Raw genomic sequence first — 72,089 nt, 5'->3', positions numbered from 1 at the left:
AAATTCTTTTGTCAACCTGATGGAGAACAAAAATTCTCCATCGTAGTTATTGACACGACAATGGAATTCAGTAAGTTTTTGGTAGCGTTGGTTGTGACAATGCCTTTGCCTGATCCTACAAACACGTGGGGATATATGACTAATAATGCATATATTTATAACTATGCATATTTTCACGAGAATTATGGGGGAGGGGTGTTTCGTGTAATGGACCAAGAGCAATATAACATAGCCCTTAGTAGCCTGTCCCTGAACGTAGGCACTACCATGTTATTTATCCTGATGAATATTTTAGGGGAGTGACAGTTTACTTCTGCGCATAGTATCGCTGGTGACATTTTTCTTGCTTTAGCTAAGGGACGTTTCCTAGATGACATTCCCAAAGTTTTAGTGGCTAGTCTAGCAAGAGCCCATAGCATGAGGCATAAGTATCTTCTTATGCCTGTTTTGGTTTGCCACATCATGCGTGCTTGTTTACCTGAATTCTGTACTCGCTACATGGATTGGGTTGGTTGAAATCATGAGACCCACCAATTGTGTTGTTCGTTCATTTCGAGTTATGACTTGGTCGGGATGGCAGGAGCAACCTCACTTGGTTGCTCCTTACACCCCATCAGACCGAGTAACGCTTGATAGGTTAGCACGAGTTGATGATACACGGAGACAGACTTGGAAAGTTATCATAGTGTGGCAGGACACAAAAGAACCTCACTTCTATGTAGAGGAGGATGATGACACTTAAATGCTGGATAGGAGGTAAGTTTTTATTTTTGTTCATGTCTGCTTATGTCCCAAGCAATTTACTTCTTGTAACCCCATAATGGGTGGAACTCATATAGAGTTGCGTCTGTTTTTATTTATCTATATTAGTATGTTTTAACTTTGTTTTGTAGATGTTCCAAAAGTTCACGCGTTTTCATGGTATTTTTCTACCCTTTTTATTTCAACACTTTGAGGACAAAGCATGATTTTTTGTTTGGGGGTGGCATAGAAACACTCGTAATTTAAGGCATCTGTTAGGATATAAATATGTATAATATGCACTTGTTTTCTAGTAAAAAAAATAAAAAATTCAAAAATATAAATATAAAGTTTATGTTATACACTTAGGAATAGTGGTATTGTTTTCTTTCTATACTCTTAATAATCTAGAAGTTTCACGTTAGCTTTTGCATTAGAATAGTTTTTAGAAACTTAGGTTAATATGTAGGTAATAATATTTGCATCTTTCTATAAATATATTGCATGAGTATCTATGTTGTATTGGCAGTAAGTTTCTGAAATCTAGGCTAGTATACTTATTCTACAAATCCTATGAGAATATAGACTAAAGTCTTATATGAGTGAAATATTTGAGAAATGACACAAGGAAGAAGTAAATTCCGAATAGAGAAATCACACGTCCACTTGCTTGATCATTATAACATATCCTAAGCGAGAATTTAGGCCCTCTATAGATCGATATAGCTAGAAATTCAAACGTATATGAAATTATTCCCGCTAGTCGCCCTTCTGAGACTTTCTTTAGCCTTTCATAAACCGCAAATCTTTTACCCTTTAATACAAAACAAATAAAAATAAAAATCAACCTACCCATCTTTGAATGAGTCTGAGAATAGAGATGAAGAATAGAAAAGAGAAAGACCTTTGAAATCAATAATTTGTTAGTTGCTTCAAATAAGAAAAGAAAGTTTTCATCCAAGAAAATAAAATCAAATAAATAAATAAATAAAATAAAAATAAAAATAAAAAGTTAGAACTCTACAAACAGAATCAAAGGAGTCAAAAGCCAAAGAAAAAGAAAAAAAAAAATGGATAAGGATGGAAACAAAGTGTAGAAGCAAGGTAAGAACAAGGTTTTCTCTAGTTACATAATATGAAGACTCTATTATCTCAGACTGGTTCTTTTTTAATATCCATTTCCTTCATTCTTAAGTCATCACCTAATCCTTGCAACACCTAATAAAGACCTCTAGCTCAATTAGGAATAGGTTAGTGTGATAGTAAGTGGCAGATGTGTTTGATCGCTTTCGGCTTCCTTGTGTGTCATTGAGATTGTAAGGTAAAGTGCGCCTACTACATACTGGAGTAGCGAAACTTGAGCGGAAAAATCAGAGTGTTTTTGTCTTGACATTTATGTGAGGACCTACTTAAGAACGTTATTCCAAAGTTTCAGAAACGGACCTATTACTGCATTTCATAGCATTGCTCATTGTATATATGTTTATTCGTAGATGATTGATTATTATGCATATATTAGCTTAGGTTTCGACTTGATTATTCTGTATTCATTGCTAGTGAGATGTATAGATAATTGAGAATAAATAAGGAAACAATAGTTTTATTTCTTAGTCGTTGTAGTATAGATGAAGTTTGTGAGTACCTTCACTGGAAAACTCTCACAAGGCTATAACTCGTCCACTAGGGAATTCCTAGTGGTTTAAGGCTTTGTTGCATATGGTCAATGCAATCGCACTCGGCGAAACGAGATTAGTTAGAACTCCATTTTTGGTCACTTATTCTAATTTCTCATATTTGCTTGAGGACAAGCAAAATGTTATTTGTGGGTGGTTTGATAAGAGCCCAAAACTATAGTTTTAACCCCTTAACAATATTATTTTTAGACCAATTATGTGATTAATAAGTAAGAATTAGTATTGTTATCGTGTTCTTATGTATTTCAGGCATTGGAGTCGAATATGTGCAGAAATGCATCTCTTTTGCAAGATAAAGGAGCAAAGGTTGGTGGCTAAGAAGTTCTATGATTAAAAGCCAAGATTCAAGGAGAAAAAGTCTTTTTAAAGCCCAGTCAAAGCTGAAAAGTCAAAGTAAAGGTGGGCAGAAATAGCGCACAAAAGTCAGCAGAACTTGCGAAGGCCATATCTTTGGACTTTGACCTTGGAATTGGGCCTACCATATGTAAAAACGACCGTCTCGGAAAGAGCTTTCTAATGGTCCAAGTCTTGACCCAATCAGAGGAGCAGAAGTGGACGAAAAGGCTATTGAAGTCATTTCTAGCTGGAAACCCCTTTGTGGACTGAATTAATGAGGTTTTGGGCTCGATTTTTTGGCCCAAAACATGGCTCCTCAGCTCATGCAAAAATTGTAGATCTAGTCTCTTCTATATGAAGAGACAAAGACTTAGCTCTTAAGTTAGTTAGTTTTGGATCTAGTTTTTTTCATAGAATTAGGTTTTAGAACAAGAAATTAGCTTGTAGAATCAATAACTTAGTTTTTATCTAGTGAATTATCAATAAATTAGTTAGAACAGTAAATTTAGTTTTTAGAATCCATTACTTAGTTCATTTTCATTTAGTTTGTCTTAAATTGATAATTAGTTATTCATAATCTTAGTTTTAAATTCAGTATTTATTCATTTTGAATCATCATACTATTGTTCAATTAGATTAATAAAGTTTAATACTTATTCAATAATGACTTGTTCTATTTGTTCTTGTGTTAGAAATAATAGTGTAATGATTTAAGGCTAAAACCTCCATTAGAGGGGTTTGAGGAAGCCTTGATGAAAACTTGATTGTATTAGCATAGAAATGGTTGTGATAATCTATTCCATTCTAGAAAGTTATTAGTTCTCCATGAGAACGGGTTTGATTGCTTCACATGTTGATTGTTAGTTGGTAGAGATTACCATGAACAATTAGGGATTAGAAAGACCCAATTGTTATGTGAAAATATTACAATTCGGATTACAACAATTCTATGTTAGTTTATTAAGTCGAATCAAGGTGGAATCAAATTCCCATAATTCCTTCTCATATTGTCAATTTAGTATTGAATTGACGTAGTTGATTTATAACATCTTGATTAGTTAATTCACTATCGTAGTTAAATTTAATTTCATTACTCTCACAAATTTGTTAGCTTACACGAACTAGGAAACCTTACACCTAAACGACTAGGAGTGGAACAAATTCTCTACTCTAAACATATTGCATTGATAATGAGAGTAGATAACTTTGATACATAAGCAAGAAAATAGTTTTAGTTTTACTTACATTTGAGTTTCATCACTTATTCGTAGGTAAAACTATCAATTTCCCTTTGATCACCACTCTTGCATGTTTTCTCATTTTTGAGTCATGTTATTCTATAGAGTGATTTACGTCTTTATTACTTTATTGTTTTCTTTTATATTAAACCTTTTGCATAAAAAGTAAAAAAATATTAAAACCCTATAAACAGTAATCTAGTAAGTCTTGGGACTTTGACTTTAAAAGACCCACGTTTTTAAACAAATTTTCTAAACCCTATTTTCAAAAATTTGTTTGGGGGTGGGGTGTTTGGTCTTTCCATTCTTTATCTCTCAACTTCCTATTTTTGTTGTTTATGCCATTTAGTCGTACTTTGATTCAGGTTGACACTATCTAGGAATTTAGATTTCTTTTGATCATATAGCTTATGCTATGCATGCATTCCGAGGTGTTTTTTATCTTCTTATATGTCAACCATGGTTAGATTTGAGTTTTTTATAGATCACTGGATTCTAATTTCTCTGCCGATCATTTTCATAGCTCATTCGCAAAAATCAGACTGTTAACGAATCGGGAATTTTAGTTTTAAGTTATACAAGGCATAGGACAGGATGGGTATTATAGATTTGTTTTGGGCTTGGGCCCAAAATTTTAAAAACCCTACGCGGTCACGTGCCACGCACGTGACTTCCTATTTAAAAAACCGTACGTGTTTTCTTCTTTTCTTCTTCGCCTCTATACTCAAGAACACCGCCTAAACCCATAAAACCTTAAGCGCGCACGCCATCGTTTTCAGATCAACCTGAACGTGCCCGCGCCCTAACCTCCACACAACCCACCAGTTCCTATTTAAACTAGGTGATTGGTTCACTATCCCACACCTTACCTTCACCACAAATTCCAAATCTAGATCTCAATGGCTCCTAAAACCCAACAATTTTATCACACTAATTTGGTGTTGGCTTTTTACAAGAAGAGGGAGATTAATGGTTGTAGGATTTTTCTTGATGTGAATGGTAGTCATAAGGAGTTGACTACAGCAGTGTTGGCTGAGGTTACTGGCATTGAGGAACGAGACATCATGATCACCATGCAGGAATCTCAGCTCGGGGGTATAGTCCACTGATGACAGAGACAGTATTAGAGGGGACATTACAATTCTGGATCGCATTGTGTTAGATAGACGTATCTGAGAAGAAACTAACCGGTAGTGGCTCAGTGGGTTGGCAGGAATGTTATTGCCACCACGAAAGCAGTAACATCAATTTGAGTTGTCTACACATTCTCTGGACCCTTCAGAACAGAAGGTATGGGTTTTGCATCCTCAAATTTTTATTGAATGAGATTATAGCAGTTAGTCAAACTACCGCAGCTTTCCCTGCCTTGATTACGAAGATTATGTTGTTTTGGGGATGTGTGTCGGAGTCTGTTAGGGTTAAGTTGAAGTTGCATGAGAATGCATGTATTTATAGGGAGTGTATTTAGAAGGAGTGGAATTTGCCTGAGGTTTTAGCTGCTGAGATGGAATCGAATGAGGAAGAGGAGGACGATACAACCTGTTTTAATATAGGAGCTTTGGAAAAGGCTACTACGGATGTAGCCCGTGTCTCATTACTTCATCATGGCTTGCGAACTCTTCATAACCAGTATGAGACGATTCGTATAGGCCAACGTTCTCTTCGTGACCTCTGTGAGGCTATCCAGACTAGACAAAGTAACATCCAACGTAACCAGACTAACCTTCAGAACAATATTCAGTTGCTCGGTGATAGTCACCAGGATCTCCAGCCTAACATGGAGACTCTCGTTCAGAGTAATAATGAGCATTGGGAAGCCATGGATATTTTAATGGAGCAACAGCGCATGTTTCAAGCAGAAGTTCTACGATGCCTGCCACCTCATGATGGTTCTTCTTCTACTGACTTTGGAAGGCGTGAGCGTCGTTGACGCAGGACGGATGGCTCTGGCCCTTCCTCATCTCATGGCTAGTTTCATTGTATTATGTTTAAGAATATTTCCCTATTTTAGTAGAATTTTTATTCCGAGTTGTTTAGTTAAGTAGTTAATATTGGATTATGTATTTGGTTGTTATTTGAATTTCAAGTTAGTTTAATTTTTGTCCAAGCATGCTATCTATTTTTCATGAATCCCACATTTACAACTTGTTTGGGGGTGGCATTATTTGTTTAGCATTGTATTTACCCTATCCACATGTTTTTGGAAGTTAATATTGCAAGGTTGTTAGTATATAGTTTATATATGAGCATGCTGCTAATGTGGTGTAGCTATAATTAACTATTGTTGTTTGGTGCAACCTCAAAGGTTAAAGGCATTGAGATTGCTATTTGATAGGTTGCTTAAAACCATATAGAATTGCTGCTGTGAGCCTGCTCTCGGCTGTTTCTATTTTGGTTTTTAGCAACCCTTTTCTTATTCCATCTCCTCCCTTATCAATTAGGGAACCTTGAGGACCTTTGTTTAAGAAACTAGTGCTCTATAAATACATGGCACACCATATACTTCACATTGCACCTCTCAATTTCATACCACAGGCATTGCTCAAAGCGCGCACGCCATTATTTTGCATTGACACAAAGCGCGCCCGCGCCCAACTTCAAGTATTGCAGATTTCCTTTTTGTCAGAAGAGAACGCGCCCGCCCTCTGATATAACTCATTCTGAGCGCGCCCGCGCCCTGACTTTAACATACCTCAAATTATTTTTTCTGGTGTTTTTTGCAGTCACTTCCAGGAGTTCAGTAGTGTGTTTATTTGCGATGCAATCTCCTCAAATCATACCAGAGATGTCTTTTGAAGAATTGCTCAAGAGTGACACCTATGGGTATTGGTTCTGCAACTTGATTGTGCAGTCAGGATGGCAGCCTCTAATGGTATGTTCTGATGAAACGTATTCTCTTACACTTACTACTTATTTCTATGATCATTGTAAGTTCTTTTATCAACCAGATGGGGAACAAGTGTTCTCTGTCACCATTGATGACCTTCCCCAGACCTTAGTATCTAGTTTAACACGAGCTCATAGTATAAAGCATAAGTACCTTCTTATGCCTGTCTTGGTTTGCCACATAATGTTATGTTTCTTTCCTGAGTTCTGTACTCGTTTCACGGATTGGGTTGGGGTTGACATTGTGAGACTCACCAATTGCATTATACGCTCTTTCCGTGAGATGATTTGGCCGCTACAACCTAATTGGGTTACTCCTTATACCCCATCCGACCAAGTGGTGCTTAACAGGTTAGCAAAGATAGATGATAAATGGCATGAGGCCTGACAAATTATCATGGCTTGGCAAGATGCAAAGGAACCTCACTTTTATATAGAAGGGGAGAACAACGCTTAGTGCTAGATATGAGGTAAGTTTTACTTTCTGTTAGTGTCTGTTTATGTCCAAAGCAATTTAATTTTTTGTTATTCCCATAACGGGTGGAACTCTTATAGGAGTTGCGTCTGTTTTTCATTATCTATATTAGTATGTTCTAAATTTGTTTTGCAAGTGTTCTAAAATTTTCACGCATTTCTATGGTATTTCTTATCCTTCTTATTTCTATACTTTGAGGACAAAACATGTTTTTGTTTGAGGGTGGCATAGAAACACGCATAATTTAAGGCACCTATTAAGATATATATATGTATAATATGAATATGCTTTATAGTAAAAAAATAAAATATAAATATAAATAATAAGAATTTATACTATGCACTTAGGAATATTAATATTGTTTCTTTTTCTGTGATGATAGTAGTCTAGAAGTTTCACGTTAGCTCTTAAATTAGAATAGTTTTTAGAATCGTAGATTAATATGAAGGTAATAGTCATTGCATATTTCTATAAATATATTACATGAGCATCTATGTTTGTATTGATAATAAGTTTATGAAATCTAGGCTAGAGTACTTATTCTACAAATCATGTGAGAATATAGCCTAAAACCCTTATATGAGTGAAATATCTGGGTAATGACACAAGGGATAAGTAAATTCCGAATAGAGAAATCACACGTCCACTTGCTTTATCACTATACCATATCCTAAACGAGAATTTAGGCCCTTTTTGGATCGATATAGCCAGAAGTTCAAACCTATATGAAATTATTTTCCGCTAGTCACCCCTCTGAGCCTTTCTTTAGCCTTTTCATAAACCACAAATCCTTTACTCTTTTACAAAAACAAAATAAACATAAAATCGGCCTACCCATTTTTGAATGAGTCTGAGAATAAAGATGAAATGAAGAAAAGAAAAGAGAAATACCTGTGGCAAACCAATAATTTGTTAGTTGCTTCAAATAAGAAAAGAAATGAAAGTTTCCATCCAAAGAAAATACAATAATAAGAAATAAAATAAAAAGTTAGAACACTAAAAACATAATCAAATGAGTCAAAAGCCAAAAGAAAAATAAAAAAATGGCTAAGGATGGAAACAAAAGGTAGAAGCAAAGTAAGAACAAAGTTTTCTCTAGTTACATATTTTGAAGATCCTATTATCTCAGACTTATCCTTTTGAATATCCATTTTCTTTCTTCTTAAAATCATCACTTAATCCCCGCAACACCTAATAAAGACCTCTAGCTCAATTAGGAATAGGTTAGTGTGATAGTAAGTGGCAGATGTATTTAATCGACTTCGGCTTCCTTGTACGTCATTGAGTTTGAGAGGAAAAGTGTGCCTACTGCACACTGGACTGAGCGAAACTTGAGTGGAAAGATCAGAGTATTTTTGTCTTGACATATTTGTGAGGACCTATTTAAGGACGTTATTCCAAAGTTTCAGAAACGGACCTGTTATTGCATTTCATAGCATAGTTCATTATATATATGTTTATCCATTGATGATTGATTATTATGCACGCATTAGCTTAGGTTTCGAATTTATTATTCTGTATTCATTGCTAGTGAGATATATAGATATCTGATAATACATAAGGAAACATTAATTTTATTTCTTAGTCGTTGTAATATAAATGAAGTTTGTGAGTATCTTCTTCCCTGTAAAACTCTCACGAGGCTATAACTCGTCCACTATGGAATTCCTAGTAGTTTAAGGCCTTATTGCATATGGCCAATGCAATCGCACTCGGCGTAACGAGATTAGTTAGAACTCCATTTTTGGTCACTTTTTTTAATTTCTCATTTTTGCTTGAGGACAAGCAAAATGCTGTTTGGGGGTGGTTTGATAAGAGCCCAAAACTGTGGTTTTAACCCCTTAATAACATTACATATAGACCAATTATGTTTAAAATAAATAAGAGTTAGTAATGTTTACGTATTTTTGTGTATTTCAGGTCTTGGAATCAATTATGTGAAGAAATGTCACTTACGCAAGAGAAATGAGCAATGGTTGGTTACTAAGAAGTTCTATGGTTAAACCCCAAGTTTCAAGGAGAAAAATCATTTTTAAAGCCCAGTCAAAGCTGAAAAGTCAAAGTCAACGCGGGCAGAAATAGAGCATAAAAGTCAATAGAACTTCTACAGGCTATATCTTTGGACTCATACCTCATAATTGGGCCTATTATATGTCAAAACCACCGTCTCATAATGAAATTTCTAATGTTTCAAGCCATGATCCAATCAGAGGAGTAAAAAAGATGAAAATTCTATTTCAGTAATTTCCAACATAGAAGCCCTTTTTTGAACTTAAGTAATTAGGTTTGGGCTTGATTTACCTCCATTAGAGGGGTTTGATTGAAGTTTTGATGAAGACTTGATGTGTTAATATATAATCATTGTATTTAAGAGTTTCAATTCTAGAGGGTAGTTCATTCACCATGAGAATGAGTTTAAACTTCCTCTCATGCTAATTATTAGTTGGTTAGAGATGCTATGAATAATTAGGGATAAAAAGACTTAACATTTATGTTGAACCTTGTGTGAAAACATAAAGATTAGGGTTGCAGTAAAAATCTATACTAGCATGTTAGGGATTAATCAAAGTGGATATCAAATCTCCCTAATTCCTTCTTTATATTCACATCTTAGTATTAAATTGTCATAGTTAATTTAGAATATCTTTAATATTAGTTCTCACCATATTAGTTCTATTAGAATTATTACTCTCATCATATTGTTGAATTGTTTAAATTAGTAAAATTGTTACGTTCTAAGCAACTAGAAGTGGAACGAATTCTTACTCAAGTTATTATATGATAATCGAGAGTAAAACTTTGATATAAATCAGTACAAATAATAGCTTTACTTCTTCCTAGCATAATTAGTAAAGATTAGGTAAAAGGGATATTTTATGCTTATCAAGTACCTGTTGGTTATATGATGTTCTTTGTTAATGTGTTCAGTGTGATACTGGAAGCAGTGAAAATGAACGCGTTTTAGAAGTTTCTATCGGGGTTGGAGCCTTTGATTCGGAAAGTTGTAAGTCCATTTATCTCCCTAAAATCAGTCATTATGTATCTTTGTTCTTATATGCTTGTATAGTTGTATTATTATATCTGATTTTTGTTATGCTCTTCCTGGTTACTTTGTACATTTGTGTATGCTTGGCTTAGCTATGTAGTGATAAAACTTTTTGAAATCCACTCTCTGATGTATTTCCTTATAAACAGATTTTAAGTGTATGATATTGTGGAGTTTTTGCGTGGTTTATAATATCCGACATTGCGTTGGAAATGAACGAGACCAATTTGAAACATGAACACATCTCCCTTTTGAAGTACTTTGGAAATTAGTCGGTTTTCAGGATTTGAGGTGACAAATCCAACATAGAGTGTGCCTTCCAAGACTGTTAGGATCTCAGTAGCGCGAGGATGAGTGTGTGGAGATTTGAGACCCTATGGTGCATAGTCTATGCGTACCATGGAAATGCCTAGAGTGTTGAGTCCTGGTAGTTGAGCCACATTGACTGGAGTGACCTTGGATCCCAAGAAGTTTGATGTGTTTCCTGGTAAGTGTAGCCCAGAAAAGAAGAAATCATTTGCTTGAGTGAGCTTTGGGTCCTTGCAAACTACGCCATTAACTCGAGCTGCCAAAAAGAAAGAGTAGATATTAACATTTGAAAAGCAATTTTACGAATATATAATAGAAATATAGTAATCTCTAATCTCAAAGAGACTAGTAGATTGCCTATAAATCATCAGTGCAATATGTATACCTGAGCTAGTAGAGTCTGCAATGCAAAATCTTGCAATGGACTTGGCTCAAAAGCCAAAGCAAAAGAACAAGTGAAGATTAAGAAACTCAAGAAAATGATAATGTGATTTGCCATGCAAAGATCAATCAAAACTTATAAACGAATTGGAAAAATGCCGCTTTAGTATTTGACGCATGTTTCACTCATGAAGTTGAGGTTATTACGAGTATTAGGCATGTAAACCTTGTTGCTCTGAAAGGGTACTGTATGGCAACTACACAATTGGGTAAGAAATCTGATAACATCTGGAGCTCTTCTTGGGTATCTATAGCAATGATTCCTCTTGTATAAGTTTCTGAAGACAAACTTGGGAACACTTGTGCATGCGAAGTAATAGAGACATGCTTTTTGACAAAATTTACAATAGCCAACGGAGACAAGTCCTTTTCTAAATTCTCTATCAACAAAAAATGGAAAGAGGATGGTTCTCTGAGATCCTCCATAGAAACAGAGTTTCCTTCTAAATCGTCATCATGTGCGTTCTTCTTCCCAAGACCATTCTTGTGCCCTTTAAATGTCCGGGGTGTAGTGACTGACTGCTTGTAACTCTTGAGTATCTTGAGTGACCTCGTCTCATTATCAATAGTAGAGTCAGGGTCCTATTATGACTGGGCGCAACATTGCACATCAGTTTAACATCATCGGAAACACAAGTAGAACCGTGTGAAACCATTTGCAGTTTCTTTCTGGATATCTTCTAAAAAAGAGTCAACGTTGGATTCATAGGTTTACCATGCTTGATTTTGGCAAATGTGTGCAACATCAACCCTACTCATCGGACAAGCCAAAACCTTTAGGCCCACTGAGCCAGTAAAGCACAAATTTGCAAGTGCATACGTCTTCCACTCTTCCCCATTTTCAAATTTGCATTGTGGTCCTTAATCTTGACTTCCTGGACAGCTGCATCATAGAATTTTACATCATTTATGCCAAATACTTTAGAAGCACAAACAATCGTTCTGTCGGTGATCTCCTTGCATTTATTATCTTGTACTTGAACATAAGTTGGGCGAAACCTCCCAATGAATTTCTCCAACTCCTTAGTGTCCTTGAAATCTGCTGTGCTAAATTTCTCATCATATGTATCTGGGAAGTCATAGAATTTCACAACAAGAGTCTTTCCCTGCAAAACCAAACAAACTGCATACCACGCATTGTCTTCATATGTCTGAAATTCTAGGCTCGTGGAATCCTGGTTCACAATCACCATCTCTTACAAGTACACCGCAATTTACTTAGATTTGCCAAAACTCCAAACCTGTGAAGACATGGGACATTTCAACCACCTACATGGCATTTTTAATAGCAAATACCATATCCAAACTCTCAAACACTTGGCAAAATTATGAAAAACAGTTCCTCCAAGAAAACAGCTCCTCCAAGAACTATACCAACTATAGAGACAGATCTGATCCAACTAAAACTATCAGAATTCCTACCGTATTCCAAAGCAATAATCAAGAGAGTAGAGTACCAAGAAGGAGGGAGAGAGAGTCATACTATGTTTGGAGGAGAAGGGAATAGGTGAGAGAAAGAGCGAGTAGAGAAAACCCAAACCCTTTGTAAGATTATATTTCAAAATTTCAGTGTTTAGATTGGGCGTTTGATTTTTTTTGTGATCTAACGGCTGAAAAATTGATGTAAGATTGTTGTCTACGAAATTGATGTATATATATACACACACGGGAGACATCAATTTCGTAGACAATATCCAAACAACAAAATTTCGGCCGTTGGATCACCAAATCTAAATCATAAATCAAAAGCCCAAATCTAAATAGAGAAGGGGTATTTTGGTAAATTTAATTGTTTCTCTCCAAATTTCATTTCCATTCTGCAATCAAAAACCGTTACCTTCTCCTCCACTATTGGAAATCAAAAATTGGAATTTTCTAACCCCAACAAAACTCAAAATAACCCAAAATCAAAAGCGAGCAACCAACTATTCTTTCGATTTTCAGCACCCAAATTTGAAGAACCCATCTCTGATTTGAAGTTTAAAATTCGATTTGAACCCATTCTCGATTCCAAGAAATGGGGCGCACACCCCTGCTTCCTCGCCTCTTATGCTAAATCTCCCTCATGGCGGCCCAACCCACTTAACCTCCCTATTTATTTTAACCCCCCATTAAATAAACTCCCTGTTTTTGTGAAACTAATGAATCTCGGTCTGTTTTTTATTTTCGAAACAAAATTTATTTCCTTTTTTACCCTTTCTCTTTTCAGCCAGACCACTCGTTTGTTTTTGGGTTTGTTCTCAATATTTTTTACTGGCAATAATGGCAAAGAACACACCGATTTCAATCTTAAATTTTTCGATGCTCCTGTCCATTTGTTACATTAACGAATCAAAAGTGAATTGAGTTTCTGAGTCATGAGAATAACAAACCACAAATTTGATTGCTTTTAAAAGACGTGGGTCAACTTCTGGTGGTATTGAATTTGTTGCCTTCTCAATTAGTGTTAACACTTTTCCTCCTCCTTCTCTTTCTCTCTCCCCCATCATTCAAATTTCAACTGCATGGTCAGTTCTTGAATGAGTTAAGGGAGATGTTGGGTGAAAGGGTAAGTGTCCCTAAGCTGTTTATTAAAGGGAGGCATAGGAGGTGTGGATGATGCGATTGAGCTGAATGAATTGGATAGACTCAATAAACTACTCAACGCGGTTGGCAGGAGTAGGGAACCTGGGAGTGGTGTTTATGAGGGCTGTGGAGGATCTAGGTTTGTTCCATGTTTGGAATGTGGATGAAGTTGTAAGGTGTTGATCGTGGATAAGAAGGAACAATGTGCTCAGTGGAACGAAAATAGGCTAGTACAGTGCTCTATTTGTCATTGATGGTTGAGTTTTGACATGTTCTTGAGTAAGAAACAAACTAAATTGTAATGTTTAGTTGAGTAATATCTCTGTAATATTTTGTTTTCAATGATGATTGATGTGTCACAAATTCACAATGCCAAATTCATAAGGTATACATTATGTTGATACTGGCTGTAAATCACTATACAGAGAAAATGAAGAGTTTTACTAGCTAGTTTGTTGAAATATCCATAATTCCTATGTTATAACTTCTAAACTGTTGTAAACTTTGAGTGTCAACATACTAATACTTGTGGAACTGAATATATAAAATATGCTAGTGTGTGACCAGACAAGAAACGGAAGCACACCACAGATGCTGCAAGAGGTAGGAAGAAGAACAAACGTCTTTGCTATAACCACCGCAATCCAAGAGTGGGCTCCACTCCTATGACATGCTCTGCACCAATTCATTGATTCAACGATTCAAGTTATTGAATATTTTTCTTTTTTCTTTTTTCTTCTTATGTTGGATGTCGATGAACTTTCATTTTTTTTCTTGTTTGGATTTTACATTTTGATGTTATATAGACACATTTTGTAAAACTATATTTACAGTCACTAAATTTTTAAAGATGTTTTTTTGACATTTGAGTTCTAACCAAGTGACGCGGGTTATGGAAATATGAATTTACATATGAAAATATGAATTGGCATATGCAAATATGAAGTTACATATGTGCATACAAATTTACATATGCAAGTATGAAATTTCATAGACATTTTTTCTGACATCTGACAGGTGACACAGGTTATGTAAATATGAATTTTCATATGTAAACATGCTTTTTCATATGTAAATATGAATTTACATGTACACATTGATTTTCACATACGTTTTTTTCCTGTCATCTGACTGGTGACACAGGCTATGAAATGTAAATTTACATATGCAAATATGAATTATAATAAACTGTTTTCTGGCATAGCTATGAAAATTTGACAAACTGACAAACTAATCAGGCTCATTTCTTGCATTACATCCAGAATTCAAAGATAGTATCCAAAAGTTTCATCCGGAATTCAAAGACAAACTGACATTACATGAAAGATCAAATATTTACGTCCATAATTCAAACAAAATTAGTATCCCAAAGTGATCCACCAATAAAACGCAACACATCATTTCATGATCTTCTTTCTTTGGTATGTTACAGCTACGTCAGATGGAGCTAAGGGCACCAACTTATTTCCAATCTTGAACTTATGCTTCTCTATTCACCAATTGCCTAACAATTTTCCAACTTTTTTTTTATCCACCTTTCCTTCAACAAAAACCATAAAAAAAAAGGTTGCCAAAAGGAGTTTCTTTCATTTTGGCAATATGAACATCTCTAATTCTTCCTTTGAACTCTTGGAAAAGTGCTAGCATAGGCAAAGCAGAAGAACGGAACACCTTAGTAGAGCTAGTAGGTTTTACCTCCTGTTGCAATAAGGGGTTGTAATAAATAACTCGATCTGTTAAACTAACATTTCAAAATTTACTTTCACATATGAAAATACAAATTTACACAACAAATAAAGCTATGCAAGTAAACTTTTACATATGAAAATATAAACCAAAACAGTGTTGATGAATGCATACATATGCAAATATGAATTTTGATAGCATTCTTGTTCTAACTTGCTACATCTGCTAGGCTATGTTAATACCAATTCACATATGCGGATAACAATTATTACCAGATATGTGACTTCTAGTGACTTTACTCCTGATGCCTCACTACCAACCTTCTTCTTTCTTTCTTTCTTTCTTAGAATCCGAACATTGTTTCCTTTTAGCTTGTTTCTCTCCTTCAACCATTTCATCAATGTTGTCAAGCAAAGCTTGAAGAATAGTTTTAGATTTTTTCTTCATTTTTTTGGGGTTTTGTTAATTTCAATTTTTAGATCTGAAAACCTAGGTTGGAATGGTTGGAATGATTGTTAATTTTGAGTTTCAAATTTGAGTTTCAGGTTTGCAAGAAGAGAGGATGCAGCGAGAAGAAAGAGAGAAGAGAAATTTAAGATCTAGGTTTTTATGTGTGAGGGTATTTTAGTCAGTTCGGGTGTTTTAGAAAAAGGGGTTTTATGGGTTAGTACGTAATGAGGGGGTTTTTATGCAGGATGTGTATGAACCAGGGAGATTAAACCCAAAATCTGTTCTCGATTCTCACAAGGTATGTATTTTTTTTAATTTTGAAATATTTGTTCATTTTTTTATTTTTTTTAATTCTTGAGTTTGACTCTCTCTCTCCAAACTCGTAATCGAAACCATTTTTATTATAGTTTCTAAGAAGTTCGTGAGAGATGAGTAGATTGTCCTGAACTGACCTTCCAAGTACAAAAGCAACTTGAGCTGGTGACATCAGTGAATTCATGAAAGGTTCCAATCTATTAGCAATTGCCTCAGTGATACACTAATACATTTGTAGGTAATGTTGCAGGATTCTATAGGACTGTAGTGGTTAAATCTTGAAGGATTAGGTATTTAGGTATCTTGGGAATTAGGCACTGGTTATTTAGATGTATCTTAGAGCATCTTTAGCAGAGCAACCAAAAAAACACCAAAATTTTGAACCAAAAAAACACCAAACCAAAAAAACACCAAGCAACTTTAGGAGCAACATAAAAAAAACACCAAGCAACTACACGGTTTTGCCAAAACCGCGTCATATAGCCCACGCGGTTTTGGCAAAACCGCACCACTAAAGCCCAACTGACAAGCCCAAGCCCACGCGGTTTTGGCAAAACCGCGCGGTGTTCAGAACACCGCGTGCTACTTCTATATAAACAGCTCCAAAGCCGCGCAGTTCAGTCACTTTCACCTCTTCTCACAATTATAAAACCCTCTCCTTAGTTAAAAAAACAAAACCTACCTAAACTCCTAAAATTTGATATGGATCCTTTTGAACCTTTCGACGGTGATGATTGGCGATACCGCACGACATTGGGCGATGAGGAGAAGAACCCGAGAAGTCGAATCTGATTGGGAGAGAAGACAGTGGGGAAGAAGAACCCGAGAATGTCGCGCCGGCTGATAGACATCCCTATGTACTGGAGTATCAGATAAATGACTTCGATTGGCAATTTGCACCTGGAGAAGCACTTGATATGGAAGTTGTGTCTTCTACACGTGATACAAAACACGTGTCGAGTGCAGTGGCTAATACTCAGGTAATTAATTAGTTTTGATTAAATATTTTGAATATTAATTAGTTGAGTTGGACCAATTAATTATTTATCTTATACACATTATTATTTTTTTATAATATCAGCATGTTGTTGACTACCGAGTTAGATCGGCTTTACTTGGTGTTAGAGAGTGGTGAAAGGTTATTAGGAGTTTGGATGAGTTTGTACATATTAGAGATAGTATTTTGTATACACCTTTGGGTATTTTGATTGATACGAATTATGAGAAGGCTGATTGGGCAGTGGTCATAGCTTTAGTAGAAAGATGGTGGAGTAGAACTCATACATTTCATTTTTCTTGTGCGGAGTTAAGGTTCACACCACTAGACTTCACTATGATTTCTGGGTTGAGTATCGGTATAGGCCAACCGATACCTTTTCATACAAATTATGAGAATATGGATATTATGCTTATGAGTTTTTCTCGTTTGGGTGCGGATGCTTATGATTCTTCTGGGATTAAGCTATCTCATATTAAGACTGCATATATGGAACCCCTCTTGCATCCTGATACACGAGCGGAGTTAGCTTTGACTGTTCTACCGGGTAGTGAGGGTGCTGATTAGTATGTTAGGGCTTTTTTTATGTTTTTTATTGGGCATGTTTTGTTTTCCAATGGTCATTCTACGGTACGACTGGGATATTATGCTTATGTATCTGATTTGCATACTATGAAAGATTATGACCTGGGTAGCTCAATATATGCCACATTGATATTGGCGTTAGATAAAGCTTCACAGACATTCTGAAACCGAACCGATCATACCTGGCCTGAACCCGATTTTTCGGGTTTTGAACAGGTATCGGGTTATCCTGGACCGACCCTATTCTTTGCGGGTCGGGTTCGGGTTTCGGGTATGATAAAACCCAAAATATATGAAATAAAAGAATATTAGATCTCTTCATCAAGAACGTCATTTTCAGCTATTAGATCTCAAGATTTCAAGAAAAACCTCTTTTTCATCCAATTAATCAAAAGCCATCTTCTTTTATTGGATTTGATCTGTTTAACTTTAACATCGTAAAACCACCCAACAGTCATCAAAGATTCAAAACACACATGATTGCATTTTTTGAAAAGCAGAAGAAGACAAAAGTAGACCAAACAAGGCAAGCAATTCCAAGACAATAACTCAATAAGATTGATGGCTTTTTGGGAGTTTCGGCTTCTTGTGGTTGTGTGAATCCAACCTATTGATTTGACAATAAGATTGATGGCTTTTTGGGAATTTCAGCTTCTTGTGGTGGTGTGAATCCGACCTGTTGATTTGCTCAGCCTTGGTGACCACATTTAGAAAGAGATATTTGAGGAGGTGCTGCAAATTTTCTGAGTGAATGCAAACTTAGCAGCACCATCAAACCCACTAATCTCTTCATCAAGAACGTGTGATTGGGTTGTCTTGTTCTTGGGAGTTGTTGGAGGGAAGAGGGAGAAGAGTAGTAAGGGTACGGTCAAAAGTAATTTGTCTTGAATAACAAAAGTAAATAGTAATGAGCAAAAGACCAAAGTTTGTTGAAGATAAATAGATAATAAATGAAATTTAGAGCTGTTAGGAATTATGGTTTGGTTCGGGTTCGGGTTTTGGTCGGACATTTTTACCTTCTGTAACCGGGTTTTGGGTTTGGGTTCGGTCCGGATATGGTTTCGGGCTTTTTAACCCTTTTAACGGGTTTAGGGCCAAATTATCGGGTCGGGTTGTCCGGGTACCAAACCCGACCCTATGTATTTTGGTCTGGGTTCGGGTTCGGGTTTTGTCTGGCTCGGGTTTTTTTTTCGGGTTTCGGGCGAGTTTTGGGCAGAATGGACATCCCTAACCTAGCCCGACTGATATATATATATATATATATATATGTGTATGTGTGTGTGTGTGTGTGTGTGGAGGGATAGAGGCACAGGCACTGTAGCCACATTCTAGACATAGCCAATCTCATACCTCTATCTATTCCAATCTTACGGATACAATCAATTCTCAATTAGCATATGAAATAAACAAAATTTTGGGGGAAAAAAAATACTGAAACAAAAAAACAAAATTTTCAAAATTCAGATCGAGAATGTGGCTCTGAAACTCCTCCTTCTCCACTCTCTTCTCTCTTCTCCCCTCTCTATCTCTTCTCTTTTCTCCACTCAACCACAACTCTCTCTCCAAAATCAGTCGGCTCCACCACTTCTCTCTCCACCACTCCAAAATTAGACGACTCTAGATTTCAATTTCTCTCTTTCTCGATCTTAAATCGATTTCATCATTATCATCTGAAATACTGTGCTACGGGTAAGTAATCAAGATTTGTCTTATTTTTTTGGTTCCAACCTTGTATTATAACTATCTTTCTTTCTCATTTAATAGGTGGATCGGACTCTTAGTACCAAGTATTACACAACTGATGTTTTTGTGTGGATGGCTCATCTTGGGGATAGATTTTCTTAGGGGTATTGTGCCCAAGTCAGAAAACTTGTCAACTTTGGTGTTGGTTTTTGACATGAATGAGGTTGTTGACTTATGCTTAAAATTTTAGTAAAATTTTGATATTCAGCAAGTAGTAAAGAAACTGATGGTTGCTTTATTGGCAGCCATCTTCCTTCGCCACTTTGCATGATTTTGTTTCTGAAACTGATATTCAGAAGTTTGAGATATTGTTGTGCATTGGAAATAAAGTAGACCTTTTGACTGGTCACCTTGCTCATTCTTTAGAGAGGCCAGGAACCGTTTCCTGTGCTGATATTGTTGCTTTGTCTGCTAAGGACTCCGTTTCGTACCAAGTTCCAAGTTTAAAGTTGAAAATTAAGGGAGTAGTTTGTATTGCGATTCAGGAGCAATCAGTTGTTCAACAAACCCCCAAGTGAAAGAGACTACTCTTGTATATGATATACCATCGCCTTTCTCGAGCTTCAGCATTCTTAAACAAAATTTCAGCAGCAAAGGCCTTACTGTTCATGATCTTGATGTTTTATCAAGTATGTGCTTTACATTATGTGAAGTTCTTCATACTTAAAATATCATATTGTACTATTGTCTCCTCTTGGTGGCTGGGTCTGCACTAATGCGGTTTCACCAATTGCAGTTGGATGCGAGTACATGTTCACATACCATCGGTGTTGGGCATTGCTGCTGATTTGTTGGGATCCAATCAATGCACAAATGGTCTACAACAATTCAATCAAAGTTATTTAGTGTGGAAAAATGAATAAAGAAATGAAGGAGGGGGTTTGTTTTGGCTTACTTGAATGTAAATGAGAATGATGGCAAAGAATTGAAGATGGTCGTAATCACGGAAACAGGATCGAATTCTAGTTCGTAGTGAGGATGAACAACAGAGCATCATTCATATATCTTAATCTAGTTTTTTTTTTTTTTTTCTTAATCCAGATTATATATCATTATTATTCAAACTTGAAGCAGCACAAGGGTATGTTTGAATCTGATGCTTCATTTTTAACTGAAGAAGGACTGGCCGATATTGTTGATGAGATGGATATAATTTTTTGTATGGCAAGTACTTAATTTTGGTGTGTGATTGTTGATGAATGTGAGATGTAAAAGTTGTTTTTTTTTTCTAATTGTGAAGGTGTGTAATTTTGGCATCAGTGATATGTATTTGTTTTGGATGCAACGCAAATGAGACTCTTGATTTTGCTTCAAGAATTTTTTCTTCTTTAATTTCTTTCGTATATACTTAATAATACGACCCTAGCTACTATTTGTGCTCTTCTATCCCTTATAAAATTAACAGTCAGAGCATTGCTCGACAGAAGACATGACTCATTGCTCGACAGAAGACATGATTCATTCTTAAACCTGTCAGAGCATTGCCATTCTTAAAGCACCTTTCAGAGCATTGCCATTCTTAAAGGGCATATTCTTACCATTCTTAAACCTATTAGAGCATTGGTATTTCACATTATTATTCAAAAAAAACGTGCAAGTAGAATAGAAAAAAGACAACGGGAACACCAACTGAAAAAAAACAACAAGTTAACATAACAGAATGCAAGTCTCTATTGCACGCAAATTCACAAAAAAACGCAATGAAATACAAAAAACTTTCCATTACAATAAAACTGGAAATCACCCCCTTCTTTAATACCACTCATCTAATTTTACAATGAAACTCAAACTCTTTCGACAAACCATCATCGTCAATTTCAACTGTAATTTTCACTTTTTTATCTCTTTTTGAAGATGAGGAAGAGACGACTGGGGAAGAGCTTGAACTCACTGTCGACTTAATGTTGTTCCTTAACCTTGCTAACAACGTATCCGACCATTCGAAATCCTTCCCACGCTCGGTGCAATTCAAGAATTTTTTGCCTTCATTTCATTTTTCTTCATTGTCGTGTTAACCTTTCTAAACCCCACGCATTTCACCTGTCTGCATCTTAAATACTCCAGAGGTATTACTGACAATGCTTTAGCATCTTCCAACCATTGAAGTCTCTGCAAACGCGGCAGGTCAAATTTTTTTTCCAAGAGATTGAGTCTGGCCCGACTGTTTCAAGATCCTACTTCTGCGACAGTTTTGAATGCAACAAGGTGTGGACTGCCAACCACATTTATCTGATGCATGAGTGTTATCACTACACCTATTACAAATAGTTATTTCCATCTAGAGTAACACAAATTCAACGAACCAAACATCTAGTTAGCTAAAGCTAAAAAACAGTTAATTGAGAGCTAAAACATAGTTATCTACAGTAAAACATGAACTGTTTCCTAAAGCGAAAAAATAATTGAGAGCTAAAAAGTAACTAAGAGCTAAAGTTTGAACATGAAAATTGATGGTTGATTCGCAGTTTCAAGAAATAAAACATGAACTGTTACCTAAAGCTAACATGCAAAACAAAGACTCATATGCAGGAAACAACACAAAGATGATAGAACCAGTGTCGACTCGTCCATAAGGCGAGTTAGGCAATTGCCTAAGGCCTCGAGTGAAAAAAGGCCTCAAATTTCCACAAAAATTGTACTATGCAACATAAAATTCCTACTAAATAGGCAATAAATCTTACTAAAAGATTTTGGATACTACAAAACATAATACATATCCCATACAAGTCTCCTCATAAAAGGTAATAACTCTCCTTCTCTTATGTTGAAAAGAATTTCTGAAAATACCTCAAATTTCAAAAGGTTAAATTTTCAATTTTCCATCTCTATACTATATCTCCATAAATGACAAGTCTAACCAGACCTATGAGAAACAAATTAATCAAAATAAGCATAAATTTCAATCCTATTAGGCAAAGAAAACTTGTTATGTAGTGTAGAATTGCAAACAAAAAAGGGAGTAACGAACTTAAAATTTGGTTTGGAAAAAGGCATCAAGTTCTAAGTTTCGCTTAAGGCCTCACCGAAGCTAGGGCTGGCCCTGGATAGAACCATACTGATCTTGAAACAAGTTTAACCTAAAACCTTCGTCAACATACTAGTGGAGCAGTCTAAAGTACCTGAGCGATGATAGAATTCCCTTGGTAGATGGTGCAAGATCTATGAAAGGTAGAACCTCTATCTTTAAACCAGGACAGGGTTCTCCAATATATCTCAAACTTCTGAATATCAGTTTCAGAAACAAAATCCTGCAGAATGGCGAAGGCGACGATGACTACTAATAAAGCAATCAACCATCAGTTTCTTTACAACTTACTGAATATCAAAATTTTACTAAAATTTTAAGCATAAGTCAACAACCTCATTCGTGTCAAAAACCAACACCAAAGCTGACAAGTTGTCCGACTTGGGCAGCACCCCTATAAAAATCCATTCCCAGGATGAGCCATCCACACAAAAACATCAGCTGTGTAATACTTGGTACTAAGAGTCCACCTATTAAATGAGAAAGAAAGATAGTTGTAATAGAAGGTTGGAGCCAAAAAAAAAAAAACAAATCTTGACTACTTACCCATAACACAGTATTTCAGATGATAATGATGAAATCGATTTAAGATCGAGAAAGAGAGAAATTGAGATTTAGAGTCTTTTGATTTTGGAGTGGAGGAGAGAGAAGTGGTGGAGCCGACTGATTTTGGAGAGAGAGTCGTGGTTCAGTGGAGAAGAGAGAAGAGATAGAGAGGGGAGAGGGGAGAAGAGAGAAGAGAGTGGAGAAGGAGGAGTTTCAGAGCCACATTCTCGATCTAAATTTTGAAAATTTTGTTTTTTTGTTTTTTTGTTTTGGTATTCTTTTTTTCCCAAAATTTTGTTTATTTCATATGCTAATTGAGAATTGATTGTATCCGTAAGATTAGAATAGATATAGGAATGGGATTGGCTGTGTCTAGAATGTGGCTACAGTGCTTAGCATGATTTAGACATTGGCCTATTTTATCTACAAAGTGGGCTAGTGGGCTATAAAAATAAAATAATAAAGATATATTAGAAATAGAAAATGTGGGGAGAAAGAGAGAGAGGGGTTTGGTTAAACCCTCTTTCCTATTTTCGGGGTGTGACAATGCAGGTCTCTTAACAAAGATGGCCGAAGTTTTAGCAGGCAAACTTAACGCCCTATGGACCGTGAGATGGGGAAATGCTATGCCATCTCTCTTTATGTGGTTGAGAAATAGTATTAAACCCTGGTTTGAATGCAAGGATAGGAGTAAGATTCATGTTACTACGCTCCTTGATAGATTTAGTAATTTATATTTTATCTTAACAGACAATTCCAATACATGGTTGGCAGAAAAAGTTCATCCGGCTGTGCATCATTTGGTTTTGAAACATTCTAAAGAGGAGGTATCCACTTTGACAGTCCTTGATCATGTTCTTTAATGATCATACTGTGCTATGTGATACACATCATTCCTTATACTTCTGCCAAGATATTATTGATCCGACCATCCTAATATTGCAGTGGTCGCTTAAAAATAGTAAATCATCCCAGCAGTTGATCAAACACCACTCCACATCTTTGTAGTAGGCATCCTAGACTTAACTCGAGCAAACAAAAAATTAGCTACATGGCATTGTTCAGTCTGGGAATTTGTAGTAGCCATATTCATAGAGGGAGCCTGTGTGTATTGGGCTAAGAGATAGGGCCAACACCATTGTATTGGGCCCAGAGAATAGGCCCAAGACCATAATATACCCCATGAAGTAAACCTAAGAGGGATATAAAAGGGAAGAGAGGAGAAGAGGAGAGGGAGCAGCTCATAAGAGAGGCAGAGAGGGGTGAGGAGTGAGGAGAGAGGAATGAACTACGGCGGCTTGATCCTGAAATGGGTATGTAGGCAACCTAATTGGTGCAACCGATTAAAAATAGAGCTTTAATACTAGTAAAGTTAAAGGTCGTGGTATTTGGGTGCGATAAATGGCACCGTCTGTGGGGAATCTTCGAACAAAAGGTTACATTGATCCACTAGTTACTTCCCTCTCTCACACAGTGAAGGGCTACAGCCAGCAGCGTTCCAAGACCAACAAGAAGAGTATCAAGAACAAGCATAAAGGGAAGTCTTCACGGGGTAGCCCCGATAAAAAACACTATTAGAGACATAATTGGAACTCTGAACAGTGGTCCAAGTCACCAGCAACCGGCAATGGGTTATTCAATGGATCTATTGTTTATTTCTTGGAATTCTCTGCTACAGGGAAGGAGTCTAATTGTGGGAGTAGCTTCCTCAGGACATCACTTGATAAGGTGCACATCCCATGTAGGCTACATAACTACTGGGTTGTTGGTTTCACGCTACAGTGTTTCGTAAATAAATAAATTTGGTGTGTTGTAACTTGTAACAACAGTAGGTGATCATAGTCTTTGTCGTGTGTACGTGGTTTTTAAGCATTTTGGTTGGTGGTTGATGTTGGGTGGTGGTGCTCTGATTAGATCTGGTGGTGAGTGGAGAGATGGGTGGAGAAGATGGGGAAATGGGTCGGTTTGGATCCATTTCAGATCTTGGTAAAATGGGCTTAGTTGGATATTGTTGGGCCTCTTTGCTATTTGGGTTGTATGAGTCTGTGCAAAAATTAAGTTTTGGGTGCTTGAGTCGTGGTCAATAAGACCTCCCTCTTTGTTTAGAAAATGTTGATGCTTTTATCAATTGTGTCATGCAATCTATTCAAAGGAGCAACATTTACATGTCGTACATTCCCCAGTAAATACAATAAGAAGATGGGTAGACTTATGGCATGTGGAGTAATAATGTGGGTGGACATATGGTGTGTGGGCTGTGGTGTAATGTGTGGACTATGGCATAGTGTGGGAACTGGTGGCATAGTGTGTGCATTGGTGGACTAGTAGTGTACGGACTAGGGCTAGTGCGGTAAGAGGATGGCCGGAGTGTACCACTTCGGATATGTGTTGGGCACTCAAAAAGGGTATTTCAATCACGTTGAGTATTTCCAGAGGGGCAGTGGATCTAACAAGGGACAACATAGTCTCCTTTGTGATATTAGTGATTTTAGTTTTTGTAAAGTATTCAACGTAACAACATCGACGATGAGGAAGTTGGAGACAGAGGAACAATGAGATCAATAGATTGGGGCTGAGATCAACGGCTTGGAGTGTTTGAATATGGATGGTATGATGATTACAAAAAACGTAGAGAGGCATACACCGCGGCAGGTAACTCATTTCTTTTACCGTCATGTACATAATAGATGAGCGAGTAGTGACTCGGCCATTAGCCATAGTTGCACTGGGGGCAAGCAAGCGTTGTCCCCATCCTTGGTAGAGATGTATGTGGGGACAGATTGGGATTGTCCCCAGACCTCATGGTATTCCGCAAACCTATTCGCTCTAGTTACACTGGGGACAAGGTAGGGGCAAGCAAGCCTTGTCCCCGTCCTTGGTAGAGATGTATGTGGGAACAAATTGGGATTATCCCCAGACCTCGTGGTATTCTGCGAACCTATTCGCTCTGGGAGGTCGCGGACCATGAATGAGAAACGTGGTTGTACACCTCAGGTAAGACGGATGGTATACTGTTTGGAGCATATGATCGCCATTATATTTGTATGCAAATACTTATGCTGAATTAATGTTCTTCGTTAAAACTCACGTGTTATTTGTGCAAAACTCAAATATGAAAGTTTCAGGTTAAAGAGAAAGAGAAAGATTCGTGGTACCGCAGAACAGAGCTGAGATTGAGCTAGTATTGAGAGATGGATCCATCTCACCTCATTTACTACCTTATTTGCATACACTATATTGTCATCAAAGAATTTACTTTCTACATTAAAGGTTTATTTCATGATATAACATTGAGTAAGACCAGGGTCGAGCCCCGTACTAGCTATATGGGGAACCTCAGAGTCTGCTGGTGTCTCTATGTAGTGGTTACTTACAGTTCACATTAAGGGCATGATATCTTTGCACTGAGTTACATACATGTACACTATTATCTCTGAATGCCTTTAGAATTTGTTCGCACATATTTACTAGAGAATGTTTGGTCTACTATTATGTGGGAAGAGATAGAGCTGAGCTACTCTTATGATGTAGAGTTTTATAGAGCGCTGAGGAGAATGGGATGAGACTCTTACTGAGATGTTGAGTGTTACGAATAAGAGCAAAGGGGTTGAGACCCTTCGCAGATATACTGTTGAGTTCTACAAAAGAGAAATAAAATGGATGAGGCCCTTTACATACGGGATATCGAATTCCATGAGTATGTGCAAAGGGGATGAGACCCCTTGTGGACAATATGTTGAGTCTGAAGAGTGAGAGCAAAGGGGAGGAGACCCTTTGCGGATACACTAATGAGTTCTATGTATGAGAGCCGATGGGTTGAGACACTTTGCAGGGATGACGATTGCTTGTGAAGAGTGAGGGCCAAGGGGAAAAGATCCATCACGGACATGGTAGTGAGTTCTGTGAGTAAGTACGAAGGGGATAAGACCCTTTGTGGACATGATGTCGAGTTTTAGGAGTAAGTGCGAAGGGGATGAGACCCTTTGCGGACAAGATGTTGAGTTTGATGAGTTAGAGTGAAGGGGATGAGACCCTTCGCGGATACAATGTTGAGTTCTATGAAAGAGAAACAAAAGGGTGAGACACTCCGTAGACATGGTAGCGAGTTCTATGAAGGAGAGCTTATGGCTGGGCTGAGACACTCCATAGACATAGTGATGAGTTCTTTGAAGGAGAGATGATGGCTGAGGTGAGACACTCTGCGGACATGGTAGTGAGTTCTGAGAAGGAGAGCTGGTGGCTGGAGTGAGATGCTCTGCTGACATAGTAGTGAGTTCTGTGTGAGAGGTGCTGGCTGCGTTGTGACATATTGTGGGCATTGTATTGAGTTGAAAAGTGAGAATGAAGGGGAATAGACCCTCCGCGGACATGATAGTGAGTTTTATGAAGGAGAGCTGATGTCTAGATTGAGACACGTCGTGGACATGGTAGTGAGTTTGGTAGAGGAGAGTTGATAGCTGGGTTGAGACACTTCGCGGGCATGAGGATTGAGTTTGAATAGTGATAGCAAACGGAAGAAACCATTCACTGATATTTGAGCAAAAGGATTAAGGCGAATAAGGATATGTCGATCAAGATTCTTCCACAAAAGTATAAGGGGCAACCATAGAATGCATATTCCAAATCACGAAGTAGATGAGCACACTCGAGAATAATATGGAGGCAAATTAACTATGTAGAAGGAGTATTGAGTCAGTGGGATTCGGATATGAGATGCAAAGCGCTAAGTACAAGTTGAATAAAAGCAAAGGTCATGGAATTCGAGATACAGACATTTGATAGACTGAGGATTGGCAGATAAGGAAGGTCGAGGACTTCTCGGATCTGCAGATTTGTAGAGGTTCGCGCACCCAAGAGGGGGCAGTGTAGTAGCCATATTCATAGAGGGAGCCTGTGTGTATTGGGCTAAGAGATAGGGCCAACACCATAGTATGTATTGGGCCCAGAGAATAGGCCTAAGACCATACTATGCCCCATGAAATAAGCCTAAGAGAGGGATATAAAAGGGAAGAGAGGAGAAAAGGTGAGGGGGAAGCTCATAAGAGAGGCAAAGAGGGGGGAGGGGTAAGGAGAGAGAAGTGAACTACGGCGGCTTGATCCCGAAATGGGTACATAAGAAACCTAATTGGTGCAGTAGATCAAAAATAGAGCTTTAATACTAGTAAATTAAAGGTCGCAGTATTTGGGTGCGACAGAATTATTTGAAGCAAAGTGTCCCAACATTTTAGTCAAATGCGTCGTTGGAGCTCGATCTAAATAGCTGGGTGCTAAGTTTCGGAATATTCTTCACATCTGAATTCAAATGTCATTGGGGTTGGTGATGCTCTTTAGGAGCAGAAAATGTGATTAGTAAAGGGGCGCGACTATAGCACGTGGACCAGCACCAAGAAAAACTTGCAAAATCAATTCTTATAAAACAATGACGTGGCGAGAACTCCAAAAACAAATCAAAATCAAAATCTTGTTGGAAAATTGGGAGATGAAAAATAAAAAACAAAAAATACCGGAGAAGTCAAAAAGAACTGGACTCCATTAACAAAAATGAAATTACAAAGGTAGTTTAATTAGGTACTCATCAAATTGGATTAGGCAGCCCCAAAAAAAAATTACAAGTTTGCCATATTACAAGTTTGCCATCAAAGCCCAGGCCCAACAACTAATTCAATCGGTCTAGCCATAACGAAACGGTCTCACCATGTCGTTTGAGTATACACTCAAACGATACCACCATATCGTTTGAGTGTACATTCAAATGGCTTGAACATATCATTTGGTATCACATGCAAGCGGTATGGCTGGGTCGTTTGGGGCTACTATGGGGACTGTGTGAGTCGTTTGGACTAAAATAATTGATTAACCCAATTAATCAAGGAAATTTCTGATTAACCAATGATTAGCCTGATTAACCAATAAAAATTGATTACATAAATACCAATTACACTTTTCTTATACATTATCACCAAACACTTTTCTTATAAAACAAAATCATTAATCGATTATAATTGTACAATAATTTATTTAAACAATGATCTGCAAAATTGAATAAGTAATGATCAATTATCAACACATCCCAATTGAATTATCAAAATTGAAATCCGATTTAAAAAATTGGGTTAGGAACAACATAATTAGTTGCACCAACACAATTACATACATTATGCACTCTTTATCTGTTATGACATAATATATATATAACCAAGTTAAAACATGTAATCAAACATGCCAAAATCTAAAATAATGTAATCAAACATGCCAAAATCTAAAATAATAATTTGTTTTATATCTAAACTTGTTATTTTTCATTTTTTCAATTATGAATCATAACTAGTTTGGGGTTTAGGGTTTACAAATCTCGTACCAACATATTTCACTTAATTATTCGAAATAATAATTTGTTTTATATCTAAACTTATTATTTATTATTTTCTTTTTCAAATTGTGAATCATAAACTAGTTTGGGGGTTTGGGGTTTGGGATTTAGGGTTTAGGGTTCAGGGTTTACAAATTTCATACCAACATATTTCACTTAATTATTCGAAATAATAATTTGTTTTATATCTAAACTTGTTATTTTCTATTTTCTTTTTTAAATTGTGAATCATAAACTAGTTTGGGGTTTGGGGTTTGGGATTCAGGGTATACAAATTTTGTACCGACATAAAAAAAAATTAATTTCAAACATATTTCACTCAATTATCCAAATCTAAAATAATAATTTGTTTTATATCTAAACTTGTTATTTTCCATTTTTTTTAATTGTGAATAATAAACTAGTTTGGGGTTTAGGGTTTAGGGTATATGGTTTACAAATATATTTCATATATTTCACTCAATTATTCAAAATATATCAAATTTTCAAATATCTCTTCATAGAATACTCAAGTTTCTCATTTACTCCTTACTCATTTTTTCATCAAAATCTTTACTCCTTACATAGAATACTCAAGTTTCTCTACATAGAATACCCAATCAAAATCCTAAATGGAACACGAAGATGAAGAAGAAGCATTTGAGGTAATGCTTGAGGTGCAACAACAAATTAGAAAAAGAGAAAATAGAAGAAATGTTGAAAGTGAAGAAGTGTGGCACAAAATGTTGAAGGTGAAGGTGAAGAAATTGAAGAAATAGAAGAAGATGCGACTAGTCGAGCAAATGAGATGCCAAGAAATCGTCAACGACAAAGACAAGCAAACCTAAATAATGAGGTAACACTTGATTAGAATGAATACAAGATACTTGATTGATTGAATTAATGAATGAATAAATCTACAAGAGAGCATTGATTAGAATGAATGCAAAACACTTGATTGATTGAATGAATGAATGAATCAACAACATTTAGAACCCGAGCCCAAACGACACCTCTGGGTCGTTTGGGGACTCTATGGAACTACATGGTTGGGTCGTTTGGACCCTCTATAGAACTACATGGCTGGGTCGTTTCTATAGAACTACATGGTTGGTTTGTTTGGACCCTCTAAGGAACTACATGGTTGGGTCATTTGGACCCTCTATGGAACTACAAGACTGGGTCGTTTGGATTAAATTTAGTGAGAAGTTCATTTTTTTTTGTGACTTTGAAATCCCTCATTATACAAATTGTTTTAGACTCTTATTTTATTCTATATGTAGGATCATTTGCCGCTATCCGAGAACCGATCCTCTGCAAACTCGAATGAGGTGGATTGTCAATTGATTTTAAGTGATACAACATAAATTTTTACTACGGAAGAGGTATGATGGAGTAGGCATTGATTTCATTTTTTTTTTTAATTTTCTAAATGTAATTTTATTAGTGTATTAATAATAGTTGTTGTTTTTTATGTGTTTAGGTTATTCATACACGTAGCGAGGCAATTGGAGGGGCAACCGCTAGAGGAAAACAAGTTAATGTGGTTGTGGTCATTGAAAAGTCGGAGTATGCTAAGGGAAACCTAGTAGCAAGATTGAATTTGGCTTGTGAGTGCTCAGGTATGTATCGGTCACACAAGAAGGAAGGCGAATGGAGGGCTAATAAGAGAAGGTCGGGAACCAAGAAATTAAGATGTCCATTTAAGTTAAAAGGTGTTTTCCAACGTGACACTGTCGATAGTTGGAAAATAGAAGTTAGAAATGGTATTCACAACCATGTATTGGAGAAGACCCTTGAAGGACATGCATTTGTTACTCGTCTGACCGTTCCAGAGTTCGAGTACTTGTCAGAGATGAGTAAGTGTGGAATAAAGCCTAAACAAATTTTAGATTCCATCAAGAATAGGTATCATGAAAACATATCTAGTATATCCCAAGTCTACACTGCAAGGCAGAAGGTGAAAAGATTGGATATGAACGGTCTCACACGTACAATTGTAGAGATTGCATGAGTTGTTAGCAAAAGAACATTATTTTGAGGAGTTGAGAGAAGATGAGAATACCGAGGAAATAATGGGATTGTTATGCGCCCATCTAGAAGGTTTTGGCTTGGACTTTTCCAATAGTTTTCATGTTTGACGCTACCTATAAAACTAACAGGTATCGGTGGCCTTTCGTATAGTTTGTTGGGGTGAGTTCAACGTGGAAGTATTTCACCGTGTGTCAGGTCCTGGTTCAGTCTGAAACAACAGTCGACTATGAGTGGGCCCTACATCAGTTTAGTGGCTTGCTTGGTGACATAAGCCCATCCGTGATCGTGTCTGATAGGGACTTGGCCCTGATGAGTGTTGTTGACAAAGTTTTCCCTAACGCACACAAGCATTTATATAGATGGCATATCGCTATGTGCGTCCTTTCAAAATGTTATGATATTTTTCCAACCACAAAACTTGTAGAGAAGGCCAAATTCTCATGGAACACTGTAGTCAAATCAAAGACAGAGGTTATTTTCCAGCGTAGATGGGATTCTTTGGAAAAATATTACAGGGTTAAGTACTCCAATTTTGTTAGTTATTTGCGAGAGACTTGGTTTTCTCATAGAGATTGATTTGTATGTTGTTGGAAAAATGCCAAAATTCATGCATACTCTCCTATCTCACTAAATTTCAATAACGGCCTCAGATAATATAAAGGCACTCCAGTCCTAGACTTGTCAGTAAAAATGGTACATCCAAAGAAAAATAGGATAAAAACTTTGACAGCTCGTTGGACTTCTTGCAAACTCGAGGCCTTCTCCACCACCTTCTCAGCAGCGTCACATATGGGCTTATCATAAACCTTGTTAACAAAATGCTTTCGAAGGAATTCTAGCCTTACTTTTGAAGTGAACTTGCTAGCTTCCATCTCCTCCTTAATCAAAGAAATTAGAAGACTGATAAGAGGCCAAAACTGTACTTTTAACCCCTTAATAATATTACATTTATACCAATTATGTTTATAATAAATAAGAGTTAGTACTGTTTACGTTCGTGCTTTTGTGTATTCCAGGTATTGGAGTCAAATATGTGAAGAAATATGTCACTTTTGCAAGAGAAAGGGGCAAAGTTTGGTTGCTAAGAAGTTCTATGGTTAAAGCCCAAGTTTCAAAGAGAAAAAACCTTTTTAAAACCTAGTCAAAGCTAAAAAGTCAAAGTCAACGCGGGCAGAAATAGAGCAAAAACATCAACAAAACTTCCGCAGGCCGTATCTTTGAACTCAGACCTTGGAATTGGGCCTACTATATGTCAAAACGACTGGCTTAGAAAACACTTTCTAATGGTCCAGACCATGATCCAATCACAAAAGTAAAAGTGGACAAAAAAGCTATTGCAGTAATTTCTAGCAGAAAAACCCTTTTTGGACTTAAGTAATTAGGTTTTGGGCTTGATTTAATGGCCTAAAACATAGCTCCAAAGCCCATGCACAAAATTGTGAACCTAACCTTCTCCTATATAAAGAGGGTTAAGGCTAAACAAAATTTGGCTACTCCCCTCTTTAGTTTAGTTGTAAATTAAGGTTCTCTCTCTCTTTCTAGAACCCATTAGATAATAAATTAGTTTTTCTTCTTTAGTTTTAAACCCTAGTTTATGTTATTTAGCCTAGACACCATTAATTCAAGTCAAGTTATTATTAATAAAGTAGTTCTTTCATTATGTCTTCTTTTATTTATTATTATGTTTATGATAGTCTCATGATTCATAGCTAAACCTCCATTAGAGGGGTGATTAAAGCCTTGATGAAGACTTGATGTGTTAATCTAGAATAGTTGTAGTAAGATATTCCACTCTAGAAGGTAATTAATTTATCATGTGAATGAGTTTCAATTGCCTCACATGCTAATTATTAGTTGGTAGAGATGCCATAAATAATTAGGGAAAAAAACACCTAACCTTTATGTGAAAACATAAAGATTAGGGTTGCAACAAAATCTACACTAGCATATTAAGAATTGATCAAGGTGGAATGAAATCCCCCTAATCTCTTCTTCTCATTCACATCTTCTCATTAAATTGTCATAGCATAACTTAGCATATCTTAATTAGTTATTTTCACTATTTTAGTATAATTAAACAATTGCTCTCATTGATATTGTAGAATTGTTTAAGTTAGATAAATTGTTATGTTTAAGCAACTAGGAGTGGAACAAATTTTCACTCCCGTTATTGCATGATAATTGAGAGTAGAACTTTGATAACAACTAGTGTTAATTCACGTTTTTACTTCTGCCGAGTTTAATTAGTTAAGTAGGAGTAAAAGCTAGTTTTTATAATTATCAAATGACACCACTGCCATCTTAGTTGTTTTAGAATTAAATTCTCTTAGTTTTCACATCTACAATATCCCAATTCACCCACCCACCCTTTGGTTCGAATTTGACCATATGTGCTGTTTCTTGAAAAAATAGGATTTTTGCTCCTGGAAGTCAACCTTTGATACAGTACTCGGAGCGCGCCCGCACCCTTGTTTACTCTATTTTTGAGTGTGCACGCCCTCTTGTTACTGGAAAAAAAATAAAAAATAAAAAAAATTGAAACAGTACTTTGAGCGCGCCCGCGCCCTTGTTTACTCTATTTTTGAGTGCGCCCTCACCTTTTCCAAAAATTCTGAAAATTTCCAGAAATAATCCTTAAGGTGTTATTAATTTACTGGAATATTTTCAAAATTTTCCTAGTTGTTTTACCTAGTGAACTAATACCGCCTTTACAGTGCTGCATTTCAGCTTTCAACTCGTAAGTTCTGGAAAAGCAGATGAGTAGGGTTACTTATGCAATTCTAAAAATTCTAATATTTTTACAGGAGTATCTATCATAAGTCAGGAGTTTACAGTAAATTTTTGAAGAGTTTCTGATTTGTTTTGACCTTCTAACTAGTTGATTGTTTTCATTGTGTTTCTGCAGTTTTGCAACACTTAATTTCTGGAACAACAGACGATAAGGAGGATTTGTGGAACTCCAATTGCTCTAAACGTTTTACAGGAACCCACATGATCTGTCAGAAGTCTCCAATAAAATTTTGGAGATTTTTTCCTCTGTTTTGATTGGTTAACCATTCAGTTATTTGTGTTGTGTCCGAAAACTGTTTCACAAATTTTGCAGGGTAGTAGAAGGACTTTTATAACTCCGATTGTTCTGAAATTTTATAGGATACTTACTGGACGTCTTAGAAAACTACTGTAAAAATTTCAATTTTTTTAGAGTGCGCCCGAGCCCTGACCTCTTGTACCCTAAGTTTGTATTTTTCTTCAGTTTTCTTTTACAGTGCGCACGTGCCCTAGTTACCCTATATTTAAGCGCGCCCGCGCCCTCTGAAGTAAGCCCAATTTATAGGTTAGTTACAGGTCATATTTTAGTTTGAAATATTTGTTGGTTCGGTGTTCCACGCTTTTACAGGACACTGAGATTCTTATTGAATATACTATTCATAAGTGTAGCAAGGAGGCATTCAGGTTCTTCTTCTTTCACTCCTCATTTCTTCCGTCAGAGGATTCTATTTCTAGTAACAATCAGGCTAATTTTTGCATACTCATTAGGAATTGTATATTAGACTTAATACTTGCATGAGATTAAGATCTGGTACGCATAAACCTGCCATATTAGTTTCTCATAAACGCAAAAATAATTGCATATCTAGAAATTTATAGTTAGAGTTTTTTGCATATTAATTGTCCTTGAATATCTTCTTAAAAAAAACAATATGGCATATCAATATGTAAACCAACAATCATGTGGTTATTATGCAAACCTAGGGGTGTCAAAATGGCCTTCAAACCCTTAGCCCGCCCGCCCTGACCCGGCCCATGGGCCGAAAAAGCCCTCAAAATGAGGCCCTCACACATTCGTGGGCTAGGCCGACCCGGCCCTCAAGCCTTTGAGGGGAGGGTATGGGCCTAGACTTTGAAACTTAAGCCCTCCCGTAAGCCTGGCCCTCATTAGGCCCTCAACATTTATTACATATATTTTAATAAAAAATTTTACAATATATTTCATTTTAACATTAATATGCTAAAAATCACTTAAAAAACGTTTATCTATTAAGTTTGCCAACCTTATAATTTTATTATAATATTTTATGAAATGAATTTAACTGATCTTAATTGATTAATACAACTTTAACAAGTTTTTTTAGTAGTTTGAAGGTTTAATTGTGAAGTGCATTCGATTTTATCATTTTTAACTAATGTTTCTAAATTTATTTTGTAAATCAAATGTATAACATAGTATCCGGCCCTCAAGCCCGGCCCTTCAAGCCCTCTCGAGAGGGTTGAGGGGCGGGTAAAGGCTTCGAGATTTAAGCATTGGCCCGACCCGACCCGGCCCTTGAAGTAAATGAGGGTAAGGCTGGCCCGGCCCTCAAAGCATGAGGGCTTCATTGTTTGAGGGTCGGGCCATCCCGGCCTAGCCCATTTGACACCACTAGCAAACCCTTCACCATGTTTATATTGTGGTGGTCCTTACCATTGGGCTTCTCATTACCCATCATACCAAGAGTTTGGGCCTACTATAGGATATAATAATAATTATGAGCCTCAATTTTCAAGCATTCATAGTAACCGATATAATCAAGAGTTTTCTAGTCATCCAAACTATACATGGAGTCAACCAGTGTCGTCTACTTCTAGTTCCGTGATGAGTGTGTACTATGAACCAAACACTTTTCCGTGCACAATTTGTTCAGATCCATACCACACCGCCCATTCATTTCCCATATTTATTCAGCCTCAACCTAACCCATCACAGGCTATGATCAACCAGAGTCACTCAAACGCCATATCCCAAGAAGGACTCATATCATATCCATTCGCCAATAACTATGACTATCAAACACCATACTAACCAGAACCACACAACCAAGTTTCCCCTCCACTAACAACATTTGACAAAATAATGGCCCAAAACAAAATAATGCTTCAGAACCTAGAACGGACAAGATTGATGCTAACCTCACCTACGCGGACCCTTCCACCATGCCAGAAATCACCCACTACATTTAGGGAACAAATAGATAACAATGAAAACACATTTAGAGAACAAAATTCCTAAACCCAAACTATACTTCAAAATATAGCCCAGATGATTTCCATGATCCCTTACCTAACAAAGAACTTTCAACTTTACCAAAGATCGACACACAAGTAGAACAACCTATTCCCATAACCACACCATTCGACCTAGTTAAGACCTACCCTGAATATCATGAACCATTACCTTCCCATGAACCTCCCATTAACCATTATATTAACTCCATACCTTACCTGGATTAGGAATTTCTTGAAGACGACTCTTTAGGACTTGTGTCGGATGACCATGATGCCATTGAGGAAACTTATATTATTTTAGAGGATGAGAGTGAGGAAATAGAAATCAACAATTCTAATCTAAGGCATGAACAAGGTAATGTGTAGGAATTAAACGAAGTAACTTCTTTAGCGCAATATGAATCTCAATTTAGTTTGGCAGCTAAGGATCATCCAACTAATGAACCACCAACCGACCACCATCCACTTGAGTTACCACCTCTTAAAATCCAACCATCTACCACAACTAAGCCATCCATTCACCCACAATTTCAGAGGAACCTCAAATTCGCACTTGAGCCAGTTGCCTCAGAGATCCTCTATAATTTTTTCAACTCTCACGGTGAAAAGTGTTTGCCTAGCACACAATCCCATGAGTACACTATTCTTGTAGTTGAGAGCCAAGCTTTGACTGAGTGTAGTGAGAAGCCTAGTTTGTCTTATTTTTCCTCATCTGAGCCTCATGAAAGACATCAAGATCCATACTTCATTCCTTTCTCACCTAAAAATATCACTAATTCATCTTTTGGGTCATTCTAACTCTTTAAAATGGCTACAACATTAATTCTTGTACAAGATTGCTTCCAATTATACAACTTCATTATGTTTGGGGGTGCATTTAGTATTATATTTTTATGGCTAGACCCCCAACTCTTTCGACTATTAGTTTATAGTTGACAACGCATCATCTATTTTGTGCCACCCCAATTTCTTGCTTGTTTGGGGGTGTGCATAGTCTAGGGGAATATGACTTTAAAAGACCTATATAATTTTTTGTAAAATGCCACCTTAATGGAGTATAGGCCACAAAAAATTCCAAACTTATTAAGAGTTTTCAAATTTTGTTCAGGGGTGGTGTATTTTGGTATTTCATTTCAAATTTTTTACCACCCTTTGCCTGTCATGTTGACTCCAGTAGAATTTGTGTTAGTTAGTACGCAACAGTTTAATTGTGCTTCATGTTATCATATTATCTTTATAATATTTCTGTTACATGTACTGCAATTTTTACCACGTTTTTATGGTAAATTATTTTCTTATCTCTTTACACTTTAAGGACAAAGTGTTCGATTGTTTGGGGGTGGGATAGAAACATTTGCAAAAATTAGGCACCGAGTAGGATATATATGTATAATATGCACTTTACTTTTTAGTAAAAAAATAAAAATATAAATAAAAATAAAAAGTATTTATATTTTGCACTTAGGAATATTGGTATTGTTTCTTTTTCTGTGATGATAGTAGTTTAGAAGTTTCACTTTAGCTTTTAAATTAGAATAGTTTTTAGAAACTTTGGTTAATTTGTACGTAATAATCATTGTATCTTTCCATAAATATATTGCATGAGCATCTATGTTGTATTGGCAGTAATTTTCTGAAATCTAGGCTAGAGTACTTATTCTACAAATCCTGTGAGAATACATCCTACAAGCCTTATGAGTGAAATATCTGAGTAATGACACAAGGGAGAAGTAAATTCCAAATAGAGAAATCACACGTCCACTTGCTTGATCAGTATACCATATCCTAAACGATAATTTAGGCCCTTTTTGGATCGATATAGCCAGAAATTCAAACCTATATGAAATTATTTTCCGCTAGTCTCCCCTCTGACGTAGGGCTGCAGACGGATAGTTTCGGATTCGGATATGCCTACATCCGAATCCGAATCCAAAATTTATTACTCACATCCGAATCCGACCGGATGTGTAAAATAATGTCCGAATCCGATATCCGATTTGGATATTGGATAATATCCGATCCGATCTCTAAACATGGGCTTTCATGATTTCGTGATGGGCTTTCATGATTTCATGGACCTTATCACCTGGTACAGTCCAAATCATGTTCTAAATTAACCTGTTAAAAGCTGCGGCAGTACCTTATTCATCAAAATCAACCTGTTAAACACTAAATTAACATTAACATAGCAGTTCATCAGTTCATGCTTCATTAACTTGTTAAACAAACTTCAACAGTTCAACCTCTTAATTAAGAAAATACTTCTAACTTAAGAAAATACCCTCATAACCTATTACAAACATAGAAATCTATTACAAACTAGAGATCATCTCTATTACATAAACATAGAAATTTGGCCCCTGCCCATACAACACTTTTCGCATCCAAAACGGTTCCAATCAATTAACACATTAACACCGGATAGAGGTAAAATCACAACCAACTCATTTAGAGATTATATTTGAAAATAAATAATTAAATACTTCACAAAAACATAAAGAAACATATGTATCACTAATTACTTAAAAAAGTAGACAAGATATAAATTAACCTTACTAGTCTTATTCTTACCTTGTTTCATAGTGTCGATACTAAAAGTTGTTCTATCACAAGTCAAGCATCCAAGCCAACAATCGGTACTAATGCATAAATGAATTAAGATATAAAGAAAGTTAGACATGATGTAATTCTTGAATATATATATATTCTTAAATAAAGTTCAAGAGAAGGAAGTTACCATTAAGTTTAGGCAACCAATCCTTCAAACATACCAACGCCTCCACAAAATCAACACCCAATGATGAACGAGAGTCGGTAATTATTCTTCCACCGGAACTAAATGCAGATTCTGAAGCAACACTCGACATAGGAACTGCTAGAAGGTCACGTGCCATCCCTGCTAATATAGGAAACTTTGGACCATTGTTTTTCCACCAAACCAATATGTCACAACCTTTCCCATTAGCATCAAATGGGAATAAATCTTCTTCTAGATACTTCTCCAACTCTGTTTTCGGAACTTTTGAACTTTCTGAACATTGTTTCGTGAAATTTTGGAAACCTTCATTCATCTTAGAACTCCCTTGGTCACCAGAAAATGAATTCAACAAACTAGAAGATGATTCGACATCAACCATAGAAGAATCGGACATTGCATACATGGTGTACAACTCATTCAAAGAATTTTTCACATCTTCTTCTTTTGTAGACTCCTTACCATAAATCATAGTAAAGTCATACTCAATAAACTCCATCTTATAACAAGGATCAAGTATAACACAAAAACTCATCAATAAATTACATTCACTCCAATATTTATCAAAATTTTCTTTCATAGCCTTTGCCATATCACGGATATAATAAAAATTAGAGTCTAACCACTCAAGAATATCATGATGAATATCACAAACATATTTAAAATGCAAATTTGCAGTTGGGTATTGGACGCCGGAGAAATGAAGTGTAGCATCATTGAAAACTTTCAAACACTCACAAATTTTAGTTCCCATTTCCCATTCTTCAGGAGAAGGTAAATGCTTATAGTCAGAAGCTAACTCTGCCAAACGCTCAAAGGCTCTACGTACTCGGATGGCACTACAGAGCATGTCATAAGTAGAGTTCCATCTTGTAGGAACATCCATAGAAACCCCTTTCCCAGTTAACCTTGTCTGAGCTAATGCATTCAAAAACTTTTTATGCCTACTTTGAGAATTCTTGCCATACCTAGCACTCCCTCGAATCTTAACAATAAAAGGAGCAATCACATTCAATCCATCTTGCACAATAAGATTTAAAATATGGGCACTACATCTTATATGAAACAAACTACCATCAAGACATAAAACCCCTTTCCTCTTAAGCCAATCCTTGAGCTCCACTACCATAGTATTATTGTTAGAAGCATTATCAACGGTTATAGCAAATAACTTTCTATCAACATTCCATGCCAACGCTTGAGCCTTGATAACCTCACTAAGAACAACACCACTATGTGGCATAGGAACAGTAAGATAAGCAATGATTTTTTTTCGCAACACCCACTCATCATCAATATAATGACAAGTAACACAACAATAACCAATATTTTGATAGTCAGGGGTCCACATATCAGTTGTAAAACTAACTTTTGATGGCAACTTATCAAAAAAATCTTGTAACTCAGTTCTTGACTCATTGTAAAGTTGCATGACATCCTCTCAAACAATGGTTCTTGAGACCCATTTGAACATAGGACAAATACCATTTATGAAAACTCTAAAGTATTCATGCTCAGCCATAAGAAAAGGGTAATCATGCTTAGCAACCATGCGTGCAAAGTCAAGTCTACTTGTACGTGGGTCATATTTCCAACTTGCTAATTTTGGAGCTTCATTTGCGCTAAATGAATTACACAAAAGCTTTTGACCCGAAGTAAAACGTTTCTTTATCTTGCAAGCTTTCAAATGATTTCTCAAATGGGTAGTACCCAACTTACTACTAGGATCAAAACTCTTTTTGCAATGTTTACAATAAGCTTTAGAGGTTCCATCTCCTAATTTTTAATTTCAAACTCTAGCCACACTTTTGAACGTTTACCTTTCAATGGATCAAAGACTTTCAAATAGAGTCGTTTCTTCATCCGACGATATACTAGCAGCAGCAGTATCGGCATCAATAGGCGTAGGCTCGTTGATAGGCGTATGGCTCACACTACCACTAGGTGAAGGAGCTGATGCAGCACTGCTTGGGGTTGGGGTAGCCATTTCCACCTAGATAATACAATAAATAGAGTCAATATTAAAGACAGACTGACAGACAACACTTCTAGATTCTTCAAAATTCAAAAATTCAAAAATTCAAAAAATCTTCAAAAAAAAAATGATACTGAGAGAGAGAACAACTTGTCAAACTTCATAATCAGAACAACTTTAAACTTTTCTTCATTTCAGTAGAGAGGATAACAGGTTTTAAAGGAACAGTAGAGATGATAACAGTCCTCGTGACATTTCTGATGACGACATTTAAACTTAGAAGGTTGTTTTTTATTAGTTGATAATATGCTTTTATAACACTGTAAGTTTTTTTTTAAAATCTTTTGTGTAAGTTTGTTACTGTAAAATTTCCAAATGGTTTAACTGTTGTACATTTGTTATTACACATTTGCAGAGAGAGAAGAAAATTTTGCAAGATTTGAATGGCGTGTATGTGTTTAATGTTGCAGAAAGAGAGGATCTTGACAAGTCGACAAAAACGAAAGGAAGAGACTTCATGTTCAAAGAAGGCTTCTCCTATAGTTCGTTGAAATTTCAATTCCACATCCTCTAAACAATTAACTCAGAGTTGAGTTTATGGTTTCGATAGTAGACCATGTTTGGAAATACAAATACACATAGGAAGTAGTCGTAGTTCAGTAAAAATCAAGATTTCATAACTGTTTCTTCTTCAATCCTGGTACATAAGAGATAGTCAGACACCACAACAACTGAATGGTGACAAAGGGACGATAACTATATAGGGGCAACTATGCAATTGGAGGAGCTTATTAAAGAGTTTGATTCGATAGAGGGTAAGAGTAGGGTCAGTAGATAACAAACTGGTGGTTCTCTGATTTAAGGGAGCAGTTTTACTGATGTTTTTATCTGATGTATACTTGGACGACAAGTACCAAATGCATCTATACACGAGTGTAGTAAAGACACAGACGATTTGAAAATTTGACATACCTTTGCGTGTTGAAGAGTGGTGGTGCTTTGAGGAAGAAGAAGAAGAGGAGCGGTGGTGCCTGGTGGTGCGTTGAGAATTTGAGATTTGAGAATTTGAGTGGTGGTTGCGGGTTGCGGCGTTGAGAATTGAGATTAAGTTTGAGAAAGAAAAAAAACCCTAAACTAAATTAAATTTGTATTTATATTTTATAGTTTTAATATAATAATATATTTATATTAATTAAATCGGATTCGGATATTATCCGACGGATAGTACCAGCATCCGTATCCGTATCCAAAATCTATTCGGATGTGAAAATTTATCCGAATCCGATATCCAAAAATTTCGGATAATATCCTATTTTTCGAATACGAATACGAATCGGATTCGGATATTCGGCTATCCATCTGCACCCCTACCTCTGAGCCTTGCTTTAGCTTTTTCATAAACCACAAATCCTTTACCCTTTTATAAAAACAAAATAAAAATAAAATCAGCCTACCCATTTTTGAATAAGTCTGAGAATAGAGATGAAATGAAGAAAAGAAAAGAGAAATACCTATGGAAAACCAAGAATTTGTTAGTTGCTTCAAATAAGAAAAGAAAAAAAAAGTTTCCATCCAAAGAAAAAATAAATAAATAAAATAAAAAATTAGAACTCCAAAAACATAATCAAATGAGTCAAAAGCCAAAAGAAAAAAAAATGGCTAAGAATGGAAACAAAGTGTAGAAGCAAAGTAAAACAAGGTTTTCTCTAGTTACATATTTTGAAGCCTCTATTATCTCAGACTTATCATTTTGAATATCCATTTCCTTCATTCTTAAACCATCCCCTAATCCCCGCAACACCTAATAAAGACCTCTAGCTCAATTTGGAATAGGTTAGTGTTTGATCGACTTTGGTTTCCTTGTATGTCATTGAGTTTGTAAGGTAAAAAGTGTGCCCACTACGCACTGGAGTGAGCAAAACTTTAGTGGAAAAATCAGAGTGTTTTTGTCTCGACATATATATGAGGACCTACTTAAGGACGTTATTCCAAAGTTTCATAAACAGACCTGTTATTGCATTTCATAACATAGTTCATTATATATATGTTCATCCATAAATGATTGATTATTATGCACGTATTTTTAAAAAAAAAAAAGCGTGGGTTATGGCAGACCCTAACCTGTATTATTTAAGATAACCTTGAGTACATTTTTCCATTTTTGTCCTCTTCTATAATCTTGGGCAGACAGTCATCAAAGGGTGGAAACAAATACATGTATCTTTCTGGTGCAGTGCTAGGGAATGAGTGTCCTAGTGAGGCTAGGTGATCTGCTGCCCTGTTTGTCTCACGATAGACATGGTGGAAAGTTATCGATGAAACTTTGTCGTTAGCTCCATTATCTCCATAGTAATGTTGAGGTAGTTCCAAGGTGGTTGTACTGCTTGGTTCAATATCTGGATGGCATTGAGTGAATCGGATGCTACCATGATCTTGGTACTAGAGAGATGTAGACTCCCAAGGAGTCCATATTTTATACCTTGAAGCTCTTGGAACAGGACTGAGCGAGGCCCATTGCTTCCTGTATACGCTAGTCTTACTTCTCCATTACTATCTCGTAGCGTTCCTCCAAATCCAGTGTTGTCATTTGTTACTGACCCATCCAAATTTAGCTTTAGAACATCTCCATCAGGTTTCATCCAGGTGCAGTTGGTGAGGGTTCTCCCTTTCATACTTGCTGTCACTCCAATTCTTTGCAAGAATTCTCGAGTTTGCGCTGTATCGGCCACTTCCTTGAGTTCGGTCTTGCAAGTACAGCCTGGTAGCTCTAATGACATTTAGAGCAACTTTATGAGCTTGTGTCTGAATATGTTCAAATCTTCTGGAATTTCGCTCGGCCCAGATTCCACCTACTGTTGCACAGATAAAGGCTTTCATAATTTCTGCTTTTGTGGAGTTTACTTGAACTGCCCAGAAGATACTGGACCATTCTCTATTCGCGTTCCTTACATTTGTTAACAACCTCATGAAGTTTTTAACATCATTCCAGACTTTTTTGAATATGGGCATTCAAATAAGAGGTGCTTGGAGTTTTCCCTGCTGTTTGCACAGAATATGTATTGTGAAATAGTGAGCACTTTCTTATGCATTAGTCTGTCCTGAGTTTGGATTGAGCCCGAGAAGAGGGACCATGAATAGAAGGAGTTTCTTGGATGCACGAGTTTCCCCCAAACCAAGTTGGACCATTTTACCTGTACGGCTCACTTCTTGATTACTTTATATGCCGATTTTGTAGTGAAAGCACCTGTGTGAGAGGGGGTCCAGATTACAAGATCCTGCTGCATTGCCATGTTAATGTCAGTGGAGAGAATCTTAGTTCGCAGCCTTAGGTCTTGTATGAGATTAACAGAGGAGTTCCAGATGCCATTAGAGATTAGAGCTTGCACTTTAGTATCAAGAGGAAATAGAGTTCCCCATGCTGTGAGGGCTTGCTGGTTCCGTAGGAGAGATTCACTTGTACACCACAAGTCATGCGAAAGGTACGTAGTGATACCATCTACTATCCTAGTTTGGATGAAGTTTCCAGCTAGTTTCCTTGTATGCAGTATATGCCTCCATGCCCATGAACAGTCTTGTGGAATTGGCATTGTCCAAAAGTGCTTGTTCTTGATGTGATGTTCATATGTCCATTGAACCCACACAGATTCTTGCTTTGATGCATTTCCATAGACTAGTCCACAATTTGCAGCTTTATTCCATCTGTGTATGTCCATGATATTAAGGCCTCCTTCCTCCTTTGCCAATACAGTGTGCCAGCTTGCTTGATGCATTTTCCTTGTCATTGAGGGTCTACTCCATAGGAATTTAGCACAAATGCTAGTAATCTAGTTAAGAACTGCGATAGGCATGATGAAAGTTTTGGACCAGTAGACATGAAATGAGGTGAGGACAGACCTTATGAGCTCAACTCTACCTGCATTAAAGAGTAGCCTCGCTTTCCAGTCTATTATTTTGGATGTGACCTTTTCAATCAAAGGCTGACAATCCTTAATGCTCAAGCGAGATGATACCAATGGAATTCCAAGCTAAGTGATGGGAGGTTTAATCACTTGAACTATTAGAAGGTTTGCAAAACTTGAGGCCTCTTCATCATTTAGTCATCCAACTAGCATTGTAGTTTTTGAAGTGTTCATAGATAGGCCTGTGGCTGCTGCAAAAGAGTTCAAAAATTCCCTTGATAGCAATGACTGATTGAGAGTCTCCTTTGCAAAAAATCATGACATCATCAACAAAACATAAATGAGTTAGCTTGATCCTTTTACACTTAGGATGCAGCTTAAATGAGTTCAGAATCATGCCTTGAGTGAGTAGACAACCCAAGATATCCATGACAATTACAAACAAGTAAGGTGAGAGAGGATCCCCCTGCCTTAAACCCCTCTTTCCTTGAAAGAAACCTTCAACAGAGCCATTTATGAGAAGAGAGAAGTGGGGGTTCATGATGCATAGCTCTATCCAACTGATCATTCTTGAAGGAAAGTTAAGTTTTATCAGCATGTGATGTATAGTCTCTTAACTCACCATGTCAAAAGCTTTTTGAATGTTAAGCTTGATGGTGCATCTAGGTGACAGCCTTTTCCTTTCATAGCTTCTGATAAGCTCATGAGAGAATAATAAGTTGTCCTGAATACTCCTTCCAGGGATAATGGTAGTTTGATTGGAAGAGACTAGATCAGAGATGATAGGCTTCAGTCTATTGGTAATGACTTTTGTGATGCATCTATAAAGAATATTACAACATGTTATGGGTCTAAAATGTGTCACAGAGAGTGGTTGTGGTTGCTTTGGAATGAGACATAGGAGTGTTGAGTTTACTCCTCTTGGAATCTTCCCTCCATTGAAGACATTTATTATCGCATTTGTGAAGTCATGCCCAACAATACTCCAACAAAATTTGTAGAAGAAGGAATTGAAGCTATCAGGCCCGGGGGCCTTAGTGTCATCCATCGAGAATAGGGCTTGCTTGATTTCTTCAGGACTGATGTCTGCATCTAGGATGTGATCATTGATGAGTGAATCCTTTACTATAAGATTGTGGAAGAAGTCAGGGTGTACATGCTGGCATTGGTGCCTATCATGTCTTTGTAGAAATTAGTGAAAACATTTATGATTTGCTTTTGGGTGTTGACAGTGGTACCTTCCTTGTCAGGTATGGACCAGATAGCTCTCTTGTGCTTTTTTTCTTTCAAGCAGTTATGAAAGTAAGAAGTTCCCTTGTCACCCTGTACGAACCAATCATGTGATGTTTTTAGTTTAATTTCCAGTTCTGCTGCTCTTGCAAGTTCCCCATTGAGTTCCATGGCTTTTTTCTCCTTTCTTGCAAGATTGTGATCTAGTGGATTCAACTGTAGTAGCCTCTGTATACGGTGGATCTCTTCCTTTGCAGCTTCTACTCTGGCATGCAGGCTGGAGAAGTGAAGCTTGGTCCAACTTTTGAGCCTAAGTTTAAGAACTTTGAGCTTTTGAAGAAGAATGTACATTGGGTTTGCATCAACTCTTATTTCCCATGTTTCATTTAAAATCTCCATAAATTCAGGATGATAGACCCAGCCATTAAAGAATCGAAAGGGGCTTGGTCTTTTCACAAAGCTATGTTATCTGACTAAGGCTAGAGTGTGATCAGAGGTTGTATGAGAGATAAAGTCCGCTTCAATGTCAGCATGAGTACTAAGCCAATAAGAGTTCACCATGTATCGGTCAATCTTAGTCATGATTCTGTTCTTTCCTTCTTGCTTATTTGACCAAGTGTAAAAGTGACCAACAAAGTTAAGATCAGAGAGTCCATTTGCTTGAAAATAGTCAATGATATTCTCAATCTCGCGAGGATGTACTGGGGCTCCCCCTATTCTCTCCTTAGACTTTGTGACGTTGTTAAAGTCTCCCATTAAGCACCAAGACTGTGCATTTGGGTTCAGGCAAGTAATGTCATTCCAAAGCTCCTTCATGCGATTACTATCATTTCTTGCATAGATAATACTAAAGTAAAAGGAAACATTTGAATGTAAAGTTACCTTGACATGAATGTACTGGTCACTTGCTTTAATTTTTTGAACTTGAACTTCAAAAGGATTCCATGCAACCCATATTCTGCCATTTGGGTCATGCTCATAGTTGTTGATTACTTCCCTGTCAGGGTAGCAGGCTTGACTGGTGGAATCAAATTTATCATTTTTCACCTTTGTTTCTATGAAACCAAGAATTGTCAGGTTATTCTCTATCCTCATCTTATTTACTTCTTGCATTTTGTGAGAATCGTTTATACCTCTCACATTCCAAACACTTATAGGTCTACTCATCTTGAGTTTTTGTGGTTTCTTTTTCTACCTGACCCCTTGGGTCTTCCTCTTCCTTTTTTCTTCGAAGTACTAGCTTGCCTCTGGGTAGATTGTTGCTGAGCATACTTCATCGATCTTGTAGTGACTGAGGGAGTATTAATCTGTCGCACAGGTGTTTCCAGAATTTCCTTTTCAGTTATACGGTTATGAGTTTCTGGTTCTGGGTACAAGTGCTCTTCAAAATACTCAGTCCCTTGCTCTGATAGATGTCCTGCAATCTCTGCTTCATCCTCAGCTGCTTCCAAGTATTCTGCCTGAGATTCTGCTAGAGCTACCACTTCCAAGGCCATTTGGAGGCAGTCTTCCTCTGAGGATGGGAGGAAAGGAACCAAGTCAGTGACTGAGCTGGGAAGGCTTACTAGCAGTGGTATAACCGTTGGGCCTGCAGAGGTAGTTTCCCATATAGCCTGTTCACCCTGATTTGGGTCCTGCCTCACTTCTACTGCACTTGCAGTTTCAGTAGTAAGTGGTACTTCCGCCAAATCCTCTGGTGTCCCAGAAGATGGTAAAACCTCTTCTCTTTGCATCACAGTCTCTATTGGTCTCCATTCAGTTTGCATGTTTCTTCTCTTCAGTCTTCTTTTCTGGCTTTTGGAAAGAAGCGGTGCAGGGCCATTTGGAGCTGCTTCTGCTTCTTGGTTGAGTACTTGCTATTTCCTCTTTTCAGCTCTGAGACGTCTGCATTCCGCAGTTAAATGGCTAACCATTTTGCAGTGGTTACAGAACTTTGGGATTTTTCCCAGTCTTATTTCCTGCCAGAATTCAATTCCCAGTTCCTCCACTTCCACTAATATTTTGTCTGGGATTGATTCTGTTAAATCTATATCGACTAGGACCCTTGCATAATATCCATTCTCCCTTGCGAGAGAATTTGCATCTACTCTGATAGGGCAACCCAGTCCCTGCCCTAGAGACATCAACGTTTCAACTTCCCAATATTCAAGGGGAAGGCCTGGAAACTTTACCCACATAGGGGCTGTAGTTTGTCGATGATTTTCGATATTGAAATTTGGGGTCCATTTTGTGAATTGCAAGAGATGTCCTACAATATGCCATGGTCTTCCATAGAAAACTTTGTTATACTCTTCTACAGCTTCAAATCTAAAAAGGTTTACCCGAAGGTGTCACCTATACTTTCCCCATTAAACCCCAATCAGTGCTGACTACTGATCTGATTTTCTCAATGTTTATCTGATTCATGTCAAGTCGGGCTACTAGAGAAAGCTTGCAAGCTTCAATGCCCTTTTCAATAGCTGTCAGAGGTATCTTTATGGATGGATGGTCTCCTCTTTTTGACGGCATAGGCAAGGTGGAGACATCCACAGTATGCTGCATTCGTGATTTGGCTTTTTCTGCATATGTACCATGGGTTAGTCTTGCTACCTCATTCCTTCTTGCGCCTTAGGCTGAAGATTCAACAACATTGGGGGTGATGTAGAAGGTTTGGTGTCGTCCTACTCCCAATCCAAAAGGTGGAACAACCATATTGAATAGCGAGAGATTCTAGAGAAAATTCGAAAAGAGAGACTTCCGTTTCCTGTTCAGAACTAACACTGTAGATCAATGTAGGATTTTACCCGAGGTAAAGGAAAACATAAGGGTTGAGAAGAGAGTGTCCCCAAGCTTTCCAAAACTCACACTATTAAGCAATGGAGGATTTTACCTAGAAAGGAAGGGTTCTTGATGTTTGAGAAAGATAAGAAAAAAAAGCACCAAACTTTTTAACTAGATGCGGCAAACAATTAGAGTACTAGATCATAATTCAACTTAAGTTATCTCACAACCATTCGCCCAAGAATTGGTCCCCATTGCTCGCACCTCCAAGGCCAGATTATTTTTTATTATGCACGTATTAGCTTAGGTTTCCAATTGATTATTCTATATTCATTGCTAGTGAGATGTATAGATATCTGAGAATAAATAAGGAAACAGTAATTTTTATTTCGTAGTCGTTATAGTATAGATGAAATTTGGGAGTACCTTCTCTGGAAAACTCTCATGAGACTATAACTCATCCACTAGAGAATTCCTAGTGGTTTAAGGTCTTATTGCATATGGTCAATGTAATCGCACTCGGTGAAACGAGATTAGTTAGAACTCTATTTTTGGTCACTTATTTTAATTTTTCATATTTACTTGAGGACAAGCAAAATGCTGTTTGGGGGTGGTTTGATAAGAGCCCAAAATTGTAGTTTTAACCCCTTAATAATATTACATTTAGACTAATTATGTTTATAATAAATATGAGTTAGTACTATTTACGTGTTTTTGTGTATTTCAGGTATTGGAGTCAAATATGTGATAAAATATGTCAATTTTGCAAGAGAAAGAAGCAAAGGTTGGTTGCTAAGAAGTTTTATGGTTAAAGCCCAAATTTTAAGGAGAAAAAACCTTTTTAAAGCCCAGTCAAAGCTGAAAAGTCAAAGTCAATGTGGGCAGAAATAGAGTAGAAAAAGTCAACAGAACTTATGCAGCCTATATCTTTGGACTCATACCTTGGAATTGAGTCTACTATATGTCAAAACGACCGACTCGGAAAGATCTTTCTAATGGTGTAAGTCTTAATCCAATCAGAGGAGTAAAAGTAGATGAAAAGGCTTTTGCAGTAATTTCCAGCAGAGAAACCCTTTTTGGACTTAAGTAATTAGGTTTTGGACTTGATTTAATGGCCTAAAACATAGCTCAAAATCCCATGCATGAAATTGTAAACCTAACCCTTTTATATATAAAGAGGGTTAAGTCTAAACAAAACTTGACTACTCCCCTCTTTAGTTTAGTTGTAAATTAGGGTTCTCTCTCTCTCTCTAGAACCCATTAGATAATAAATTAGTTTTTCTTCTTTAGTTTTAAACCCTAGTTTATGTTATTTAGCCTAGACACCATTAATTCAAGTCAAGTTATTATTAATAAAGTAGTTCTTTCATTATGTCTTCTTCTACTTATTATTATGTTTATGATAGTCTCATGATTCATAGCTAAACCTCCATTAGAGGGGTTTGATTAAAGTCTTGATGAAGACTTGATGTGTTAGCTAGTATAGAATAGTTGTAGTAAGATATTCCACTCTAGAAGGTAGTTAATTCACGATGAGAATGGGTTTCAATTGCCTCACATGCTAATTATTAGTTAGTAGAGATGCCATGAATAATTAGGGATAAAAAGACCCAACCTTTATGTGAAAACATAAAGATTAGGGTTGCAACAAAATCTACACACGCATATTAAGAATTGATCAAGGTGGAATCAAATCCCCCTAATCTCTTCTTCTCATTCACATCTTCTCATTAAATTGCCATAGTATAACTTAGCATATCTTAATTAGTTATTTTCACCATTTTAGTATAATTAAACCATTGCTCTCATTGATATTGTAGAATTGTTTATGTTAGGGAAATTCTTATGTTTAAGCAACTAGGAGTGGAACGAATTCTAACTCCCGTTATTGCATGATAATTGAGAGTAGAACTTTGATAACAACTAGTGTTAATTCATGTTTTTACTTATGCCGAGTTTAATTAGTTAAGTAGGATTAAAAGCTAGTTTTTATAATTATCAGAGACCCAGAGCACGGTGTAGGAGATTTATTGATTGTTGTAAGTTCAACTCACTGTCCCCTTGCACCGCTCTTCCTCTAATTGTGACTCCACAAATTGCACAACATCGTCCAAAGTCACAGTCATCTCCCCAAATGGCATATGAAAGGTGTTTATCTCCGGATGTCACCTCTCCACAAACGCAAAGACCAATGGTGGATCCATATGCTCGTGATAACTTAACACGAGATCATACAACCCAGTCTTTCTCAACTCGTGGGCAAATCTCGGACACCTTCTAAATTCATTCATGAAATCCCATTGGCAGAACTTTGCTAAGTGTAGAGCACATTTCAATGCTCTGCGATCCTCCTGAAACAACCAAGCACGCATTAGATATATATGAGTAGAAACAAAAGATTTTGTAAAAGAAAATCAAAGTACTAAAGAAAATCAAAATATTACCCTCTTCTCCCAAACATCGCGAGCGACATGTACTGTATAGTCATACAACAGCTCTGACTCATACGGGCCACCCCCATACTCACCTCTTTTGAACTTCAAATCATCATTGAATTTTCCCACAAAATCCAATACCAGAGGTGCTTCTTCCACTGGTGGTATAACTTCTACCACATTTTCTTCCACATCATCATCCTGCTCCTCTTCCTCATCCCCATTGTCATCCTCTTCATCACCCTCCTCTTCCCCCTCCTCACTTTCCTCTTCCACTATACTCTTCGCACGATCCATATTTACATCTAAACCTACATTGTTATCGCTATCTACACTATCTTCACTCGATGAATGAACTTCAAGAACCTTAGGAAACTCTTTTTCTTTGTGGTCCCCTCTACGCACTGATGTCGTTAAGTCATCTCCCTTTTGTCTCTTTCTTTCAACCGCGTCATCACTAGAGGAACCGCCGCCTAACAACTTTTTCACACCCTTGAATGTAGTTTTAGCTACATTCTTGACATTCTTTGATCGAGGACTCATTGCTACAAAGAAAAATAAAACAAGTATTAGTAACTATAATAAGTTTAATCAAATCTAAATCATATTCTGATTTTTAACACTACTATTATAGTTCTAAAACTTCCAAACTTCCAAAAATCCTAACAAGAATTACTTCGCAACGAAACAAATGCCATAATTGGTATACCACTAAGATTATGACAAATGCCCCACAAACCAATCACTACTAACTCCTAGACCCTTCAACTTCTCAAGAACTCTGACAAAACCCCCATTAACAGCACCAACCAATAGCGATGGACTACAACCTACCTACTAACTTAACAACAGTAAGTGCACTCAAACCCAATTTTTCATAACCCTGAAGTTTCAAAGCCAAGACTCCCTCACTGTACCCAAAAATATCTCTCACCTATTTATACATTATACCGATTTTATTATTCCTCTTGCATTATATAATAATCAACAATAGAAACCACAAATTGCATTGAATAATTTGTCGTTTTAGAGTCCAAACAACTTGCATTGTATAATAATCAACAATACAAACCACAAATTATTCAATAATACAAAGAATATTCAAGAATATTAAAAAAAACATTCAAACGACCTCACTGGGTCATTTGGGCCATTTCCAAAACGACCTCACTGAGTCATTTGGTGCATCTTCAAAACGACCTCACCAGATCGTTTCAATTTTTCTCAAACAATGCTTCGTACCAACAGTCTAAAAAACTTGCATTATATAAAAATCAACAATAGAAACCACAAATTATTCAACAATAACAACCATACTTATTATTCAACAATAGAAACCACAAATTGAGAAACTAGAGTTGAATTAAAAAAAAATAAACAAAATGCACTCACCAATTGATATTCGAAACTAAAGAAATCCTTGTTTGCACCAACGAAACTATCCTTACACAAAATCAAGTTACGTTTTTGGTTTTTGATTTTTGGTTGAGTTTTGGTTTGGTACGTGAGAGAGATGATACCGGTTGAAAAGGTTTTCCCGGTTTTTGTGATTTAGGTGGGGGTGTACTGGGCTTTCTTTTGGACTTCGTTGTTTGGGCTTGGGTTGGAGGTTGCCCAATCCAATTTGCGTGGCGCCCAATATAGGACTCAATTACAAAAGAAGATTGCTAGCATACTACTTCTTTTAAGGGGTAGGACCATCCTAATCCGCACACACAAACAAAAATATTACTTGTTCACCTCTTCAATAAGTTACCCTCAAATTGTGTAGAAAACAATGGATCAGTGAGTTAACTCAATCTTCCCCAAAATTTAAATAAAAAACATACACAAAAATCACACTGACCCACATGTGACGACCCGCCAACACCGGCATAAACCAAATCGGTTTTCACCCAGTGGCGACTCTAACACCATCAACACTGAACCACCCGTCGGAACTTCGTCGGCATCATAATTTGTATACTTTTACATATGTTATTAAGCAATTGTTCACAAAAAAATAGTACTTTTGGTTGGATCAGTTCAATTTGTTTATTTCAAAGGTTTTCTTCTTCAAGTAATATATACATTTCATTTTTAGTGGATGGTAGATCCAACAATGTGAAAATGGGGTCAATGGAAAAGGAAATTGTTGCTCTTTGAAACATTACTTGGGTGATTCAGCCACTGCCTATAATGAACCAAATTGTATTTCCTTCCCTACTAATTTATAATTTATTCACCTAAGTTCAACCAATTTCTATATTTCATAATGAAAATATGGCGTGAACTTGTTGTGTGTGTTGGGATTCCATGTTTTAGCTTTGGTTTTCGATTTTAACATTTTGTTATTGCACCTATAACACTTTTCCAGTCGATTACTCGATTGTACCGATATATTGCTGACGAGAAGTACAAAGAATGGCAAGAGAGGAGAAAGAAGATAGTCAAGATGCCTGATTTGATTATAATATTTAAAAAAAAAACATTACTTAAAGAGGGTTGAAAGTTGAAACATTACCAAGTTAAGTATTTGTCTGTATGCGGGTAAGGATGGCGGGTTAGGATGGTCCTAAAAGAGGTAGGACCTCATTACAAAATCACAATTCACAACCCTTTTTTCTTCTCTAATATTGACATCATTAACAAAAATGAAAATAACTCACCAAAAACCCAAAATAAAGCGCTACAAACCAAATTCAGGGTAGGACTTGGGAAACAATAAAGCAATCTTCTTCTTTTATTTTATTTTTTGAGAAACAACCTTCATCCACTCTCCTATTTTAGACTTTCACCATTTTATGTGAAGTTGTGAAAAAAAAACCCAACAGCTCCTTTCAAGTTAGAGAGGCAAGTTCGAACTAGAAAGACAAAGGAGAGATGAACGTAGTGTGTCTCAAGCACCTGTATAAATTCTATCGAATTATGAATCTTACTATGAAATCCAACAATCTCACCTTCTTCTCTATCGTGAAAACACACAAATTTTGAAGCCTAAAGCCATTCACAAAAGTGTTGATTTTGGTTTCTATGAAGTTAGATTTTAAAATAGATGAATATCGTCTGTTGCACTCGAACATGAGAGGAGAGATAAGAAAAGGGAAGAACGGTGAAAAAGGAGCAGAGGGATGAGAAGTTGGATTCAACAACTCATTCTCCACTTCTTGCCACGTCAGTAACCCCAACCAATAAGATTTAATTTCGTAAAAAAAAAATTGTGTTGAACCATGTGTGATAGTTGATAATATGTAAAATGATAGTTTTACCTACGCATAAGCTACGAAACTCAAACGCAAGTAAAACTAAAACTAATTTCTGCTTAATTATCAAAGTTTTCTACTCTCAATGCCATTGCAATATAGTTGGAATAAAAAGTTCGTTCCACTCCTACTTCTTTAGAATTTACGTTAACTAAGATTATCAGTTCTATCAAAGTCAATGAGAGTATGGATTATATAATTATGCTAACAACCATGGAAAATAACATAATCGAAATGTTCTAAATAATAAGATGGCAATTAAAATACTAAGGTTCGAATGTAGATAAAGAATTAGGAGGATTTGATTCCACCTTAATTCGACTTAATTTACTAACAAAGAATTGTCGTAATCCGAATTGCAATGCTTCCGCATAACAATTGGGTGTTTCTAATCCCTAATTATATTGTTCATGGTAATCTCTACCAATTAACAACTAGCATGTGAAGCAATCAAACTCATTCTCATGGTGAACTAATTACTTTCTAGAATGGAATAGAATATTACGAACTATTCTATGCTAATCGAAATCAAGTTTCATCAAGGCTTCTTCAAACCCCTCTAATGGAGGTTTTAGCCTTGAATCATTACACTATTATTTCTAACACAAGAACACATAGAATAACCTATTATTGAATAAATGATTAAACTTATAAATCTAATTGAACAATAATAATAATGATTTCAAATGAATTAAAACAAGATTTAAAACTAATTTAGAACTAAGATGATGATTAACTAATTATCAATGAAGACAAACTAATTATGAATTTAAGACAACTAAAACTAAATAATAATTGAATCAATAAACTAAATTGAAATGAAAAACTAATAATTTATTATAAAACTAAATATGATTCTAAATAATATTCATTCTTTGTTCTAACTAATCTATTGGAAAGGAAAACTAATTCTATCAAGTAAAAAACTAGATCTAAAACAAGTTATTGGATAATGGCTAAGTAAAAAAACTAGATGCTTAAAAGGTAAGTCTTTGTCTCCCATATGGAGGAGACAAGATCCACTTTTTCGTGCATGGGTTGAGGAGCCATGTTATGGGCCGAAAAATCGAGCCCAAAACCCAATTTCTTCAGTCCACAGAGGCCTTTCCAGTTGAATTTAACTTCAATAGCCTTTTCATCTACTTCTTCTCCTCTGATTGGATTAAGGCTTGAACCATTAGAAAGCTCTTTCCGAGCCGGTCGTTTTGACATAAGATAGGTCCAATTCTGAGGTCTGAGTCCAAAGATACAACCTTCGAAAGTTCTACTGACTTTTGTGTTGTTTCTGCCTGCATTGACTTTGACTTTTTAGCTTTGACCGGGCTTTAAATGGGCTTTTTCTCCTTGGATTTTGGCCTTTAATCATAGAACTTCTTAACAACCAACCCTTGCTCTATTATCCCGCAAAAAGGGCACATTTCTGCACATATTCGACTCCAATGCCTGAAATACATAAGAACATAATAACAATACTAACTCTTACTTATTAATCATATAATTAGTCAAAAAACAATATTGTTAAAGGGTTAAAACTACAGTTTTGGGCTCTTATCAATAGTCGCGCCCTTCGTTAGTAAGACACCTAAAAACAAGTTAAGAATCTTTGGTTTAGATAAAAAATATATATAACAAAAGCCTTCGTTTTGGAACCACATAGATACAGGCCTATAATTGTAGCCAGCCAAATTGGCACAATTCTCAAAAGTAATGAGGGCGTTGCTACAGTGGCAATAAATAGAGAAGTCGTGTTCGTTCCACAGCTCGCAAACAATCAAGAATCGTTCTCTAACTAAGAAACGATGAATAAAATTGATAAAATCCAATAATGCCTTTTCAAACCCCCAACAGCCTTTAAATAGGCATCTCAACATAAAGACCAAAACTACAGTGATCTTACAGTTCACCAACTAAATTATACGGAAAAGCCCAGAGAACTTACTAGAATAGCCCAGAGGCCGTGCACCCCTGTCAGAAGGCCAACCCTAGGGGGTGCGTCCCTTAATTTACAAATAGACAAACTATCAGACTACTTAAACACCACCATTTGCTCCCATATACGTATCTGCAAGATCCAATATTGCATCAATACCCGAATAAGGTTTTTCTTTTTTAAAGAAGAAGATGTCATTTTGCATGTGCACCGGCATAGGCATCGGTGATGCTTTGAATTGGCGATTGCATCTTTTTGTATCTATCTATTCTACATGATAGACTCAAAGAAAGAGGCCAAACGTTGTACCTTTCCTCAAAAGGTTTATGATTCGCCCATTGCCTCCTCGTAATGACTATAGTGGGCAAATATCATACCAACCGATATTTCAGCATGTAATTTCATCTATAAACTGAGATATCAACTTGTAAAAGTCAATATCTCTCTTTAAATTGTATGTTGCAGGAAAGAGGCTGAAAGAAGAGGTTGAGGAAGAAGATAGACATGCATCAACAAATGATTAGTAGTTTGCTGAAAAGGATAGTCCATATGAAGAAGAGAGAGAGGAGGATTAGATTATGTTTTTCATAAGCTCATTTCTTGTAATCAGAGAGAGAAAAACGAGAGCATTTCACTATTGATGATCAATAAAAACCTTCAATTTCTTTCATATCAAATTACTATTATTTCGAGTATACTTTCTTGATCATTACATTGGTGTCGTTTGTTCATCGAGAAAAGATCATCAACACTTTTCTTTGTTTTTGTTGAGCAAACTGATTCAAAGGGAGATTTTCTTGGAATCAATTAAGTTCATTTTCAATATCTCTTCCATTTTTTCTAGTTTCAAGATGCCACCTAAATGAAACACAACCAACAAAGTGATAAAAAATGAAGAAAACAATTCTCAGGCTACGTCAAGACATGAAGAAAGAAGAACAAGAAGATCAGCAAGCAAAATGAGGGGAGAAAATGATGACAGAATCAAAGATATTCAAGAAGAAAAACTATCTTTACAAGCTCTTTTGAGAAAGTTCAATGAATTAGAGAAACAAAATAAGAGATTAGCATTAGAAAATGAAGCTATAAGGAAGATGAATGAGAAGCTTACGTTGCAAGATTTAGATGATAAAGATGGAACAGAATTGACATCGGTTAGTCCAGTTATTAGAAAGAGTTATCAAGCAGAAACACAATCTATAACAAAGAAAGCACAGAAAACAATACATGAAGAAGAAGATATACAAGTAGTTGAACCAATCACAAAAGAACTAATCCAAGAAATGATGCAGAGACAGTTAGGAGAACAACAAATTGAAAAGGTGTTGGCATCAGTAAGAAAGATGGCAGACGATGTCAGCAGAAGTCCGTTACAGAATGAATTCGAAATGATGTCTTTGCCCCATAAATTCAAAAATCCAAGATTCACTCAGTATGAAGGAATGTCGGATCCAATAGACCACCTATTTGGATAACGACATCAATTCTCCATATATAAAGGTACGGAGTATCTCGACTCTATTCTATGCAAATCGTTTTCAGCAAGCTTGAAGGGTATAGTAAGGCACTAAAATGGTTTTGTACACGGCAAGAAAGATCAATCTCATGCTTTAGAGATATAGAAGAAAATTATCTTACAAACTATAGGCGTCAAAGGATAAAGCCAAAGAATATCTCAATTTTGTTCCAATTGAAGCAAGGAAAAAAAGAATCTTTAAAAGACTTTTTAGAAAGATTCAAAGCAGGAGCTCAATCAGTAGAGAATCTCGACGAGGGCGAGATGACTGCAATTATAGCATTCTAAACAGGTCTTATCCTAGCATCGGACATGCACAAATATTAACTTCGAAAAGAGGTAAAAAGATTGTGGGAGTTATACGATAAAGCTAAATGAGTTTATAACTATATTTAGTACCACAAACTTTCATTTTTTTCGTAAATAGCACCCAAATTTTTTTTCTCACCTATCAGTACCACGAACTTCTAATTTGGGGTTTTTAGGTTTTAGTCCTACTTATAATAGCGATATTAGGCTTTGATACATTTATACTTGAAAATTAGACTTTAGTCCAACTTTTGCCTTGTATTTTGCTTAATACCTAAAATACCCTTATACGTGTGTCTCACATGTTTGATTAATTTTAGGACCAAAGCCTAATATCGCTACTATAAATAGGACCAAAGCCTAAATACCCCTAATTTTAGGCAGATAAAAGGGATTGATTTCCACTATATTTTGTTGTTGTTCTTTTGCAAGACAAGCAGCTAGCCGATCGTTAGTTAGACTTACAAGCCATGGAAGAGGTACTATGTTTGGTGGAGATGGAGAAAGATGGGCTGCTGTGAAGATTCAAACTGTATTTAGAGGATTCTTGGTATTATTTTCTTGATGTTTTAGTGTTTAGTTCATCTCATTCCATTCTATTTGTTCACTTTTCATGGGTGTTTGTGACTTTTTATTGGTGATGAATATTTAGTCATAGATTGCTTTTCATTGGTTTGTTTAATTTTCTCTATTCTGCATCTGTCACAGATAGCTTTTTGGTTTAGTTCTTATTGGTGTCCTTTAATTTCTCTATTTTTAGTCTGATTTAAATTGTGTTTCAGGCAAGAAAAGCTCATAGAGCTTTAAAAGGACTAGTTAAACTACAAGCTCTTGTAAGAGGTTATCTTGTGAGGAAACAAGCTACTAGAGCCCAAAGATAGTGGAAATCGATAGTTGCAGGCCTAAATCATGGTCACTTCAATGTCAGAATATGGTGAAGATCCATCATATCAAACGATCTCCTCTCCACTTCCATGCCAGATACTAGCTCGTCTATCAATACCCGAAGGCTGACATTATTATCAAGACTTCGATTGGGGATTCACTGGGGATGAATGTAGGTTCTCAACTGCACAAAGCACACCGCGGTTTACGAATTCTACTAGTTCTCAATTGCACAAAGCACACCGCCAATGCTAAAGGCTGTGATCAAGCATAGACAGACAAAAAAAGAGTTAGACAAATAAAACAAGAGCATATGAACAGAGAAATTCAAGAGCTAGGAGGGCCTTATCAGAGTAAACTTTCCAGTTTCGGATAAGTACGGATAGCATAGCACCAAGTAATCTAAACAGAGCACTAGAGGAAGTAACAACTGGGTTGTTCTTGATAAAAAGTGCAGCCGTCAAACTACCAACAAAGGCAGAGATTATGTAGACATGCCCAATCCTCCCTACAAAACAAAAAGAAATAAGAAATTGTAAGCATCAACCACAGCCATATAAGAATTTTGGCCAAGTATTCCTTTGTTTCGGAAAATGATAAGCAACTCACATGACCCAAACTCTTGCTCCAAACGAACTCCAACAAATATTACACTTGAGAGCCTAATATCGCTACTGATAAATTCTCATGCAAGAAAAGGGCAATCGAAAGGGAAGAATCATAATTAATTCCTTTTGTCTGTCTGAAATTAGGGGTATTTAGGCTTTGGTCCTATTTATAATAGCGATATTAGGCTTTGGTCATAAAATTCATCAAATATGTGAGACGCACGTGTAAGGGTATTCTAGGTATTAAGCAAAATACAAGGCAAAAGTTGGACTAAAGTCTAATTTTCAAGTATAAATGTATCAAAGCCTAATATCGCTATTATAAGTAGGACTAAAACCTAAAACCCCTTCTGATTTTTTACAATTTGGTACTTCATACATTTATTTTACCAAAATGTCCTTATGTCTTTACTACTTCATCATTTAAGTTATTATAGTCATCTAACTCGTCCTAATATAATGCATTTGTGAATCCGATGGTGATTATATATCTTCTTCATCCACCACTCTACCTTCTTTTAGATAAAAAAAGGTTTTGGTTGGTGGTGGCAAAGGTAGATGAAGAAGATACACTTAATTACAAATGATAATAAAAAAAAAATAGGTAGGGGCATTTTGGTTAGATAAAAGTACCAAATCGTCTAAAAATACCAAATCGTAAAAAATTGGAAGTTTATGGTACTTGATATGATAAATAACTTAAATGTGGAAACAAGTTGTTTAACATGCTAAAATCATTATAATCAATCTATAAATAATACTCTCAACATCATAGAATAAAGGGAGTAGTAGTATTTGTACCACTCTAGTCGTACACTACTTGGATGGAAGTTTAGATTAGAAATATACTTTACTAGTGAGAGTCAAAACAGTAGATTTGAGGGTGAAAATAGTGAATTTAAATGACAAGAGAAAATATTAGAAGGGGTTTAACCCGCCATGCGATTTGACTGACTATTAGTTAGTATCGAATCGCTTGTGTTAATCCCTAGTGAAGACCAAGTCCTCTCAGATCGAGGTTTTACTAGCATGAGAGTGTAGCTCCACCACAAATCTCTTTGATGGTGGCTCTATACTCTAGTTCTCCATTATGAGCTCTATCTCTAGTTACTCATAACGAAGAACTTGAAGTTCTTTTATGCAAAACAATAAAAACTAATAGCTACTCATCCTCACATGGCTTCATAAACCTCATCTAATGGAGGTTTAGCTTTATGTCATAGGAAACATTACACTAAAGCAATAATAAGAAGACATAATTGAAAAGACAATTGAATTGAAAAATAAAGCTTTTTATTGATGGGAATTAATGGTGGCTACAAACTAACATTATTCTAAACTAAATAAAAGTAAACCTAATTAAAACTAAACTAAACTAATTATTAACTAAAGGGTTGAGAAAAGAAGAGGATAACTTAAGTTTAGCCTTAACCCTCTTTATATATGAGAGGGTTAGGGTTATATTTTCGTGCATGGGCCAAAAAGGGGGTCTTTGGGCTTCTAATGTGAGCCCAAAGTCAATTAGGTCAAGTCTAGAGAGGCCATAGTTGCTGGAAATTACTTCTATCCCCTTTTTGTCCACTTTTATAGTTTTGATTGGGGCAAGACTAGATGTATTAGAAAGATGATTTCGAGCCGGTCGTTTTGACATAAAGTAGGCCCAATTCCAAGGCACGAAGACATTCTAGCTTTGACTGGGCTTGAAAAAGGTTTTTCTCCATGATTCTTGGGCTTTAAACGTAAAACTTCCTCAACAATCATCTTGACTCTTTTTCCATTCAAAAGTGGTGCTTTTAGTCACCTAAAAAATTTCAAGTCCTGAAATACATAAAAACACGTAAACAGTACTAACTCTCATTTATTATAAACATAATTGGCGCAAGTAGAATACTATTAAGGGGTTTCAAATACACTTTTGGGTGCTTATCATTTTGCTTGTCCTCAATCAAAGATGAGAAATAAAAATGGATAAGTGGCCAAAAATGTGGTCCTAACTAATCTCGTTTTGCAGAGTGCGATTACATTGACCATATGCAATAAGGCCTTAAACCACTAGGAATTCCCTAGTGGACGAGTTATAGCCTCGTGAGAGTTTTTCAGAGAAGATACTCACAAATTTCATTTATTCTACAACAACTAAGAGATAAAAAATAAAATTTCCTAATTAATTTCAGATATCTATACATCTCAATAACAATATAATAAGAACAATACTTTTGAAACCTAAGCTAATAATGCATCATAATCAAATCATCTAAAGATACACATGCATGCTATGAACTATGTTATGAAATGCAATGGCAGGTCCGTTTATGAAACTTTTGGAATAACGTCCTTAAGTAGGTCCTCACAATTTGTCAAGAAAAAAATACTTTCATTTTTCCACTCAAGTTAGCTCACTCTAGTGTGTAGTGGGCACACATTTCCTCACAATCTCAATAACGTCCAAAGGAGTCGAGGTCGATCAATCACATCTACCACTTACTATCACACCAAGTTAATCCTAATTGAGCTAGATGTCTTTATTAGGTGATACGGGGCTGAGGTGATGGTTTAGGAAGAAATGGAATGGATATTCAAATAAACAAGTCTGAAAAAACTAGGGAAAACCTTGTCCTTACTTTGCTTCTATACTTAGTTTCCATCCTCAGCCTTTTTATTTTGGCTTTTTTACTCATTTTATTCTATTTTTGGAGTTTTTGTTTTTGTTTTATTTTTATTTTTATTTTTATTTTATTTTATTTTATTTTCTTCGGATGAAAATGATAAGCACCCAAAAGTGTAGTTTAAAACCCTTAATAGTATTCTATTTAGGCCAATTATGTTTATAATAAATAAGAATTAGTATTGTTTACATTTTTGTATATTTCAGGTCTTGAAGGTGATTATGTACTTAAAGATGCCATTTTTGCATGGAAAACGAGTCAAGATGATTGCTAAGGAAGTTCTACATTTAAAGCCCAAGAATCATGAAGAAAAGCATTTTTCAAGCCCAGTCAAAGCTGGGAAGTCAAAGTCAATTTGGATAGAAAAAAAATATAAAAGTCAATAGAACTTTAAATTGGCGTATATTTCGACTCAGGCCTTGGAATTGGGCCTACTTTATGCCAAAATTACCGGCTTGGAATAAGCTTTCTAATGGATCTAGTCTTGCCCCAATCAGAGATGTAAAAGTGGATGAAAAGGGTAGTGAAGTAATTTCTAGCAGTTGTGGCCTCTTTAGACTTAACCTAATGGACTTAGGGCTCACATTAGATGCCCAAAGTCCTCCTTTTTGGCCCATGCACGAAAATATAACCCTAAACCTCTTCTATATAAAGAGGGTTAAGGCTAAACTTAATACTCTTCTTCTAACACCCCTTTCTTTAGTGTAGGGTAGTTTAGTTTAGTTTTAGGGTTAGAATAATTTAGTTTAATTATAACGTCCATTATTCCCCATCAATAAAAGCTTTAGTTTACTTTCAATTATTGTTCTTTAAATTATGTATTCTATTCAATCTTTAGTTAAAATGATTCCTATGATACAAAGTTAAACCTCCATTAGAGGAGGTTTATGAAGCCATGTGAGGATGATTGGTAATTAGTGTAAGTGCCTTCTAGCTTAGTTGGTAAAACCTTTGGGTGATGATACCAGAGGTTTGGGGTTCAAACCCACTACACACAATTGAGTTACTGATCTTTTTAAAAATAGGCTTGCCCACACATTTTTTACCGATAAAAAAAAAATGGTAATTAGTATGGTTGTTGATTTGTATTAGCGTTTTAAGTTTGATTCTTATGATTGTTTAGAGATAAAGATCATAAGAGTTGAACTAGAGTTTAGAGCCACCATCAAAGAGATTTGTGGTGGAGCTAAACTCTCATGCTAATGAAGCCTTGATCCAAGAGGACTTGGTGTTCACTAGGGATCAATAGGCAATTTGATAATTAACCAAATCGAATTGCGTGGTGGATTGAATCTTCTCTATTCCCTTTTATCACCATTATATCTACTGTTTTAACATCTTATTTACTATTTTCACATCACATATTACTCTCTCATTAGTTCAATAGTTAGCTAGTCTAGATTCGTTACAAGAACGTGCAAGCAAGAGTGGAGAACACGATTACTCCTCTTTATTCTATGATGTTTAGAGAATATTATTATATATATGCATGATTTAGTACTATTTTAAACATTGTTTTTACATTATCAAATATTAGTTGTCAAATGGCGCCGCTGGCCATCTTGCTTTGTTACGTATAGCGTGTTTAGATTAGCAAAAACTGTTTTCACTATTCACAAAAACAACACTGAAAACACTATTCGTATTTTTTCACAATTTTTCTGCTACTATTTGATAGCATACGAGTTGTTCAACCAACTCCCTACCCTCCCGTGACCTGACCCTAAAAATTTGAAACCCTAGTTTTAACTCCTGAGCGCACGCACCCTCAAATTGCCTTCACTGAGCACAACCCGCCTTCCACATCTTAAGCGCACATCGCGCTCAATATACCTAAATTCTAAGCACGCACGCACCCTAGGTTAATTAGCTTAATTTAATTTTTTAATCTTAATTTAATTGTTATATTTTGGCCCAAAACTTATAAGAATATGATTAAGGCATGCAATTTCATACGTTCACATATATTAAAATATATCACCCCCAAACAATTTGAGAGAGGGGGTTCATGACATTGATCAGTTAAATTACCTAAGCATGCTGAATTTTAACAAAAAAACTATATGGTAAAGAATATGTGATTAATCATGTATTAAATTTAACAATACGTGCATAGATAAATACTCACATAAACAAATAAATACTAACTACTTAACTACAGAATGCAATAAACAAATAATTAAACTAAATTATGGAAATTAAAACAAGTACAGAAATTAAATAGTTATTACAAAACAAAAATAACTCTAAATCAACTTCATCACAACAAATCAAAAAGAAATAAGCTATCCATGGGAAGAAGATGGTCCAGAACCATCAGCAGGACGATGATGACGACGCTCACGTCGAGAGTCAAAAGAAGAAGGTGAACCTCCTGGCTGAGGCAAACATCTCAAGACCTCAGCCTGAAAAGTTGTCTACGCCTCTTCCATATTCTCTATATAATTAAGCATGTCAACGTGGTTGTCAGCTATGGTTCGAATGTTATGCTCTAAGCTGCGGTGATCACGTTGAATGGAACCCTGACGCCTCTGTATCGATTCACAGAGCGTAGATAGGGTTCGCTGATGATCATAAAGCGTACGCATCCCGCTATGGAGTAGTGCAAAGCGAGCATAATCAGAAGTATCACAATTCATAGCATTCTCAGCAAAACAAACAGGATATTTATCCTCCTCCTCATCCTGATCTATTCCATCAACTCTCTCTTCAAGCAATGTTAAATGCTTTTGAACACAGTCACTATATGCCTTTGTGATTGAGTGAAGCTTAATATGAGTCCTAGGTGACTCAGGCACGCAACCCCAAGATAACATAATCTTAGTAACTAAAATAGATAAAGGTGTAGTGCTCAGGCCTACATCCATAAGCTCTTCACGCAGAAATCAATGAGGCAAAAATCATACTTCTTGTTCTGCAAAACCTAAAGGACGTGCAGGAACGACAAGCTGATGTCACTCGGCTTTCAAATGCTAGAGGTTTTTTCCTAGCCACTGTGTCACAACCAGCTGGTTAATCCGAAGTGACTACTACCTGTCACAGTGAGAACGATCATTGTAACGACCCTCAAGCAGCATCTCCAGCATCAACTGATGCACGCCATCAAACTGGGATCTCTGTAAGGTCTGGGTGACCTATTTAGCGGGTATCCGAGTGATGGATGCGAGCAAATCATGCGTCACATCCTACTGAACTCCGTCTAAATCCACAAACATCCTCCCTGAAGGGAGTATCCTCATATTCTGATAAAAACACAACACCAAATCCTCATGCTGCTATCTCCGAAGTATTTGGTCATCTGGGAATTGATTTGACTAACATCCTACAACCTAATGGGGAAGAAGATGTTAGAATTTGGAAGCCAGAGTCTGATGGGCTCTTCTCAGTATAGTCAGCTTATGAAACAATTAGGAGAAAAAAGAATAAAATACTATGGAATCGGAAGATCTGGACAGCCTACATACACCCTAGAACTATTTGCATAGCTTGGAAGCTCATACAAAAGGCCGTGCCAACTGATGATCGCGTGAAAAAGGTTGGGGTAAAGCTGGCTTCTAGATGCCATTTCTGTCATCAAGAAGAAGAATCAGTACAACACCTTCTATGGGATTGCACCAAAGTTCGATAAGTTTGGGCTTGGGCAACATATATGTTCGAATTAACCCTTTCAGAGTTTAATTTCATGGCCCTGCTGAATGCGACAGAAAACAGCAGCCCCATTATTCAAGATCTGTGGAATTCAGCTACAGTACACATCATGGTTCAAGTATGGAATATTAGAAACAAAGAGCATTTCGAGGACATCCCCATTCACATGGGCAACATGAAGCGAGATATTCTAAGGGGTGTGAAAGTCTCGGGTTCGCTCTCGCATGGAAGGAAGCGAAATGACATGACAGAGTTTCGAATTCTAAAAAGGTTCGTTGTACAAGCGAAGAGTGCTCCAACTCAAACAATACAAGAGGTACATTGGGTGGCTCCTCAAGGGAAAGTCATAAAGTGCAACACGGATGGTTTAGCCCAAGGAATTCCAAGTAGAGGGGGCTGGGATTGTTTGCAGAAACAAAGACTTAGCAATAGTGGGCGTTCTTGCAGCAGGACTAGGCCATGTTAACAATTTTGAGGCAGAATGCATTGCCATAGTATTGGCAGTTGAGAAAGCTAGGGAAATGAATTGGAATAGCATTTGGATTGAGGCCTACTCAGAAGCTGCTGTTAAAGCCTTCAATAGCAATGTTGTACCATGGGTGTTTAGAGCAAGATGGAAGCAAGCGATTACACTTCTACAGCATTGGAAACTAACCCATACTTGGAGAGAATGCAATTTCAGTTCGAAGGTAGCAGCTAGAAAGGGATCCACACTATTGCAGGGAACTTCGATTTGGAGCACTAGTAGACTAGATTATGTAACTATGATAGAAAGCCCTTTCAAGACTTTCTATAGATTTAAATGAGCGAAAGTGTATCATGTTTTGTCTCTGACATTCTTTTTAATAAAATTTCCTTACTTGTATGCAAAAAAAAAGTAGAGTACCACATTCTATCCCACCCTCTAGCATCCACCTACGTACCATAGAATGGCTGGAAAAGATCCGCGTTAAATGCGAATTCCGGCATGATTGTTGCTTGTCGGGCCATTATATGGTTGGATTTTGAATACGGTAGGGGTTTAATTAGGGGATGATTGTGGGAAGGTGCTATAAAAAATTGGTGAAGGTTTGTTTTGATCGAGGCGCGGGGCACGCTTGGAATTTGCTTTGGACAGGCGCGGTGCGCACTAGGATCGATTTAGGTTAAATTGATTTTGGTTGGGGAAGATGATGAAGTTGGGCCGGTGTTGGATTTTAAATAGGATGGTCGGTGGGGTATAAATATCGTGGCTTGGGTGGAAAAATGAATTTTGGCCCAAGCCCAAATCTTTTCTGAAATACCCATCCTATCTTGCTACCTCGTAAACTTAAAACTAAGATTCCTGATTCGTTTGCAGTTCGATTTTAGCGAATGAGCTCTGAAAATGATCAGCATGAAAAATGTTATATAATGACCTAGGAAAAACTCAAATCTAAGTGTGAGTGACATATGAAATGGTGGAAGAATGCCTCGAAATGTGTAAATGGCATAAGTTATGAGGGCAAAGGAAAATCTAGAAGACTAGATTGCGTCACAAGAATCGATACGACTTAATGGTAGCATAAACAAAGATAGAAAATTGAGAGAACAAGGTGGGGTGATTACCCATTTCCAAACAAAATTTTGGAATAGGATGAATTTTTTTTGTTGTGGTGAAAAAGAAGGTCTTTTAAAGTCAGATATCCTAGACTTTCTAATCTATCTAATATTTATGGGTTTTATATTTTTTGTTATTTTTATGAAATTGATTTTTAAAAATACAAGAATAAATCAAGTAAAAATGTAAATCACTCCATAGAGAAACACTACTAAAAAGAATCGAGCGAAAGTGCAAGAAAGGAATGTGTGAATTACATGAATGTGCACTAAGGATCCGACACTTACAACCACACACTCCGAAAAGGAGGGTCTGGTTACCTTAACAGAGTACTCCCAAAATATGGAATTAATATAGGAAGTACACCAAACATAGAGGGTCAGTCCTCATAAATTGGGTCTTGTAGAAGGGTTTCTTTTACAGTGGGCGAACGTAATTTGTGGAAATATTTTAAGCATTGACCATTTACTTGAAAGGTACTGTTGTCTTTGGGATTTACCAAAGTAATTACTCCTTGAGGAGTGACATTAGTAACCAGAAAAGGTCCAGACCAACGTGTTTTTAATTTACAAGGAAAAATATACAAACGTGAGTTATATAGCAAAACTTTCTGACCAAGGTCAAACTCTTTACGCAAAATATGTTATCATGAATACGTTTCATGTTAGTTTTATAATCCTTTGCTAAATCGTAAGAATCGCTACGGATTTTTTCAAGTTCATTGACACCAGTGGAATTAATGTTGAAATTTAAACTTTTAATAGCCCACAGGGAACGGTATTCCAACTCAACAGGCAAGTGACAAGATTTACCAAAAACTAAGCGGTAGTGACATACCAATAGGTGTTTTAAAAGCCGTTCTATATGCCCAAAAAGCATCTGTTAGGCGTCTAGACCAGTCTTTTCTATCAGGATTCACTGTCGTTTCTAAAATTGTTTTTATTTATCTATTGGACACCTCTACTTGACCACTAGTTTGAGGATGATACAGAGTCGCCACCTTATGGGTAACTCCATATTTCTTGACTAAAACTTCAATAACTCTATTGCAAAAATGTTTTCCTCCATCACTAATTATGGCCTTAGGTACACCGAAACATGAGAAGATATACTCTTCATAAACAATACTACAGTTCTATGGTCATTATTGCAACAAGCCATGGCTTCAATCCATTTAGAAACATAGTTTATAGATATAAGAATATAAATGAAACCATGCGAAATAGGAAATGGGCCAATGAAATCAATACCCCATACATAAAAAAATCTTCACTATGAGAATGGGATTTAAAGGCATCATATTACGTTGAGTAATACGGCCAAGTTGTTGACATCTAATACATGCTTTACAATATGCATGGGCATCTTGAAATATAGTCGGCCAATAAAAACCGTATTGAAGAACTTTGGCAGCAGTTTTCTTTCCACTAAAATGACCCCTGCATGATTGTTCATGGCAGAAGGATAAGACTTCATTGTGCTCCCACTGGGGAATGCAACGACGAATTATCTGATCCACATAATACTTAAAAGTGTAGGGTTCATTCCAGTAGTAAAATTTAACTTTGGCCAAAAATCTCTTGCGTTCATTTCTGGTCCATATATCAGGAATGATCTCAGACACTAAAAATTTAACAATGTCTGTATACCAAGGTGCAGAAAAAATTGAATAAAGATGTTCATCCGGAAAAGAGTCAGATATCGATTCGGAATCACTGTCATCCTCATTAGTTAACCTAGATAAGTGATCTGCAACTACATTTTTAGCTCCTTTTTTATCCTTAATTTCTAAAGTAAATTCAGTTAGGAGAAGAATCCAATGGATCAAACTCTGCTTAGCATCCTTCTTCGTGAAAAGTACCTAAGTGCGGCATGGTCTGTATAGACGATGGTCGTGGAACCAACTAAGTAGGGACAGAACTTATCTAAGGCATAGACAATGACTATAAATTCCTTTTTAGTAGTAGTGTAATTACGTTGATCATCATTTAAGATTTTACTAGCATAAAAAATTATGGTAGACTTATTATCTAACTTCTGTCCTAGCACAGTACCAACGACATAATCACTAGCATCATACATAAGTTCAAAAGGTTTTGACCAATCTGATGGTTGTATGATAGGTGCAAAGGTTAAAGCGGCTTTTGAAGTTTCAAAAGACTGTTTGCAGTCATGATTAAAATAAAAAATGACATCTTTTAAAGCAATTGTGTTAAAGGCTTAGCTATTTTTGAAAAATCTTTTATGAAATGTCTGTAGAAACTTGCATGGCCTAGAAAGGCCTTAATGTCACGTATAGTCCATGGTATAGGCAGAGACACTATCTTATCTAATTTAGCTTTATCTACTTCTATTCCATTTTTAGAAAGAATTTGACCTAAAACTATGCCTTTAATGACCATAAAATGACATTATTCCCAATTTAAAACTAAGTTCTTTTCCTGACACCATTTCAAAACTTTAGTAAGATTTGAAAGACAATCTTCAAAGGAATGACCATGAATGGAAAAATCATCCATAAACACTTCCATGAATTTCTCCACCATGTCACTAAAATTATGTAGCATACAATGCTGGAAAGTACTAGGTGCATTATAAAGGCCAAAGGGCATTCTTTTATATGCATACGTACCAAAGAGACATGTGAATGTCGTCATCTCTTAATCATCAGGGTCAATAATAATCCGGAAATAGCCAGAGTAGCCATCTAAAAAACAATAATAAGCATAGCCGGCTAGACATTCAAGCATTTGGTAGACAAAGGGTAAATGAAAGTGATCCTTATGTGTCATATCATTAAGCTTTCTATAATCAATACAAATCCTCCACATTAAAGGAATACAGGTTGAAACTAACTCTCTATCGGCATTGCAAATGACTGTAACACCTGATTTCTTAGGGACTACATGAACTGGGCTCAACCATTCACTATCTGAAATGGGGTATATAATGCCAGCATCGAGTAATTTCAAAACTTCCGCTCTAACTACCTCCTTCATGGTAGGGTTCAAATGACGTTGTGGCTCACGGGAAGTTTTCGCATTATCCTCCAAATTTAGCTAAGGTCAATACCCTAATGTTGTCTAAAGACCAACCAATCGCAAAACGATGTTCACGAATAACCCTAATCAAATTTGCATCTTCAGTAGTAGATAACTGATATGAGATGATAATCGGATGAGTGCCATCCGGATCTAAATAAATATACATTAACTCAGCGGGAAAAGGTTTAAGCTCGGGGTGGGAGGAGTGGGAATGAGGGATTTAGGAGTGTCTTCCTCCTCTACAACGCAAATTTGTTCAGGAATGAGTTCTTCAAACTCAGGAGCTAGATCATAGATAGGAGTAGATTCTAAGAGGGCATGTACTTCTTGGATGTAAGAATCTTCAGTACTACCAAAGGAAAGAAATTGATGCATCTGGTTTTTTGGAAAAGTTTTGTTAAAATAATCTTGAGCAAGGCTCTCTATCAAACTAATTTCGCCATCTATAGTCGTGTCTGGTGTCTATTGCATCATCTTAAAAATATGTACCTCAACAGCAGGGTTTCCAAAGGAAATGGACATCGAACCATCGCAGCAATTAATGAGGGCATTGGCAATTGCCAAGAAAGGATGCCCTAAGATGATAGGAACAGAGTCATGGGCGATTTCTGTGTCTAGAATAACAAAATCGGTTGGATAATAGAAGTTTTGTACTTTAACAAGAATATTTTCAACTACGCCCTTGGGATATTTAATCTAACGATCGGCTAACTGCAAAGTCATTTTAGTCGGTTTTAGATCGTGTATACCTAGTTGTTTATAAAGGTAAAATGGGAGTAAGTTAACACTCGCCTCTAGATCTAGAAGAGCAGTTGTTATGAAAGTATCGCCTAAGGTGCATTGTACAGTAGGACAACTAGGGTCCTTGTACTTACCGATTCCGTTATGTTCAGATAAAGAGGGAAACTGTTCAGTTAAGAAGGCTTCTTTAGGTATGTTTGTTTTCCTCTTTGTGGTTCATAAATCTTTAAGAAACTTAGCATGTTTTGGAAGACATTTTATGGCATCGAGGAAAGGTAGGTTTATAGTTAAATTTTTTGAAAACTTCCCTAATCTCATCAAAATTATCGTCCTTCTTTAGCATAGCTAGTCTCTAGGAAAACA

At 36.4% G+C, this 72,089-nt stretch overlaps 4 protein-coding genes and 1 pseudogene across 5 annotated transcripts; 1 reads left to right on the top strand and 4 right to left on the bottom strand.

Moving 5' to 3' along the window:
• Positions 1–10,262: 10,262 nt before the first annotated feature.
• LOC147510148 (putative germin-like protein 2-1) lies at positions 10,263–11,944 on the bottom strand (annotated as a pseudogene). Its single transcript, XR_015216731.1, has 2 exons — positions 11,111–11,944; positions 10,263–10,981 (listed from the first exon to the last, which is right to left on the bottom strand). The product of XR_015216731.1 is annotated as a putative germin-like protein 2-1 (transcript).
• Positions 11,943–12,359, bottom strand: LOC147510147 (uncharacterized). Its single transcript, XM_086598031.1, has one exon. It carries the CDS (start codon positions 12,357–12,359, stop codon positions 11,943–11,945), a length of 417 nt encoding a protein of 138 aa, XP_086454157.1.
• Positions 12,360–44,434: 32,075 nt separating this feature from the next.
• Positions 44,435–45,004, bottom strand: LOC147510146 (uncharacterized). Its single transcript, XM_086598029.1, has one exon. The coding sequence runs from the start codon at positions 45,002–45,004 to the stop codon at positions 44,435–44,437; it is 570 nt and encodes a 189-aa protein (XP_086454155.1).
• A 1,824-nt stretch (positions 45,005–46,828) lies between these two features.
• LOC147510145 (uncharacterized) lies at positions 46,829–47,458 on the bottom strand. Its single transcript, XM_086598028.1, has one exon. The coding sequence runs from the start codon at positions 47,456–47,458 to the stop codon at positions 46,829–46,831; it is 630 nt and encodes a 209-aa protein (XP_086454154.1).
• Positions 47,459–66,396: 18,938 nt separating this feature from the next.
• On the top strand, positions 66,397–67,168 carry LOC147510144 (uncharacterized). Its single transcript, XM_086598027.1, has 2 exons — positions 66,397–66,632; positions 66,775–67,168. The coding sequence occupies exons 1-2, from the start codon at positions 66,397–66,399 to the stop codon at positions 67,166–67,168; spliced, it is 630 nt and encodes a 209-aa protein (XP_086454153.1).
• Positions 67,169–72,089: the final 4,921 nt, after the last annotated feature.

The sequence above is a fragment of the Coptis chinensis genome, chromosome 3 (genome assembly GCF_015680905.1).
Source record: "Coptis chinensis isolate HL-2020 chromosome 3, ASM1568090v1, whole genome shotgun sequence".
NCBI lineage: Eukaryota > Viridiplantae > Streptophyta > Magnoliopsida > Ranunculales > Ranunculaceae > Coptis > Coptis chinensis.
Note: the sequence above shows the minus strand (reverse complement) of the source record. Positions and strands in the feature narration are given on the sequence as shown.

Coding starts and splice junctions, on each gene's coding strand:
- LOC147510147 (XM_086598031.1), bottom strand. CDS start 12,359: ATGGTGATTGTGAACCAGGATTCCACGAGCCTAGAATTTCAGACATAT.
- LOC147510146 (XM_086598029.1), bottom strand. CDS start 45,004: ATGCATCAAGCAAGCTGGCACACTGTATTGGCAAAGGAGGAAGGAGGC.
- LOC147510145 (XM_086598028.1), bottom strand. CDS start 47,458: ATGAGGATAGAGAATAACCTGACAATTCTTGGTTTCATAGAAACAAAG.
- LOC147510144 (XM_086598027.1), top strand. CDS start 66,397: ATGGCCCTGCTGAATGCGACAGAAAACAGCAGCCCCATTATTCAAGAT. Junction 66,633..66,774: donor GAGTTTCGAATTCTAAAAAG/GTTCGTTGTACA, acceptor GATTGTTTGCAG/AAACAAAGACTTAGCAATAG.